Here is a 72,089-nt window from a genome sequence, read left to right on the forward strand (position 1 = left end):
AAATATTATATGTATGATCATGTCCTCTAAAATGATCAAAGCCATGCATAACAATAGGGCTGTTTTAATAGACACATGGCGATCCACTCCTAACAAAATGTAATACTGGAAAAACAAAGTATGAACAGACATATAATCAAAGTACGACTAATGCATATATGTGTGTGTGTGTGTGTGTGTGTGTCTTTGGATTTTTAACGTAGCTTTAACGATTTTTCAGACATATCGCTATGATGTCTGCAGTGTGTCAGTTTATAGTGATGTCTAGCACTGGGGCAACATGTCGCAGACATGTAGCATCATGTCCCAGACAGTCACATTTTCCTGAACCAGGCCGACCAGTCCTAAACTAACCTCATAATGTTTGAGTGCCTAGCAACATTTTTTTTAAGTCTTTGGTGTCACTCGACCGGGTTTCGAACCCAAGGCCTACCACATACAATGCGGGCTATCTGACCACTAGGCCACCGGAGCGGCCCTGACGACTAGTGAAAGAAAAAAATGGGTTTCAATGCGGTATTAAATGTATAACGTTCTGTCCACTCAGTTTTGATGAACAAAGTGCGAAATCATACATATTTCCCCCCCCCCCCATTCCGAAACAAAAATTGTCGGACTGAAATAGAACACAGAACTGACATTTCATTTTCCAGCTATGGCAGTCGCAATTTTAGTCATGGAAATGTCAGTCTAGTAACAAATAGTAAACACAAAAGGTTATGATAAATAAGATAATTTTTCTTCCGTATCGACAAACTATTTCATGCACAATTTGGCTTCAAGGAAAGAGTAGTAACTACTGCCGCTATGTATGTTTTACACTGAATAACAATTACTAAAGTTAAATTAAAAGGTTTTATGCAATCTTTGCTGAACTGACACAGACATTAGAGAGTGTCTGCATATATGATTTGTTGCTGAAGGTTTTTAAACACTGTGTAAATCGCTAAATCTGACACATTCTTCTTTCTATGTATAATATTTAATGGTTAAATGATGTGTTTCACATTGGGTTATGAACGTTTATGTTTTTTGTTGATGTTCTAACAGGTTTGTTACAAGGATGAAATCTTATCACCGACAATATTTTCGTTAATTATCGATGATCTGGTAACACCATTACAAGCTACGGAAGATATCAGTGTAGATTTAGTCCAGTTTCCTTTTATTTTGCAAATGTTTGCTGACGCTTTAGGCTTATTTTCAGAAAACATTGAGCGTTTATACAAGCTCATGGATAATTTGTACGAATGTTATAATAAATGTTATCTGCATGTTAATCTTGACAAAACCAAAGTTATGGTCTTTTCGAAAGGTGGTCAGCTAAGATCAGTATATAACAGTGGTCAGCTAAGATCAGTATATAACAGTGGTCAGCTAAGATCAGTATATAACAGTGGTCAGCTAAAGGTTTTAATAAAAAAAGTGAAAAAGTAATGACTCCTTGAATAAAACAGAGATCACCTGCAATCTTCTCTGGCTTATTAAAGTACCTCATTAAAAACGTAAGAAAATAATCTTCCGTTATTCGCATAATCACATCTATTTCACCACCATATATCTTGGGCTCTACATGTATTAGCACAACCTTCTATTAGCACAACCTTGTTCATTCTAAAATGGGTTAATGGTGTAACCTTGTCAATTTCTAAAGCAATCTTGTTTGATAGCAAAATCTTGACAATTGATGGTATGGAAGAAAGAACTCAAGTCCACTCATTCTATTCTTTATGCATGTTCTTTAATAACCAAACTGCTGGAAACCACTAATTACATGACAGATGACAGTTATCTATACAAAAAATTCACACTGCAGTAAAACACTAATTACACGACAGTTATCTATATATAAAAAAATGTCCTAAAAAATTGTTGTATATGACTGACAATGATATACAATTACTTGATCTGGCAAACATATGCTTTATCTCTGCCTCAACGAAATTCTATTGCATTCATTACTGATAGACTAAAATTTGGTTATGACAATATAGATGTCAGAAACCAACAAAGTTTGACTACACAGACATACATACACATGGAAACAAATTTCACATTTATATCCATGATAATACAGACAAGCCAACTGATGGCTCCAATGAAATCAATCATAACATAAAATGTCCAATCACATAGTAAGTGTCCTCCATGGAAAATTGACAGATGCTGAATGTTTACAGATTTAGTCATGTGTTAAAAATAGATCCACTGTTTGTATCGAGGTCTGAAATTATTTTATACATACATATCAAATATTTCCTGTACAAGGAGAAATTACCTAACCAATGGTGTAAATAGTAACTCAGAGGTGAAAAGGAGGATAGCTGCCTACTTTTGGCAATAATATGTGCTAGTGTTTCTTTGCATCTACAATTTGTGAAAGACTTTATTTTCATGGGTTTTGAATTCTGTGGTTCGAGTAAAGCATACGTATTTGTGGGCATCTAATTTGTGGATCTATAATTCACAAAGAACTAAAAGCAAACAATGATGCAATTGACATTATGAAAGATTATACAGACATTTATTCATATACAAATGCATGCCAACAGGTTTCATCCATACTGCAGCAATAAAAACAAAACTCTGAGCTAACACATTAATTTCACTACCAATACCACCACTGTATTCTTAAGTAATTAGACTTTCATCCATCCTTAATATCTGCTCTAAAAGCACAAGCTTCTCAACAATTAAGGATGAGGCACCTGCACATAGCTAATGACTGTAAACCTGACAAGCCTGTCAAAATAAATCATGGGAACCCCTTGCTGCAGGATGACCTTGACCTTGTGGTTAAAACTGGATCTGTAACGTTCAAGTGTATGGCAGCATTATTAAATGTATGCATTCTGATGTCTGGTGCTGAATTAATTATTACAAAATACAATTTCATAAATGATATTCAACATAGGTTATTGATCAGTTACATAAACTGGAGGACAGTGTAGATGAACATTCAGATCTGGTCTCAGCCGACCTAGAAACATTTACCCTCAAGACAATTCATTCAAAGTGGTTGATGTGTACACACAAAATAGAATTCAAAGAAACCCAACTGAAACAGTGTTTTAGAAATAAGGACTAATCTCTTGATTTTCTATTTAGCAATTAGTTTATATGGGATTAATATGTGCTTGGCTCATCATAACCTTGCAGGAGTTTTTAATTTCATGAAATTTTGTATTCAAATTAAATTGCAATTAATTACTTTCAGTGTTCATTGTCATTCATATCATTATTCTAATGTTTATTTCACTGAAAATAACTGGGGGGGGGAATGTAGGCTTGATTGAAATTTCATTATGACTTATATTTGTGGTCTAGACAACCTCAAAAATGACAAAAATTGGAACTCCACAAATTGCATGTGTTTCACAGTACAGATATCTCATGATCTTTCTTTTCCTATCATTTATCCTAACCAGAAAAGTAACAGTGTCAGAGAAATTAGAAGGCATATACAAATCAGTGAAGTGTGAAATCATCTGATCTGATGATTTTACCAGTTTTATTTGCCTACACCAACAATGATGACTTTGATGCCAGAGGAACTAGTAACTAACCCTTGAAGACTAAATTAAAGCAAAGAGTTATGTCCACTTGACTTAATATGCTAAACTTCACTCCTGGCACAGATTAGTCCATCATTAACATTGAATCTTTCACCCAGGTCAAGTATCACAGATGATGCAAAGCTCCTTTTCAAGCAAAACATCAGCCCATGTTCTTTCTATTACCCCAGCCACGTCTATGATCTGCGAATAAATAAGAAAAAAACATTGGCAATGATACAAAGCATTTTCACCATAAAACAAACAATTCTGGGACCCCGTGTGGCAGAGTGGTCTAAAGTGCTCACATTTATGGATCAGAAGTGTTCAAGTCTCAGGCTTGACCAATATGGATATTTGAGAAAGCTTGCCAGTAGCTTACCATGGGTTGGTGGTTCTTCCCAGAGTTTTCCTGGGTTCTTCCTCCACAATTTATTAAGCATGTACTGAAAAATGGCCTTAAACCCCACATCAACAACTAATGCTTTATCATGTGTATCAATCTTATAGCATGTTTTCACCATGAAAAAAAACTTTTTAGTAAATTAAGTTTCTCCAAGACTGCTTACCCAAATTTAGGCCTTCTAAAAGACAAAAATCTTCTTTCCCCATCTATTTCATATTGACAGAAGGCAACAGCTCTTGCACAATATCTGCCATTGCCGTTGTTATGTATATTTGATGTAATTATATCTGATTTAATATATATTTATTTCAATTTAATTGTCAGTTTTAAATATTTTTATTTTTCATTACATGATTATGTAATGTAAATTTATTCACTGAGATGATACTTTTTTTCAGAAAATAGTTTGACCTTTTATAAACACCAGGTGTTGATCTAAATCCTGACCTTGATTCAAAATTTGTAATGACCACATAGACAAGTTCTATTTTTATTTTAAAATGATTTTTTGTTGTCGAGGTCATGATGGGACTATGTGTTTAACAATTATTTTTTTATTATTCCTTAGAGTAAAAATGATTGGTTTTCATCAGGGCCACACTGGGTGGACGTGATCTTTAACAAGCACTTAATTTCTAGAACATGATCATGTGACCCCCTGTTTACGTTTTAGAAGACGATATAACCTCTGTTTTGGACAGTTATTCTCAGTTGCAGCTGGGCTTTTTCTTACACTAGAAGTTGTATGTTGTGCTGTTTGGAGTTATTTCAAGTTACTTGGGTTGGAGTTATTTCAAATTACTTGGTAAATCCAAGGATTAAATATTTTTTTCCTGGAAAGTACATGTGCTCACGTGAGATTCTTTATCAAAGACAGTTCTTATAAAAAAATTATTCAGCTTTCCAAAACCAGAGTGATGATTCTTGTTTCTACAAGGAACTGTAGACTTCGACACCACAGGTTACAGCATATGTCATCATCTTCCATTTTGGATTCTCCATCAGGACTCGAACTTGAAATCAGTGGAACATTTTGTAATTAGGACTTTAAAAATTGTATTCATGGATTATTCTTGGATTATTTTTGGAATTAGATTCTCTAAACCGTAAGTTCATAATTTTTTCATTTTTACAGAATTTTACAGGGAAATAAATTATTGTATTTTTCAAAGCTTGTTGTTTTCACTCTTTCTTGTGTTACTGTTTGTTCAAGCCTAAACACGTGACATAAGACCACTGCCAGGTGTTGTCAGTTTTTAAACTGCACGATAGTGAACATGGATGACTGCATGGTGGGGTAGCTGAAAGGGTCTATGAGTCAAGTGATAGAATAAGTATTCTCATAGAAATGCAGTTCACTTTGAAATTAGATTTCACTTTCAAATATGTTCCCAAATTACATAAATGTTAGAAGAATCAGTCATAGGAGGAAATAATGCTAAGCATTACACCTCCATCACAAGCATCCTTCTCGGGAAATATGGCCGGATTCCCTAAGTGAATGATAACCCTTTCTCCTACCTGAAAAGCAAAAACAGCTTAGGGTCACAAGATTGTGATGTCTATATAGTTAAGAAGATAAATATTGAAACAGGTCATATTAACTGTTAACCGGATCTTGGACGCTGACACAGGATTCGCCAGATCCAGACTTTGTAAAGCTAAATCACTGAGGTACAATGAAAGGCTGACTCTGCACGTCATCAACTGCATTAGAATGTGAGTATTGCATGGATCTCTCTAATCCCATGAGATGAAATCTTCATCAGATGACTCTGGTCTTCAGATATCCCAGAGTACACTGAGCATCTAACCCACCTCAGACATGTAGACAGGGTTTTAGTGGCGATATCCCACTTTCCTGCTACAACTTGCCTCCATGCATTTCAAGCAGTATTTGACAGACGAAACAGGGTCTTGCATGACTGCTGCTCTCAGTGTTTCTCTGAGGAGAGAGACTGTACGAAAATTCTTTGATTTCCAACTGAGTGACCTATTCCTGGCTATAAATCCTGTTGGCGTCATGAAGGCCATGATAGTAACAGAAAATAGTTTATATCTACTGAAAGGGCACATAATTTGCTCACCATGTACGCTGTGTGCTGTGTTGCTAAGGTAATCAGGAAATGTGCTGCATGATAGATGCTTGAGAAAAGTGCAAGATAAAGGCTCAAAGGCTATCAGGAAATGTGTTGCATGATAGATGTTTGAGAAAAGTGCAAGCTAAAGGCTCAAAGGCTATCAGGAAATGTGTTGCATGATAGATGCTTGAGAAAAGTGCAAGCTAAAGGCTCAAAGGCTGTCAGGAAATGTGTTGCATGATAGATGCTTGAGAAAAGTACAAGCTAAAGGCTCAAACTTGTTGAAATTGAGGCATGCTAGTGCCTAGGATAGATTCCATGAAGGAAAAGGGTGAGTGATTTTGATTGCTATAGGGTAGCCTTTGATAGCAATTGGAACCACATTTTCTCCTTGAAATGCCAGAGCAAAAAGTTGGCCAGTTACGTAATTGAGATACTCAGCATTACCTGAACACCTGTCATTTTCTCTCATATGCCTGTAGAGTTTAGGGCCTTCTTCTCTCCATAATGGAAGTTTTGAATTGTTAGTTCCACGACGCTGTCTGTATAAGAGCCATGTGTGAAGAATAATATGTTCTGAACTTGGTGGAACAATTGGAACCACAGTTGCTGAAGGATATTTAGCCTGGAGTGAATCTTTTGTGTAGATCTATGGCTACACCTAATATATATTTTACCCAGGACTTGTCCCATCTAAGAGGAGCTATCATTTTGCAATTATGACACAATATTTTATGGAATATTTTCAGTAACAAAACCGGAAGGTAGGCAAGGTCCCATAACCCTTCCTAGTTTTTTGATAATGTCCATGACCCAAGTTTCTGGGTCTGGAATGGGGCGACAAAAGTGTGCAACTTGTGGATCCACCACCTTGTTGTAAACAGATTAATTGTTGGGCACCCCCAAAGTGTGCAAATCTGAAGAAAGACTGATGGGTGAAGAGACCATTATGTGTCAAAGACTTGACCATTCCTGGATAGTTTGCTTGTCAGGAATAAATTGGATTTGTATATATTGATACTGAGTTCTTTGCACCAACAAAGAAACTGCCAAATCAGAACACACAGGCTGGGTGATGTCATGCCCCCTTGTTTGAGGAGGTAGATTCCCCCAGGCCCAAGGATGTAAAGATATACAAGTAGTACTACTGTATAAGCACTTCAGTGTGCAATTAATATGCAACTACTCACCAGTTACTAACATGCCATAGTATAAATTAGATTGGCATACTAACTCCATAACACATTGCATGGTTACCATTTTGGTCTAGTGAGTTTAAAGGACTAAGTACATAAATGGGAAATATTTTAAAAATACTTAAGAAAATATAAAAGTAATGTATACCACCTGTGTAGTAATGACTATGAAACATATTACTTCCAAACTCAGCAGTTGCTGCTGACAAAAACTTAAAATACTGGCTTGGATATCAAAAAGTAATTTTGTGCATGCATCAACATGGCAGCAAAGCTTAAAAACTAGTGACACCTGGCAGCGGTAAGGGAGGTAAGTAGGTAATACCCTTTGTCTAGGAAGTGGGTGGTTAGTTTTAGGATTAAATGAGGATTATCAAGTTTGATCCATGTCCAAATGCAATCAATAAGACAACAGCATCACATTAACCCAGATCTAGTCGCTGTGTGAACATCACATTAACCCAGATCTAGTGGATGTGTGAGCATCACATTAACCCAGATCTAGTCACTGTGTGAGCATCACATTAACCCAGATCTAGTGGATGTGTGAGCATCACATTAACCCAGATCTAGTTGCTGTGTGAGCATCACATTAACCTAGATCTAGTGGATGTGTGAGCATCACACTAACTCAGATCTAGTCGCTGTGTGAGCATCACATTAACCCAGATCTAGTCGCTGTGTGAGCATCACATTAACCTAGATCTAGTGGATGTGTGAGAATCACACTAACTCAGATCTAGTCGCTGTGTGAGCATCACATTAACCCAGACCCAGTGAATGTGTGAGCGTCACATTAACCTAGATCTAGTGGATGTGTGAGCATCACATTAACCTAGATCTATTCGCTGTGTGAGCATCATATTAACCCAGATCTAGTCTCTGTGTGAGCATCACATTAACCCAGAACTAGCTGTTCTGTGAGCATCACATTAACCCAGATCTAGTCTCTGTGAGCTTCACATTAACCCATACCTAGTTGATGTGTGAGCATCACATTAACCCAGATCTAATCACTGTGAGCATCATATTAAACCAGATCTAGTTGATGTGTAAGCATCACATTAACCCAGATCTAGTTGATTTGTGAGCATCACATTAACCCAGATTTAGTTGCTATGTGAGCATCACATTAACCCAGATCTAGTGGATGTGTGAGCATCACATTAACCTAGATCTAGTGGATGTGTGAGCATCACATTAACCCAGATCTAGTTGATTTGTGAGCATCACATTAACCCAGATTTAGTTGCTATGTGAGCATCACATTAACCCAGATCTAGTGGATGTGTGAGCATCACATTAACCTAGATCTAGTGGATGTGTGAGCATCACATTAACCCAGATCTAGTTGATGTGTGAGCATCACATTAACCCAGATCTAGTTATGTGAGCATCACATTAACCTAGATCTAGTCTCTGTGAGCTTCACATTAACCCACATCTAGCTGATGTGTTAGCATCACATTAATCCAGATCTAATCTCTGTGTGAGCATCACATTAACCCAGATCTAGTTATGTGAGCATCACATTAACCAAGATCTAGTCTCTGTGAGCTTCACATTAACCCAGATCTAGCTGATGTGTTAGCATCACATTAATCCAGATCTAATCACTGTGTGAGCATCATATTAAACCGGATCTAGTTGATGTGTAAGCATCACATTAACCCAGATCTAGTCACTATGTGAGCATCACATTAACCCAGATCTAGTCGCTGTGTGAGCATCACATTAACCCAGATCTAGCTGCTGTGTGAGCATAACATTAACCCAGATCTAGTCTCTGTGAGCTTCACATTAACCCAGATCTAAATGCTGTGTGAGCATCACATTAATCCAGATACAGTCTTTGAGTGAGCATCACATTAACCCAGATATATTTGCTGTGGGCATCACATTAACCCAGATCCAGTCACTGTGTCAGCATCACATAAATCCAGATCTAGCTGCTGTGTCAGCATCACATTAACCTGGATCTAGTCGCTGTGTCAGCATAACAAAGATCCTGATCAAGTGACTGTGTCATTATCACAAAAATCCAGATCTAGTACCTGTGTGAGCATTACATGATCACATGATAAATAGGTGGAGTGACAGTTTGTTGACATCTGCTCTAATATATGTCACTTATCCAAATGCCATTTGGTCTAATATCTGACACCTGTCCAACTGCCATTTGGCCTAATGTCTGTCAGCTGACTGCCAGTTGATCTAATGTATGTCACCTGACTGCCAGTTGGTCTAAAGTATATCACCTGTTATTTGGGTAATGTCTGTCACCTACCTGACTGCCATTAGGTCTAATGTCTGTCACCCTATTTCCATTTAGTCTAATAAACGTCACCTGTCATTTGGCTGAATGTCTGGCACCTGACTGTCATTTGGTCTCATGTCTGTCACCTGTCAGTTGGTCTAATGTCTGTCACCTATCTGACTGCTATTTGGTCTAATGTATGTCACCTGACTGCCATTGGTCCCATATCTGGTATATGACTGTCATTTTGTCTGATGTCTTTCACCTGACTGCCATTTGGTCTAATGTCTGTCACCCTACTGCCATTTGGTCTAATGTCTGTCACCTGACTGCCATTTAGTCTGAAGTATGTAACCTTTCTGCCATTTGGACTACTATCTGTCACCTGCCTGCCAATTTATCTAAAGTATGTCACCTGACTGTGATTTGGTCTAATGTATGTCACCTACCTGACTGCCAGTTAGTCTAATGTCTGTCATCTGACTGCCATTGGATCCAATGTCTGTCACCTACCAACCATTTGCTTAAATGTCTGTCACCTGACATTAGACTAAATGTCCATTAGATAGATGACATACTTTAGACCAATTGGCAGGCAGGTGATAGACATTAGACCAACTGGCAGTCAGGTTACATGTTTTTTTAACTTAATGCAACCTGCTGTAATCTGTTGCAGTGCAATCCAGAAGAGAAAAATGCTCTATTGCATAATGTAGCTGCAAATAAGGCCCATTTAAACAATAAAATTCACTTTCTAGTGAAATCTGATTTAAAAGTGAGTTCAGTATTATCAGTATTCACGAATGATTTAAGACATTTAATATTGCAATGGAGACATCCAGGATAAGGAAAGCTTATTCTGTGAATAGGATTTTGATTTTGAGGGATTCACAAAAGAGGATGATGATGAGGCTCAAGCTATGTCATCAGGACATTTTCACTCATCTGATGATGTTCACAATGGATCAACACTGATGAGGACTGCTCCAATACAGAACACAAGACTGATGTTGACATTGCTCATTTCTTCCTAGGCTCCAAAATAGAACGCTTACATCCCAACAGCAGGTAGGTTCTGTCACTGACAGAGACCAGGAGGACCTGCCGGAAATACCACAAGATATATTTGAATTTGAGAAACAGACATGGCTAGAAATCCAGTACAATTAGCCCTTGAAAGTTATGCAGCTGAGAACTTTCTCAAACATAAACTCACGAAATGCTTCCAGTGGGAAATCCACATCATGTGAGTGAGTAGTGTCTACTTTATTTGTATCAGTACTTGTGTTTACAAATGTGCATGTTTCGGAAATCATTGGGGTTTTTAAATGGATTACATAAATGTATGCTTAATATTTTCTTGTTTTTTAAATTATTCAGTGTTTGGAAATTGTTAAAAGTATCCTATAACTGATCTGATGTCACTCAGTCACAAACCATCATATGTAACTGATATTTTAACTGTAAACAAGAGATTCTTGATAAAAATTAACTGACATCACTCAGTGTACTTCTTACAGACAGATGTTCACTTATTTGCAAAAAGGGTGTAAAAGCGGTAAACATGCATTGTGAGCTCTTGTTAAAAAAGAATGAAGCTTTTAATGACAGATGCAATGGACCCAAGTGCAATCTAATTTTAATCCTTTTTTTTAGCAAGTCATGATATTTTTTCATCATTTTAAAGCTAATACAGCAGTCGATTGAAATTATAACTGGCAAGTTCGTGTCTATTTTTTTTAACGAGATGCTTACATCACTTTTTTAATGTAATTATGGTCTTAGACAATACAGATTGAAAGAAATAACTAGAAGCGTGGTATTATATTTTGATTTACTTTTTAGAATATTAATATCAGACAATTAAATTTATAAATACCATGCAATGAAAACAAATACCTAATTTATATAAACTAACATTATTACCATACATTTGACTGGCATTTGGTTTAACCCATCCAACAACATACAAGTACATATAATTTTTTATCATTTTCTCTATACTACTGTTCGGTACATAATACGGTCAGCAGTTCAGGACAATGGCTACTGCACCATAACAGGGAAGAGATGTATTACATAAAAATTCAAATCTTTGTAACATAAAATAATTCAACCATTATTTTAAGAAATGTTCAGTTTATACTAAAACATAAGAAATAATTCACATGGAGTTGGCATAAAATACTTTGATTTTATACAATGTGCTTTGAATAGGGTGTGTGGTAAAAGATAAGAAATAATTCACATGGGGCAGGAGTTAGCATAAAATATTTTGACTTTATACAATGTGCTATGAATAGGGTGTGTGGTAAAAGATAAGAAATAATTCACATGGGGCAGGAGTTAGCATGAAATATTTTGACTTTATACAATGTGCTATGAATAGGGTGTGTGGTAAAAGATAAGAAATAATTCACATGGGGCAGGAGTTAGCATAAAATATTTTGACTTTATACAATGTGCTATGAATAGGGTGTGTGGTAAACGATAAGAAATAATTCACATGGGGCAGGAGTTAGCATAAAATGTTTTGACTTTATACAATGTGCTATGAATGGGGTGTGTGGTAAAAGATAAGAAATAATTCACATGTAGCAGGAGTTGGCACAAAATACTTTGATTTTATACAATGTGCTATGAATGGGGTGTGTGGTAAAAGATAAGAAATAATTCACATGTAGCAGGAGTTGGCACAAAATACTTTGATTTTATACAATGTGCTATGAATAGGGTGTGTGGTAAAAGATAAGAAATAATTCACATAAGGCAGGAGTTGGCATAAAATATTTCGACTTTATACAATGTGTTATGAATAGGGTGTGTGGTAAAAGATAAGAAATAATTCACATGGGGCAGGAGTTAGCATAAAATATTTTGACTTTATACAATGTGCTATGAATAGGGTGTGTGGTAAACGATAAGAAATAATTCACATGGGGCAGGAGTTAGCATAAAATGTTTTGACTTTATACAATGTGCTATGAATGGGGTGTGTGGTAAAAGATAAGAAATAATTCACATGTAGCAGGAGTTGGCACAAAATACTTTGATTTTATACAATGTGCTATGAATGGGGTGTGTGGTAAAAGATACGAAATAATTCACATGTAGCAGGAGTTGGCACAAAATACTTTGATTTTATACAATGTGCTATGAATAGGGTGTGTGGTAAAAGATAAGAAATAATTCACATGGGGCAGGAGTTGGCATAAGATACTTTGACTTTATACAATGTGCTATGAATGGGATGTGTGGTAAAAGATAAGAAATAATTCTCACTGGGCAGGAGCTGGCACAAAATACTCTGACTTTATACAATGTGCTATGAATGGGGTGTGTGGTAAAAGAAGAGAAATAATTCACATAGGGCAGGAGTTAGAATAAAATACTTTGACTTTATACAATGTGCTATGAATAGGGCGTAGAAATCTCCCCTTGTAATAAGTCAACTGTTTTCTTGTGTTTCTGAGTAGACAGGGTCAAGATCACTGTCTTTTTCTGGGTCCGAGTGAACAGGGAAAATATCACTGTCTTCTTGTGTGTCAGAGTGGACAGGGTGAAGGGGATGTTAACTTAAGTTGATAGACACAACTTATTAATTAAAATCTTTCCAGCCATACCATGGTTTTGCTATATAATAAGCTTAAATATTTACATGTAAATTTTCATACACTATTTTCTTAAAATGGTTTTATTGTATTTTTGTGTGTCATAGAGTGTAGATCATGCGGAGTGTAACTTTCAATTACCATCTTTCCAGTCATCCCATGCTCTTGCGCCTCGCAGTAACTCTGGGTCATCTTTCTCCAATTTCTCTTCCTTCTCCAAGTCTTCCTTCTCTATTTCTTTTGCATGCTTTTCTGGATCAGCAGCAATGTCCTGCATGCTTGTCCTAACAAATGGAAAGTTGGTCTCATGTTTAACGGCATTATTATTATTCTCTATTATGAGGTATAAGGCCAACTTATGCCCACTCCATGACTATTCCTGTCTGACAAATACCGTATTTACTTGAATTTATTACAGCAAGGGGAACACACATGGTACATTCAGTTCAAAAAGTTGCAAGAACACATGAGAACAGTTTGATCCCAAAGACAACAAGACAACCACCAACGGCAGTATGGACCACAGTACACTCATGAAACATTTACGTGCACAAGTCATGCAACTCAACAAAGAACTGTGTTTGAGAAAATGACCAAAGGCAAACACTAACCACACTGATGATGCCAAACGGTGTAACAAATTCATCAATCTATAAGCCAGAATTGTTAGGCAATTTTCCACAAAATAAGTGGATGAAAAGATTACAAAATTAATGAATAAGATATAATAAGTCTTCTTTCACAAGCAATTATTGAGTAAAGTGTGTGTGTGTGTGTGTGTGTGTGTATGTATGCACACACACACACGTATGTACGTATGTACATACATACATAGATACATACATAGATACATACATACATACATGCATGCATATATACATACATAGATACATACATACATACATGCATGCATCATACATACATACATACATACACCTGTGATAAACTAGCATCCCATCCAGACAAAACATGCTGAATCACTTCATATATTAGAAGCTTGGGGGAGGCATGGCTAAATATGTCACTATATTTGTGTACAAACATCATCACAATTGATACCTGCTGCTTCATCGAAAATGATTAATTCCAACGGGCTGAAAACTGGCTAAAATTAGTTCTTTTATATAAGCTTAAGTGAAAGTTATACCAATCTTTCTTTTGGTGATGCTGACAGTATACATTAAATTTATCCCCAAGCGTTCAAGGTGTTTGTAATGCAAAAATTAATACCACCCTGTCATATGGGTTTACTGCAGCAGTGCATAAACCTCACAACTAGACAATATTTAAGGTAACTAGACCATAACAATGCATTATTCAATGAAGGAGGATTTCAGAACTTTATCAGAAAGAAAGGATGAATTCTAGGACTTGGTACCAGATGGCATTAAGTAATGATATTCAGATGATACTATGAATTTTAAAGAAGTGTGGACTTAACTTCGGGTTTGTACACAATTGACACATTTTCATTTTGGTCAGGAATCTGGATAACCAATCATTAGGACTATGGATACATCGTAGAAGCTGAATAAAATTCTGACAACTTTACCCTGGGGGATGAAAACTCCCTTCTGCCACCTTTTGCTGGTAAAACTCCTCTATTGTGACTGTTGGTAAACTGGGATACCCTGCTCCAAATACTTGCTTCTGAATCATATCCTTGGTAATTATGAAAGGTCGCAAGTGAGTCTGAAAACAAATTAGGAAAAATATGAAACCTAAAATTTAGCCTATAAGCTATGATGCACTATTTTCTTTCCAGTGACCCTTAAACTTTGCCTCAGACATCATGTCAAAGTTATGTAAAATAAGCTTCAATTTAAAACATCCTTTTAAACACAAAAACAGTATGGCAATATGTTTATTGTGGGCATATCTAATTTCCTGATCATACTGTTTGTTATTTCATGCAAAGACCAATAATATCAAGGATGAAAACTGCTGAAATGCATTTAGCTTTTCGAAAAATGGATACTGTACAATAATCATTAAGGGTCTGAGCTATCCCAATGTCACTCTCATGTCACTAATTCGCATTACCCTCTCACTAGCTGTCACTTATTCTCACTACCCTGTCACTGTCACTTTCATGTAACTAATTTACTTACCCTGTTTCTAACTGTCAATAAAGTAACAACTGAAAGATTAATTAAAATATCAAATTTGCACAGAATGAAAATCAAAAGATCTCTAGAAGTCTTACTGAATACACAAAGAAAGGTGTATATTTGTTGAAAATCAAAGGCTTCTCCTATTATCAAATACATCAAGGATGGTGTATTGGTGATTGAATATTTTGCAAGAATTTTAGTTTTATATTGCTTTATTTTGTGTACATTTTGTGCATTCATTATACCTCTTCCTGTGCAATTTCATTATTATTATCATTTTTGTTTGATTCATGTGAAATTTGTATCATTTGTGTATTTGATTAATTTGGAAAAAGAAGGCATTCCTGAAAAAAATATTTATTTTCCTTATGAAGGGATGTGTTATGTATGTATATATGTTTTATCATTTTTATTCATACATGTAATGTGTACAGAATCTCTTTTGTCAGTTTTGCCCACATGACCTGAATGTGTTAAGTGCAATCATATTGCATATGATCTATAAATAGATGTTTACATATGTGTTGACTATTATTAATAATAATCTTAATAACAAGACTTAAATGGCAGTTGTGGCTTCATTTCTCAGTGGCAAATCGTGTTTTTATCGTTTTTAGAATAATTTTTCAACTTTCCATTGGTTGGGCTATGTCACATGAATAGGCCAAGCAGACACAAAATCAGTAATGCATTATGTTGCATGGGGACTATTGCGAAGTGCACGGGGACTATTGCGAAGTGCATGGGGACTATTGCGAAGTACACTCCCAATAGATAGTGTACATAATGAGAGGACTGAGAAATCAGTTTCATTCTGATTTTTGAGTCATTCAAACTTATTGTGTTCCTGTTGTAAGCCTGCAGACATGTTTTATGTAGTACTTAGATATTATTCAAGAGGAAAAAACATTTGTTTGGACTGTTCAGTGGAAACAGAAAGTGCTCATTATTTGGACAATAATATTATTCTGGAACTATTATAAATTATTTGATGGAATTCTGGACAAAACATCTTGACAACATCATGGTTCTTGGAGGACCAGTACATTTCCAGTTTTGAAATTTATAAGGAACTTTTCAATCATTTAGGACTTCTATAGACCTTTACATGTTACTAGTACTGTACAAGTTCGGATTAACTTCATAATACTGTAAGATCTGTGCACATTTTCATTTATAGCTTTGATAATTAAACTGTTTCTTAAGTTTTACAAAACTTGTTGGTGTTGTTTTCTTTATGTTACTCAGTTTGTGACCACAGAGTCATAACACAATAAAATCTAGACAATACTAAACATAAAATGATATGGTTGCAACTTCTGTCTCTATTAAACAATGAAAAGAAAACACCCTTATGCAATCATTGCAGTGCTGTCAAAGTCAATAAAAAGTATGTGACCTTGGTAATTTTTTAGCAATCTTTAGCAATAAATGACCTGCCATGAAATGGATGTGAAGGCTTTCTGTTGCAGATAATCTGAAAAACTATTTATCACTAAAATAATCCACTCCTCATTATAGACTTTTTGTCATGTCTTTAATAGGAGGAGTCATATGTGATCTGTAACATGAAATTTGATGAATTCTTTTAAAACTCCTTTCACTATTATTTTTGTGACAGTTAGTGATGATTTTTCTCCACACATTTCAATACAATGACTCTAAGAGACAGATATCCAATTAATAATAGCAAAAGAAAATGTAGAGCAGCATAAATTTTGGCTTTGCAGAGTTGACTGCAGTGAAAAATTTACATCTGCAACCAAAATTTGTTTTGTTTTTCAGTTTACTCGGATAGAGCTGAACTTTAAGAAGGAAAATTTTGGAATCAGAAAATGTATTTGGTTCCAAGGCGATTTCAGTTTACTGAGGCTTTGGTCTCAAGAGGATTCAGTGTACTTACCTCAAGAGGATTCAGTGTACTTACCTGGTTTTTGTTTTTCTCTTTGAGCTCCACTGATCTTTTACTATGACCTTGTTTATCACCCATTGCCTTCAAAATTTCAATTTCACCTGCATCAAAATAATAATAATTTGTCAATTTAATGTTACAAAAAGAACATCCACTCATCTAATCAATCTATCCATACTGCAGTCCACACATCTAATCAACCTATCCATATTGCAGTCCATTCATCTAATCAGTCTATTCATACTGCAGTATATTCATCTAATCGGTCTATCCATACTGCAATCTTCTAATCAATCTATCCTTACAGTAGTCCACTCATCTAATCTATCCATACTGCAGTCCATTCATCGAATGTATCCATACTGCAGTCCACTCATCTAATCAATATATCCATTCTGCAGTCCACTCATCTAATCTATCCATACTGCAGTTGACTCTACTAATCAATCTATCCATACTGCAGTCCACTCATCTAATCAATATACCCATACTGCAGTCCACTTGTGTAATCAATCTATCCACTCTGCAGTCCACTTCACTGATCTATCCATAATGTAATCCACTAATCAAATCTATCCATACTGGAGTCCACCCATCTAATGTATCATTACTGCAGTCCACTCCATACTGGAGTCCACCCATCTAATGTATCATTACTGCAGTCCACTCATCAAATCTATCCATACTAATCAATCCATACAGCATTCCACTCAAATAATCTATCCAAACTGCAGTCGACTCATTTAATCAATCTATCCATCCATCCTGGAGTCCACCCATCTAATCAATATATCCATACTTCAGTCAACTCATCTAATCAATTTATCTGTACTGAAGTCTTTTCATCTAATCAATCTATCAATACTGGAGTCCACCCATCTAATTTATCCATACTGCAGTCCACTCTTCAAATTAGTCTATCCATACTGTGGTCCACTCATCTAATCAGTATATTCATACTGCATTCTATTCATCTAATCAATCTATCCAAACTGAGGTACGCCTATCTAATCAATCTATCCATACTGCAATGCATTCATCTAACTTATCCATACAGAAGTACACCCATCTAATCAATCTATCCATACTGCAGTCCACTCATCTAATCTATCCATACTGCAGTCCAATGATCTAATGAATATATCCATACTGAACTCCACTCATCTAATCAATCTACCCATACTGCATTTGACTCTTCTAATCAATATATCCATGCCACAGTCCACTCATCCAATCATTCTATCCATACTGCAGTCCACTCATCTAATCAATTTATTCCTACTGCAGTCCACTCATCTGATCAGTCTATCCATACTGCAATCCACTCTTCTAATCAATCTATCCTTACAGTAGTCCACTCATCTAATCTATCCATAATGCAGTCCATTCAAAAGAAAACTTGGTTGTCAATTTATTTTGTAATAAATGAAATGAAATCTTATGTTTAATACTCACTGTTTGTGCTGTCTAATTCCTCAAGACACCTTTCCACCCACAATTTCAAAAGTGTAATGTAGTAATCTCTCTGAAAAATAGCACAGATATTTCAGGAACAAAATCTTTCACATATCAAGGATTTATGACAGCAGTCTTCTTGTGTGTGTGTGTGTCTGTGTGCGTGTCTGTGTGTGTGTCTGTGTGTGTGTGTGTTTTGCAGATTGATGATTCTGAAAAGATTTAATGAAACAAGAGTCACTTGAATGGACTGAAGATCAAATGGCTGAAACGAATTCTCAGGAATTTAAGAAAAGACCATTTCTTTCTTTTAATAACAAATTGCTGAAACCACTGGATCTTTTCAAGCAAAAATAAGATCTTCAAATTAGCCAATGTGTCAGGCATATTGGATTTAAGATTTGGATTATTTTTATTAAGTACCAGGCAAGACATCACTAGAAATCATTTGGCAAAACCTACATGTGAATTTGACTATACATTCCTCTGGACTAGCAACAAGAAGTCTTTTCATGTTTGTGAAACTATGTGATATGACTATACATTCCTCTGGACTAGCAATAAGAAGTCTTTTCAAGTTTGTGAAACTATGTGATATGACTATACATTCCTCATGGACTAGCAATGAGAAGTCTTTTCAAGTTTGTGAAACTATGTGATATGACTATACATTCCTCATGGACTAGCAATGAGAAGTCTTTTCAAGTTTGTGAAACTATGTGATATGACTATACATTCCTCATGGACTAGCAGTAAGAAGTCTTTTCAAGTTACCTATCACAGTGTTGTACTGAATGTCACATTAGCACTATTTTCATTTTAGACAAACTAAGAAGTCTTTTGGCGAAAACCCACATTGATATGAGCATCCTTAGGAAGAGTGACAATAAGAAAATTATTCAAGTGACCATAATAGTGGACATATTTGAGATAATTTCCATTTAAGTCCAACTATCTCACAAGAACACTTCTGATGAAATCCCCATGATTATCTATCTGGGAGGAGTGGTGATAGAATTTCAAGATGACAATTGTGGTGGCAATAATGGATGTCAGTTGTTGTTGTTGTTGTTGTTGTAGGGTTTAACGCCATTTTTCAGCACACGATAGGCTGTACATGGCGGCCAGTATTATTGGTGGAGGAAGAACCCGGGAAAACCCGGGAAAGAACCACTGACCCACGAGAAGCTACTGGTAAACTTTCTCACATACCCACATTAGTCGAATCCGAGACTTGAACTCACGCAGAGGTGAGATGGCAGTGATATGTAACAGAGAGCACTTTAGACCACTCGGCCACTCTGGGCCCCCAATGGATGTCGGACCAACATTGTTTTCTTCTGGACCAGCCAGACATTGTAAGAAGTCTTCTGGTGAAAACCCATGCTGATGTGACTTCCCATTCAGAAAAGTAGTCATAACAAAATTTTCAAGATAAGGCATATCACATCAGCAATGAAATATTTATATTTATTTATACAAATACATGAAATTTTCTATCAATCAGAATTCACTAAATTTGATCATCACGTGACTTCAATGAAAATTCATTCACTGTGATGGTCCAGTAAATTGTACATTCATCAAAATCTTATTTTGTGCCTGAGATTACAAAGATGACTCAGTAAGTTTTGTTGCTTTGCAAAATGATGTCATAGCAGGTTTATGATCATGCAACAGTTGGTAAACATTCATCCCATCATACTAAATATCAAGCCAAATTGAGTCATAAAAATAATTTTTATTTTTATAAAAAAACAATCCCCCAGAATGTTTCCATTAATCAAATTTTGATTTATAAGAAAATAATTGAAATACTATTTAAATTTAACAAATATATTGTGGTAATATAATAAATACAGTTCACATTAAGGGTAATGTAATAAATATAGTTCAAACTTTAGGTAATATAAATAAATCTAATTACTACAGCAAGGTAATGTAATAAATAAATGTTATATTGTGGTAATTTAATAAATAAATTTACACTGTGGATAATATAATAAATTTAGTTCAAATTGTGAGTACAATAAATATAGTTCACATTGTGGGTATTGTAACAAATATAGTTCACACATTGTGTAATATAATAAATATAATTACTGCAGGTAATGTGATAAACGTAGTTCCCATTGTGTGTAATATAATGAATATATTTCATACTGTGGGTATATATAAAAAATGAATAGCATGTGTACCCTTGGATATTGTGCCTTGCCTTTAGTATATGGGACTAATATGAATGCCCTGGAGTACTTCACTTTCATGCACAATATCCAAAAGTGACAATACTACAATCAGTTACCAAGGATACTGCAATGACTGTAAGGTTTATGAAGTTTGTAAATTAAGTAATCAATCAAATCAAGTATGCATGAATGACATTTAAGTATTAAATGTTTTCATTTAAATTATTTTATACATGTCGTCAGGTACTTTATGCAATCTGGAGGAGTGTACAATGAAAATACATATTTACTGAAAATAAACATATGCTATAAAAATAACATTAGTGTATAGTGACAATAATCATACATCAAAGATACATATGCAAAGGAAATAAGTGTATACTGACAACAACCAATATTAAAACTGTCAATTCAAGAACATTACAAAATTTATAAATCATGGAATAATTGTTTTCTTGCTAAGAAAGAGACACACACACACACATAAACAGACACACACACTCATTCTGCCAGCATTCTGTAACAAATTATGTTACATGAATTTGGCTTCAAAATTAAAGTCAAATAGCAAATTTGCAAAAGATGAAATGTGGTTTTTCAAGACAGAGATAGCAAGATGTAACAGCAGTTATTTAGCTTGTATACAATTTACTAAGTCTTATTGAAATATGCTGATAATTTATTTAAGGTACTAAAGAAACAAAACTATCACTGCAGTCTCAATTTGAAACAGGTTCCATTTTAGTCACAATTTTGCCAATTAATTTGGGAGATTTTGATGCAACTATTATTAATATATGCACAGCAAGTGATCATGTAACCCTGAAGATGACATTTCCAATGAACCAAAAGTAAGTAAAATCATGATTATATAGCAATATGCCAGCTTATGAGACTACAGTAAAGTGGCTTGTTGCTGCATAATTTGCCCCTTTAGTCATTTTATCAGAAGACCATATAATCTATTTATTACATCAGAAAACCATATAATCTATTTATTATATCAGAAGACCATACAATCTATTCATTATATCAGAAGACCATATAATCTATTTATTATATCAGAAGACCATACAATCTATTTATTATATCAGAAGACCATACAATCTATTTATGATATCAGAAGACCATACAATCTATTTATTATATCAAAAGACCACATAATCCATTTATTATATCAGAAGACCATACAATCTATTTATTATATCAGAAGACCATACAATCTATTTATTATATCAGAAGACAATATAATATATTTATTACATCAAAAGACCATACAATCTATTTATTATATCAAAAGACCACATAATCCATTTGTTATATCAAAAGACCATACAATCTATTTATTATATCAGAAGACCATGCAATCTATTTATTATATCAGAAGACAATATAATCTATTTATTACATCAAAAGACCATACAATCTATTTATTATATCAAAAGACCACATAATCCATTTATTATATCAAAAGACCATATAGTCTTTATTATATCAGAAGACCATACAATCTTTTTATTATATCAGAAGACAATATGATCTATTTATTACATCAAAAGACCATACAATCTATTTATTATATCAGAAGACTATACAATCTATTTATTACATCAAAAGACCATATAATCTATTTATTATATCAGAAGACCATGCAATCTATTTATTATATCAGAAGACCATATAATCTATTTATTACATCAAAAGACCATACAATCTATTTATTATATCAGAAGACTATACAATATATTTATTACATCAAAAGACCATACAATCTATTATATCAGAAGACCATACAATCTATTTATTAAACAAGAAGACCATATAATCTATTTATTATATCAGAAGACCATATAATCTTATTATATCAAAAGACCATATAATCTATTTATTATATCAGAAGACCATACAATCTATTTATTATATCAAAAGACCACATAATCCATTTATTATATCAAAAGACCATACAATCTTTATTATATTAGAAGACCATACAATCTATTTATTATATCAGAAGAACATATATTTATTATATCAGAAGACCATACAATCTATTTATTATATCAGAAGAACATATAATCTTATTATATCTGAAGACCATGCAATCTGTTTATTATATCAGAAGAACATATAATATATTTATTATATCTGAAGACCTTACAATCTATTTATTATATCAGAAGGCCATACAATCTATTTATTATATCAGAAGACCATACAATCTATTTATTATATCAGAAGACCATATAATCTATTTATTATATCAGAAGACCATACAATCTATTTATTATTGGCTGGTAAATAGTCATGTTTTTTTTCCTTTCAAGGTTACATGCTGCTGTAACCTATCGCAGTGGAGGACGCATGAGTTAATTCTGAGAGTATTTGCTTAAAAGATATAGTTCAATGTACTTCAAAATGGCCAAAATTCTTGTATTTATCCTAAATGTGAATCATTTTAAGAGATTGGGGTGTGAACCTAAACATCTATAACCAATTTAGTGTGTGTGAGTGTTTGGATTTTTAATATAGCTTTAACAATTTTTCAGTCATATTGCTATAATGTCTGCAGTATGGCAACCTTATGGTGATGTCTAGCACTGGGGGCATCATGCCGCTGTCATGTAGCATGATGACCTACCCAGTCAAATTATCCTGATACCAGGCTGACCATTCCTAACATTAACCTCTTACTGCTGAGCATCTAGCAAGGCAGCTGTTAGTAGTACCGTTTTTATGTCTTTGATATGACTCAGCTGGGATTTGAACCTGCAACCTCCTGCATTGAAAGTGGATGCTCTAACCACTAGAGTGGTCCAAAAACAGAGAAAACATCTGGTGTGTGTGTGTGTGATTTGGATTTTTAACTTAGTTTTAACTATTTTTCAGTCATATCCCTTCGATGTCTGCATTATGACAGTTTATAGTGATGTCTAGCACTGGGACATCAGTCCTAACACTAACCTTTTACAGCTGAATGCCAAGTGAGGCAGCTGTTAGTACCTTTTTGTAAGTCTTTGGTATGACTCGGCCGGGATCAAACCCATGACATCCTGCATCCAAGGCGGATACTCTTACCACTATGCCACAAAAACATCTGGTAAATGGAACATGATATTAAACATTTGAAGGGTAATTTCTTACTTTTACTTCATCATCAACTTTATCAGCTTTGATCAGTTCAAGTTCTTCCTTCAGTTTATGCTCCATTTCTTTCTGTTGTTTAAAGTTTCGGATTTTGTCTTCTCTCCTCCAGGCCATTTGACGCAAATCAGGGAGGCTGTATTTGTAGAAAAATATGTTGGGGTATGCAAGACATTTAGTGAGTTCACTATGAACAGAAGTGGAAAGAAATAAATGAAAAATTAATACACCAGAGCTACTTCCAAAGATTAACATAGCAAATTCATCTCTCCTTTTAACTGCATTCCCCCTCCCTGTCCCACCACACCGCCTGACATACACTTAAGGGTGTAAGCTGAAAATCATTTACAAACAGTATAAGTAATATGGTCTCAACCTTTCTACTCATCTAAAAGGAAACATAATCTCTTCCACAAAGATGCCTGCCCAAAATTGGCCCACCCATCTACTAAGGAAAAAACACTATCTTTCAATTAACTGAATGAACGTTATTACTTCTGTCCATCAACATCATTCAAGGATAAGTCCTTCAGTGGCTTTGTTGATAAACATTAAATGTAAACTATTATCATTTTACAAAAACTTCCAATTGACGTTTTGTTGAAAAATGTTTTTTTTCACACTTGAGTTTTTTCTCTGAAGAACTGTCTCTCTCAAATTGGAAAATGGATGGAATAACTGACAATGCTTTCCGAGCAATTCTGGTTACAATGCCATCTTGTATTCTATCTTGTTATGAGAATCTAATTTAAGTGATCATTCTAGCTTGATATGAGGATGTATTTAAAGGCCTAGTCTAGTTTGATATGTGGATCTATTTATGGGCTATTCTAGCGTGACATAAGGATCAACTGAAGGTCCTACTCAAGCTTGATATGAGTATCTATTTTTATGGCTCATTCTAGTTTGATATATCTATTTATGGCTCATTCTAGTTTGATATGAGGATCTATTTATGGCTCATTCTAGTTTGATACGAGTATCTATTTATGGCTCATTCTAGTTTGATATGAGGATCTATTTATAGCTCATTCTAGTTTGATATGAGAATCTATTTATGGCTCATTCTAGTTTGATACGAGGATCTATTTATGGAGCTACTCTAGCTTGATATGAGGATCTATTTAAGGGCCTACTCTAGCTTGATACAAATGTCGGTCTTTGTAAATATATTAATTACTAGCAAGCGGCCGAAAATCAGACGAAAGATAGATTACGAGACAATGCCACGTCCGGTTGATCTCCGTTACCAGAAATGTCAACAACAAAAAAGCGGATATTTCACAACATACAGAACTCATGCTAGATGTCAGTATAAGCAGATTATGATATAACAATGCACTGTTTAGATCGTTTGTCAGTATGGACAAAGAATTTATGTAACAATAGATAAATTTCAGTGCATGTTATATCCAGTTTGCGGCTTCCTTTCATGGGCCCTCTGAATTTCTGCACTCCAAACCAATGGTTGTATATAAAAGTTTAAACAGCTAACAATGTCGCCAACAAATAAAAATAGCCACATGGTATGTTTTGCAGCCAATAAGGAAAAAAAATCCAAGTTTACGACATTGATGAAGACCTACACGATCCCAGAATAAACTTTTTACGTGTTTTTCTTTTTCTTACTTTAAGAAAAAAAAAAAATACTTTTTCATGTACGAGAAAAATACCTATAAAATTTCAGGAGCTAGGCCATGATCGTCCTGTATTATTCATATGCGATCTCATCCCCAAAATGATAAGCAACTTTTTACATTTTTTCGTACTTTCTAAGAATTTTTTTGTGCACAGGAAAAATACATGTATAAGAAATTTTGGGAGCCACGAGACGACCGCATTATATCCGAATTCAAGCTATAACGATGCACACTATAGTGGGGTTACACTGTAATAATTTTACTTATACAACACTAAAGAACTTTTTGTGATATCTGAAAGATGATTATTTGAGAAATTAATGTGATTTCCTTTTAAATGCATTTTCTAGTCTTAAATTATCCCATCAGTGGAACAAGATACAGGGGAGATAACTATATTATGGAGTATAGATCATAAAAATTTGAGACATAAAAACTGACATGAAAGACCTTGATGTGTGTGTGTGTGTGTGATTTGGATTTTTAACATAGCTTTAAAAAAAATTCAATCATATTGCTACGATGTCTGCAGTGTGACAGTTTATAGTGACATCTAGCACTGGGGCATCATGCCACAGACATGTAGCATGATGTTCCCACCCAGTCACATTATCCTGACACCAGGCCAACCAGTCCTAACACTGACCTCTTAATGCTGAGTGCCAAGCGAGGCAGCTGTTAGTACCATTTATGTTAAGTCTTTAGTATCACTCGGCTGGGGATTGAACCCATGACCAACCACATCCAAGGCGGACGATCTAATCACTAGGCCACCTGAGCAGTGAAAGTCCTTGATATAAAGTTTACTAGTATTACAAGTAACACAAACAATATTTGATAAAAGAGAATGAACACTATGTCATAGACATGCTGGGATAAAAAATCCCTTCAAGTCAAACCAAGGGTAAAATTTAGGACAAACTTGTAAAGTGTCTTAAAAATATTTATAGTAACTTGCAAACACTGGATAATTCTAATCTGCAGGTTAAAAAACAAATAATCTAGCATTCATACCCTGTCTTCAACTGTGCCACGCTCATTCCACCTTCAGAGGTATTCTCACTTGGTAGATCTTTTTCTGTGACTCCATAGCTTTTGCACAAATTAAAGAAATCGGTAAAATATTCCTAAAAGGACAAAAATATAAGTAGGAGAAATATTCAATGCTAATTATAAAAGAGCAAATCTTTTTGTCATCATAACTCTGGTACTATTCCAGAGAAATGTTCAATACTAATTAGAAAAAATGAAAAAGCAAAACATATATATATATATACCAGCTGGAATTATAAGTTCAAAAATTTGCCTGGAACAAGATTTTATAAAATAAAAACAGTTTCTGAACTCGCAGCATCTGAAATGTTTCCCAACCAGATACTAGCTGGGTAGGCCATGAGAAAATGTAACACAGCTTAATTTAAGAAGCCTGAAAAGGTGTTCTGATATAAGCTGTTATTTTAAGACTTCCTTTTTTTCTGGTTGAGTCAATAAAGATCATCCTGTCTCCCTCGCATTGTTTCCCTGCCTTGTTTGATTCAGACATTAAAAAATTTACTCCTTTTGCTTTGGACAGATATTGAGATTTGTTCACTAATGACAAGTCATGTTCTACTTGGTTTTTTGTTTGTCTGTCAACATGGCCTGCATTCAGTAAACAAATTCTCATATCCTCCCCTAACAATGTAATAAATGTATCTCCCGCTAACAAGGCAACAAATGTATCTCCTCCTAGGAGAGGTAACAAATGTATCTCCCCCTAAAAAAGGCAAAAATTAATCTCGTTCGTAAAATATCTGAATGCTTATCTTTGAAAAAAATAAAGAAGTCATTATGTCCAGTATGAACACTCTGGGCAACCAACCTGAATTAAAAATGTGGCAGCCCTGACCTAGTATTCTAATAAAACCTGGGTACTGGGTCAAACAAGTCCACAGTCCAGGGTCTACAAGATGCTTGATCAGGGTTACCATATACTGGAAGTCAGGTAGCCAGCAGGCTTCTATATTATCGTAAATTGTTAATAACTATCATAGAAAGGAAAAAGAATATCTAAAAATTAACAGTTTCTTATTTAAGTGCCTTCTTACCCAGATTTGAGCTATTTAATCAAGCTTATCTAATTCTGAAATGTTCAGATCCTGTGGAAACAAACACTGACACTTTAAAGTAGATCTTAGCTTACCCTTAAAACACTTCCAGTGATACTCAATCCTATACCTGCCAGTCATTATCATCACAAGAAAGATTAACAAAGCAGAAATTATGCCTGGAGATTCTGATAGCAAACTATGCCTGGAGATTCTGACAGGAAACACTACCTGGATATTTTTTTAAAGGCAACTATGCCTGGAGATTCTGATAGGAAACTATACCTGGAGATTTTTTTTTATAGGAAACTATACCTGGAGATTTTTTTTTATAGGAAACTATACCTGGAGATTTTTTATAGGACACTATACCTTAAGATTTTTTATAGGAAACTGTACCTGGTAACTGTATAGATGAAATTCAACAAACTAGTATTTTCAAAACATTTTTTCTTGGTAATAGGTTCATTCAATGAAAGAAAAAAAATCATCGTTCAGTGAAGTAATTTCATGACAGCTACCATGCGTGTGATTTCAATGTCAGAAATGTCATTGATAATATTATCAACTTAACCATATTAAAAAATTATGCTTATCATCTAGATATCTTATACTGTCTACAGATCTAGTATACTATCCACAAATCTAGTATAGCATCCACAGATCTAGTATACTATCCACAAATCTAGTATAGTATCCACAGATCTAGCATACTGTCCACAGATCCAGCAGTATCCACAGATCTATTATAGTGTCCACATATCTGATATACGTTATGGAGATCTTGTAAACTCTCCATAGATGTAGTAAAGTGTCACACAGATCTAGCATACTCCCACAGATGTGAACATTCCACAGATCTAGTACAATTCCATCAGATCTAGTAAACACTCCACAGATCTGTATACTGTCAACAGATCTTGCATACTGTGCAAAGATATGGTATACTGTTCAAATACCTAGCATAGTGTCAAGAAATCAAGTAAACTCTCTACAGATCTAGGACAATGCACACAGATCTAGTATATTGTCCATAGATCTCGAAAATTGTCCACTGATATAGTATAATGTCCAAATATCTAGCATAGTGTTACAAGATCTAGTAAACTCATCACAGATCTAAAACTCTTCACATATCAAGTCTACTGTCCACATATCTAGTATACTGTCCACATATAAGGTATACTGTCCATAAATATGGTATACTGTCCTGAGATCTAATCTGCTATCCACATATCTAGTATACTGCCCACAGGTCAGGCATATTGTCCACAGATCTTACTGAAGTAAACAAGATGGAGGCTTGAAATAAGATGAATTTTTTGTGCATTTGTTTAATTGTTTTGGAAAGAATTAACAAAATAACATTAATCCTGCTACCTTCAGTCCAGAATAGACACTGTACATAAGCGAATTAGGCTGTGTCCAGTCAAATACCACATAGGTCACAATATTTTACATAATCGCATCTAGCATGTAACCATGTCCACGGGATATTTATTATACAACCATTCTAGCATAATAAATCGATACTAAACATATAACATTAATGATGTATTATTACCTTTGATTCCTGGGCCACCTTTATTCTCTCTCTGATGGTGCATTTCTGTGTAATATATCCCATCAGAGCAGAAAGAAGCATGTATCTGGAAGAACATAAACTTTACTTGGCTCATTCAAACAAAATATGTTGGGTCACAACGATGAGAAACAAAAATTGTGATCAAAACTAATTGCTTAAGCAGGTTTATGAATACTGATAAAAAAAAAAGGAAATCTCCATACATGCTGCCAAAGGTGAGAAAATGGAGTATACTGCTTTGGTTTTATGATGACACCAGTCACGAGTGTCTACTTATGTCGTCTGAGACACAACTTCCCCATGTCCAAACTCATGATTCCTTTCTCCTACTAGCAGAAAAGTTCTAGAAAACCTAGAACAAAACTATACTTGGGATAACAGAACAGGGTGGAAAGAGGGATTCTTGCAATAGTGACAGATACTACACAACTAAAACTAATATACCCCCTCCCCAAGAACACTATATTTTAAACGCAACAATAAGTAACCTGTCCCCAATGCGCTGCTAAATTTGCCAGTTCACAGGGAGTCTGATGGATGCCAGGATAAAACTTGATGTACTTATCCTTACACAGGCGAATTCCAAATGGGATAAAACTTGTACTTATCCTTACACAGATGCATTCCAACTGGGATAAAACTTGACGTACTTATCTTTACACAGATGCATTCCAACTGGGATAAAACTTGATGTACTTATCCTTACACAGATGCATTCCCACTGGGATAAAACTTGATGCACTTATCCTTATACAGGTGTATTCCAACTGGGATAAAACTTGATGTACTTATCCTTATACAGATGCATTCCAACTGGGATAAAACTTGATGTACTTATCCTTACACAGGTGCATTCCAACTGGGATAACACTTGATGTACTTAGCCTTACATAGGTGCATTCCAACTGGGATAAAAACTTGATGTGCTTATCCTTACACAGGCAAATTCCAACTGGGATAAAACTTGATGTACTTAGCCTTACACAGATGCATTCCAACTGGGATAAAACTTGATGTACTTAGCCTTACGCAGATGCATTCCAACTGGGATAAAACTTGATGTACTTATCCTTACACAGATGCATTCCAACTGGGATAAAACTTGATGTACTTAGCCTTACACAGGTGAATTCCAACTGGGATAAAACTTGATGTACTTATCCTTACACAGATGCATTCCAACTGGGATAAAACTTGATGCACTTAGCCTTACACAGGTGAATTTAAACTTCATGCATGGAAATTGATGGCCCAGTGTTTCCCATAAGTTTTGTAGAAGAGAAAAAAAAAAAGAAAAATCATCTGATGAATTTGTGAAGGCCAGAAAAGAAGACGATAATTCACAGGCAATATGATCTTCAACATGGATGAAACTCTGGTGTACTTTATTCACATTCCTGGATGGACTGTCAATAAGAAGGGGTTTAAAAGTGAGAAGTTGCATGACTGGTGCACAAAAAAACAATCTTACTTTAGTCATTGTGATTTTTGTGATAATTTTTCATGGCATGAGGAAGCTAAACAAATATTCATGCACCAAACGTAGGGATCATACGTGTCCAGAAAAGTTGGGTTGATGAGAAAATGCTGCAATGGAATAAAGTGATTTATCTCATGTAAATGGTTTAATATTTTATTAAATAAAATATAAGTTTGAATGCATTTTCTGACATAATTTTCAAATGATATAAAAGGAGTCCCACAACTTACAACTCAAAAAAAAAAAATGTGTTCCAGTATATACAGTGCACAAAAAAATGTATGGTGTCCCAACAAATATGGTGTCCCAATATATATGGTAAATATGGTACTATTTATATGAAGACTATTTGATAAGATCTACTTACCTGATCATAGTTAACGGTTAAATGCAATTTACTTACTTGATTTCATTTGTAGCAACCTCGTCAATGTCTTCATTGTTACTAAACAAATGCAGCTGGTTGACCATCTGGATTGCTTTCTTGCCAAGGTCAAGGACATGTCTGACCTTCATCTGAAATATGTTTCAGTACTAAAATGTGTCCTCAAACAATAACTACATTAATCAAAACTGAGATGGAATTCCTCGCAAATATGCACACTTGCTACTGACAAATCACATTCCACCCCTACCACCTATCCCTGCAGAGATTTTTCAATAAATAAAGTATATATTTTTCTAGAAAAAGTTATAATGGGTACTTCTGTCTTAACCAAGACTTATAATATCATATCACATATTGTAACAGATAATTTTTTAGCTTAGGAGGACAGTGCAAAACTATGGAATCATTTTCAAATCTATTCCTGTGCATTTGTTGGTTATAAATATTTATTTTCTATAGTATTCACACAGCATACCATTTGTTTGTACCTCAGCAATGATTTTAAAAATAAAAGGCATCAAAGATATATAAAATGCACAAAACTAAGTAATTTCTTTCATCAGTTTAAGATCTCAAACCTGATTCTTGCCAGAGGGTCCCCAACACTGTCAAAATGGAAGTTCTTGTTGTAAACAAATTTACAGACTGCTCACATTTTTCAGCACATGATAGGCTATACATATATGGACATTCTATCTGAAGAAGAACTCAAGATAATTCTGGGAAGAATGACCTACCCACAAAAGGCTACTGGAAAGCTTTCTTAGGTATCCATGCTGATGAATCAAGCCTTGAACTGAGACACGATGTGTGAGTGATCTGTATGGACTAGTGCCTGTGAGAACTCATCCTCCAGGTACCCCAACCTTTTAGGTGTGACCAAGTGGCCCACTGTATAGACTAGTGCCTGTGAGAACTCATCCTCCAGGTACCCCAACCTTTTAGGTGTGACTCAGTGGCCCACTATCTATAGACTAGTGCCTGTGAGAACTCATCCTCCAGGTACTCAGTCACGAGTGTCTACTTATGTCGTCTGAGACACAACTTCCCCATGTCCAAACTCATGATTCCTTTCTCCTACTAGCAGAAAAATTCTAGAAAACCTAGAACAAAACTATACTTGGGATAACAGAACAGGGTGGAAAGAGGGATTCTTGCAATAGTGACAGATACTACACAACTAAAACTAATATACCCCCTCCCCAAGAACACTATATTTTAAACGCAACAATAAGTAACCTGTCCCCAATGTGCTGCTAAATTTGCCAGTTCACAGGGAGTCTGATGGATGCCAGGATAAAACTTGATGTACTTATCCATACACAAGCGAATTCCATCTGGGATAAAACTTGATGTACTTATCCTTACACAGATGCATTCCAACTAGGATAACACTTGATGTACTTAGCCTTACACAGGTGCATTCCAACTAGGATAACATCTGATGTACTTATCCTTACATAGGTGCATTCCAACTGGGATAAAACTTGATGTGCTTATCCTTACACAAGGAAATTCCAACTGGGATAAAATTTGATGTACTTATCCTTACACAGATGCATTCCAACTGGGATAAAACTTGACTTACTTATCCTTACACAGGTGTATTCCAACTGGGATAAAACTTGACGTACTTATCTTTACACAGATGCATTCCAACTGGGATAAAACTTGATGTACTTATCCTTACACATATGTATTCCAGCTGGGATAAAACTTGACTTACTTATCCTTACACAGGCAAATTCCAACTGGGATAAAACTTGATGTACTTATCCTTACATAGGTGCATTCCAACTGGGATAAAACCTGATGTGCTTATCCTTACACAGGCGAATTCCTGATGAATCAAGCCCTGATCTGAGACACGATGTGTGAGTGATCTGTATCTATAGACCAGTGCATGTGAGAACTCATCCTCCAAGGGCCCCAGCCATTTTAGGTGTGACTGAGTGGCCCATAATTAAACATATGGCCATCAATACCATAAATAATTGTTAAAAAAGAAAATATTGGTGATATCCAGACCTACCAGCTGTAACACAGAATCAGCTATATATTCAGTACCTACTCTCTAGAACTTCTGCCAGTCAAACTGGTAAGGCATTGTAGAACAAAAACTACAACAAGAGTGCACAGCTCACCGACACATCAATGCAGACAAGCAACATTTCACTAAGACCATACTCTTTTAATTTCTAAGGAGATTCAAGCTACCATAGTAAAGCAAATATCCTGGAAGCCATGGCTTTGATGCACTTAAATCACTTGTTTGGACATGATTTACTGGATCTAATTCTTTAATCAATAAAGTATAGAAAATGCATGACTGCAGGAAAAGTCTTATGGAGAAACTGAGTTCAGCATTATTAAAACTTTCCTTGCATTTATCAAAATTTAAGTGCTATGAAAGATTTTTTTCTCAAAAGCTAAAAATTCAAATTGTGAAAATCATAATAGCTTTATAAAAAATGTTATTTACTTGTATGCAACAAATATTAGATTCAGTTTATCAGCTATTTTTTTAAAAATTAGTTAGCAATTTGAATAGGCAAGAATATCCATCCTTAAATGAAATATTCTCAGATTTCAAAACTGTCGCATCCTTCATAACAAATTTCTATACAAGCTACACAAAAATGATGTATTCCCTATCTAGTATCATTCTTCCCATTATCTACAAATTATGAAAATTAAATAGGTCAAAATAAATTTAATAAATTCATAATAAATAAAGTACTGTATCAATATTCTCTTAAGGGAAAAGATAAAACTTAATGTTTAAATCAAACTACTTACTGGTTATATAAAACTATGTTTCTTCTAAATATGCACAAATATTATAACGAAGAACAAATGAGTCCTGTTGCTATCACATTCTCAGCAAGATGCAACATAGCAGTGCTATCCAACCCGCAGTCCACAGGCTGATTTTAAATGGCCTGCCTGAGCTTGAGCAGCTATACAGTCATTGCTTTTCAGTTTTCTGCTGCAGCCCTCGGCTTCAAGAAAAACATTTTTCAGTGGCTCTTGGTGTCAAAAAGGTTGGACAGCACTGCATTATAGCCACTGTGAGGCACATTGCTATCACATTCTCAGCAAGATGAAGATAGCCACTGTGAGGCATGTTGCTATCACATTCTCAGCAAGATGCATTATAGACATTGTGAGGCATGTTGCTATCACATTCTAAGCACAATGCAGATAGCCAATATGATGTATGTTGCTATCACATTCTCAGCAAGAGGCATTATAGCCAATGTGAGGCATGTTGCTATCACATTCTAAGCACAATGCAGATAGCCAATATGATGTATATTGCTATCACATTCTCAGCAAGAGGCATTATAGCCACTGTGAGGTATGTTGCTATCGCATTCTCAGCAAGATGCATTATAGACACCGTGAGGCATGTTGCTATCACATTCTAAGCACAATGCAGATAGCCAATATGAGGTATGTTGCTATCACATTCTCAGCAAGATGCATTATAGACACTGTGAGGCATGTTGCTATCACATTCTAAGCACAATGCAGATAGCCAATATGAGGTATGTTGCTATCGCATTCTCAGCAAGATGCATTATAGCCAATATGAGGTATGTTGCTATCACATTCTCAGCAAGATGCATTATAGACATTGTGAGGCATGTTGCTATCACATTCTAAGCACAATGCAGATAGCCAATATGAGGTATGTTGCTATCACATTCTCAGCAAGATGCATTATAGACACTGTGAGGCATGTTGCTATCACATTCTAAGCACAATGCAGATAGCCAATATGAGGTATGTTGCTATCACATTCTCAGCAAGATGCATTATAGACATTGTGAGGCATGTTGCTATCACATTCTAAGCACAATGCAGATAGCCAATATGAGGTATGTTGCTATCACATTCTCAGCAAGATGCATTATGGACATTGTGAGGCATGTTGCTATCACATTCTAAGCACAATGCAGATAGCCAATATGAGGTATGTCGCTATCACATTCTCAGCAAGATGCATTATAGACATTGTGAGGCATGTTGCTATCACATTCTAAGCACAATGCAGATAGCCAATATGAGGTATGTTGCTATCACATTCTCAGCAAGATGCATTATAGACACTGTGAGGCATGTTGCTATCACATTCTAAGCACAATGCAGATAGCCAATATGATGTATGTTGCTATCACATTCTCAGCAAGAGGCATTATAGCCACTGTGAGGTATGTTGCTATCGCATTCTCAGCAAGATGCATTATAGCCACTGTGAGGTATGTTGCTATCACATTCTCAGCAAGATGCATTATAGACACTGTGAGGCATGTTGCTATCACATTCTAAGCACAATGCAGATAGCCACTGTGAGGCATGTTGCTATCACATTCTCAGCAAGATGCATCATAGACATTGTGAGGTATGTTGCTATCACATTCTAAGCACAATGCATTATAGCCACTGTGAGGCATGTTGCTATCACATTCTCAGCAAGATGCATCATAGCCAATGTGAGGTATGTTGCTATCACAACGAATAACAATACAGTTTGATTCAAAGCTCGCAATTTGGCTACCAAACGTATTTACATTATAGTGCCAATGCATGTACATTGTAGGTTTGAACACATGCTAACTTTAATACATTCCACTGAATGAAGTACATCCCTTAGAGCTGAATCATGGGCACCACTGCACTACATTTTAATGATACCTCCAAAATACAATAATGAAGTTTTAGAAATAATCCTTCGAAAATTATCCTAACACCGTTAAAGATGAGTTGCAGTTTGCTTGGATGTAAGCGACCTTACGCCATACCTGTAAACTCTCATGCCAGAAGAGAAAAAAAAAACTCCTGCATTCTGGTCTCACTCCACACCTACCTCCTGATTTCTTAATATTTCCCGATTTTGCAGATAACTCCCGATTATTACATTGTCTTTGATTTTAATTTCTCCTAAAAGAGAAAAGTCCTACAAAAATAGATATATCATACACAATCCATGGAAGGCATTTTCTGTTGTATCACCTGTGAATATAGTCCAACACGTAAGAAGTATCACATGTTATTTATGTTTTAGTGCTAAGACTCTGACGCCCAAAACATAAATATCAGCATCAAGGTCTTATATGTCTGACTACTGTGAGTATTATCGTGACCAAAATAATTACTTTACCAGAAAGAATTTGCTTCTTCACTAAATAAGATGTTAAGCTTTAACATTATTCACAAAAATTTATGATTTTTTTTATCTACAACAATACAAAAGTCAAAAAATAAACCAGAACAAAAAATAAACCACAACAATAAAATTGTCGGCAATTAATTTCAATCCAAAGAATGATCATCGTGAATGCTGTAGCTCCATTCCCACCAAAGAAACTTACACAAGTGAGCACCTGGCATTTTTATACCCCATATATAAATGATAAGTACCATCATTAAATTAAAAGAAGGAATGAAAATACATACCATGCAGCATATGTGTCCTCAAAGAATTAATTCAAAATACATATGTTTTATAGTAAACAATACTAAATGCCTTACAAGTTGACAATAAAGGAACAAGGTTGGATATATCAATTATTGGTGCTTGCATAAAACACAGTAGTGTAGTTACCACATGTACGGTACCATAAGGCTGTCAATTTAGGTACCTTTAGTTCAACAAAATTGGTAATCCTTTATTTAACAATCAACTGTTGATGCTTGCGTAAAACACAGTAGTGTAGAACATGGAGAGCCAGTCGTTTTCACAAAAAAGTTGCATCGATAAGGCTTAACTTTTAATTAGTCGTGCTGTCTTTCTTGCTTGTTTATTTAAGACTAGCCTTTAGCTATTGTGCAACATGGCCACAGCTGACCAGAACATGAAAACAGGGCACAAACTGGGGAAAAATAAGATGCATCACAGGGAGAAACCGCGTGTCCTTTGAGAATTTCGCCCATATTAGACTCTGAAGATGGATTAACATTTAGCGAAAACAAGGCTTTGAAAATGCCATGAAAAACCTCCCAATTTTAGGCAATTACACATCAATGTACTGGTATAGTTGCTTAACACAAGCAAATTTTGGGTTTAATGATTAACTGGCCTGTTTTGATGTCAGAAAACGAAAGACAAATCCACCAACTATCAACAAACAAGACGCCAAAACTTCAAGTTTTAAATTGTGTGGAAAGTTTGATATTCTTCAACCAAAACACAAAACTAACATAGACTGGTGATGATCTTAGTTGCTCTATAATGAAAATTTTAACCTTTATTCTTACCACTCTTCGTGTTAGTTATGCTGGTTATGTGCCTTGTACAATTAAACATTCTTACCTTTTCATAAATACTACTTCAGTTTGTAGGATCGTTTATATCACTGAAAATGAGTAACTTAAATGAAACAGCTATTAAGGACTTGCTGAAATGTTATCTGGAAGAATGCAATTTGATCAAACAATGATTAATGGGATGGATTTAAGTGATAATATGCACGTTTTGCACTGCATAAGTACTGTACATTAGTGTTCAGCCTAATGTACAGTACCTGAGTAAACTCAATTTGCCTGCGAATTTTGAAGTCTGTATTTACCTTTATTTAATTTCGTGCTGGAGAAATCAGAAAATATGCACATGCAAAATAATAACAAAATCAATCATAGTACTTGATAACAGCTCAATAACTGTCAGATCAGTGAAAATGATTTTTTTTTTACATGCATATGTCTTAGGACACAGCATTAAAAAAAACAAATTGTGTCTCAAGAATTACAGCCTTTACAGTAATCAACAAAAATGCTTAAAAACTGTCACGTTTAGGCACATGCCCATGGATAAGCCACCCCCACCCCCCGCAGGCCTTTAATTTTTCCCAAATTATTTGGCTTATATGCGAGTATATATGGTAGATTACTTGTTAAGTTTTATCAAACTTTTTGTACTTAATGATCATAGAATCATAACAGTCCTGCAAGAATACTGAGCTATCCCTTGCTCATCCTGATTTTGTTATGCATCACTGGTTAAATATACCAAGCAGTACCTATGCAATTGTTCAAAAACTAAGCTAAGCTAGTTGATTAGGGACTTATTTTGAAACAATACAATGTTTTTCACCTTAAAGAAACTGAGATAATTACATTATATTTCAGTTATTTTCAAAGAGTTGACAGTCACAGATTCTACTGATACTGAGTGAGTGTCTTCTGTAAATATGACATACCCCGGTGGACGTAGCACCAGTACGAAAATACTACGTATTACGTTGTAGGACTATATCAAAATATGTAAACAAGAAGGTACTGATTTTTTTATCATACTTGAATATTTCACTCACTAAATGTTTAAAAAAACTGGAAAATCGCTTTTATTACCGTAAATCCATTACTTCACAATCAGAATACTGCCCGAACTACTTGTACTGAATTGCGCATTACCCATTGCCATTATGTGGGTCAAAAGCGAGGAGGCTTGGAGAGTTAAAAATAAAACAAAGCTAATTAGACAAATGAAGCAAACCTGGACTTTATCTGAATTTGTTGGTTCATCACATTTATCTAGATATTCGTAAAGACTCCAGATTTCTTCGAAAATCTCCGGTAGCTTTAACTCTTCTTGTTTACTCTCCGCCATGTTGTGATTGTTTTTGTATGTAGGAAATCTCCGGTTCTTATGGAGAATCTCTATCCACGGATCGGGGGGAGTGCGTTTGTTGTTGTTGTTGCAGGGATTGACGCCATTTTTCAGCACAAGATAGGCTATACATGGCGGCCAGTATTAATGGTTGAGGAAAAACCCGGGAAATAAAACGGAAAGAACCACCGACCCACGAGAAGCTACTGGCAAGCTTTCTCCCATAACCACATTAGCCGAATCCGAGACTCGAACCGACGCAGACAGAGGTGAGATGGCAGTGATCCGTAACGGTGAGCGCTTTAGACCACTCGGCCACAAGGGGCCCCGTGTGCGTTTGTATTTGGTGTAAACTGAGGACATTTCATGAGATTACACACCAGCGTACCAAGGACACACCTCTGACCGAGGACATCCTCGGTTGGAAAAATGGTAAAATATTGCTTCTCCCAACTACATTAGCCTAGAATAACGTAAAATCATGATTTGTAGGAAGGTCTCCATTTACACGCTTGGTACTTGTTCGCGATTTCGGAGTGTATCTTTCTTCCAAAGCTGGTGATACACACGCCAAATCAATGTTCTCGATTGCCCGGTGGAAAACTTGTAGAGAGATCTCCACTATCAAATTATACGTTGCAAAAGGGTATTATCTCCCTTTGGATCCAAGCATCAGATACCAACTACTAAGAGGGGCCCCAAGTGGCCGAGCGGTCTAAAGCGCTCTCCGTTACGGATCACTGCCATCTCACCTCTGTCTGCATCGGTTCGAGTCGCGGATTCAGCCAATGTGGGTATGTGAGAAAGCCTTCTCGTGGGTCGGTGGTTCTTTTCGGGTTTTTCCCGGGTTCTTCCTCCACCATTAATACTGGCCGCCGTGTATAGCCTATCGTGTGCTGAAAAAGGGCGTTAAACCCCATAATAACAACAACCAACTACTAAGCTAAACTATAAGAAGATAAGCTAGTGCATCTAACATTCCTTGGTATTTTTTATTAATATTTCATGCATGTTAGACAGTGGTGATGGGAAACTCACGATACATTCATACCATACACGTCCAATACAGGCAAATAAATCTACATGTACGAAAGAAGTACATTTAAATGATATTGGAAATACGCATGAATTCATTGTAGAGTTTTACCGAAATTGCTAATTATCCCAACCATCTGTAAAGTTAGAACGTCCTGTTTGCGGCGATATTTTACACACGAAAAGATAATGAAAAGACAGCCTTGATATGGAAAATTTATGTTATGATTATCAAATGAGCTATATCCGCCCCTATTTCATCATTTGCCTATTTAGTATTCAAACCTGAGAGAACAGATGTGAATCAAGTGAAAAATCCCGTTACGGTGAGATCGAATTATCACTAACCGAATTTGGAAGTTACATGCTCAGAACTTTAGTAAATATATAGAAATATAAATATATCATACAGAAGTTAAACATTTATCATCAAGATGATCAGTCCCAAAATGAAACATTTAATTACAACAATGTTTTTCATTATCACGCTCTTAAGACCTGCGACTAAACGTGCAAGCAATCATAAACTGTTGATGCATTCAATGTTCTTTTAAATGTATATACTTGCGTCAGTTGCTGATTTGATGACTTTGCTTAAGCAGCAGAGACGGTGAAAAGACCACTTAAGGGAATGGCCACCCTTGTGTTTAGACCAAAAAAAATAGTGACCCTTCATAGAGGTCAATACCACGTCTACGATTATTGTTTGTCCCAAACAGAATTGTAGACGAACCCTCTCTGTTGCTCAATAATCTTGGGAATCTTCATCTGAATCATGGGAATCTTTTGTTTTGTTCTTCAAGTAATATTCAAGTTCTGATGGTGGTTTTTCTATTTTTGGATTTATGTTCTTTCTTTTTCTGTAATAGTTCGTCAAACTTCTGTATCGATCTCCACCGCAATTTTTACAAATCTGATATAATCCTCTAACGCCGTTGTTACATCCAACACATCTTCGTGGACCAGCATGAAGATTTTTCTTTAAAATATAATTATGTTTTTTACAATATTCTCCACGACACCTTTTGTTGCATTTATCTGTTGTTCCTTGAATTAACCACGCACAGTTGCTCATTATATGAATGATATCTGTTTAATTAAATTTATTAATTTATCCAAATATTTTATCAAGACCCACACGATATCTTGTTCTAGGATAGTGCAAATTTATTGTTATAAATCCATGCGGAGTGGCTTGCGCTCGTGAAAAGAAATTTCTGAATTTAATTATATCCATGTCACCGCTGCACCAAGTTTGATGAATATTTCGCAGCGTGTGTGTGTCTACGCCATTAAACACAACTAAAATATTAAATTTGTCCCTGATTACTTTTGGTATTTGTGTATATCGTTGAGTAACATAGATAACATCTGTATTTTTATGTCTGCCGCGAGAAAATATTCTGGCTGGATTTGATTGTTTATCCAGCATCACATCATCATACACAACTAAATTATTAATAAATCCGTCTAAAATATCAACGGACGGTGCTTCATCAATATCTGTTATAAACTCTATGACATCATTATCTTCGTCCAGTAATCTTGCATTTTCGTTAAAATCTTTTAATGCTTCATAACATCGTTGATCATCAGCGGATGGTGCTACCAAATACAACTTATCCCATTTCAACCATCTCATTATCAGATTAAGTAATAATTGCGTCTTACCCGATCCAGATGGTCCTATGATAATCATTCTGATGGAATTCGGTAGCACAGGATGATGCTTAACAGGCTCTCGCTGCCGAGTTGCTGAGAAATCAATTATATCCATATATATTATAACATGAATTTATATTGTTTACGCTGTAGAGTTAAAACTCCAACTACTGATTTAGCTACAGTTATAACAAAAAATAAAAAAAATAGCGTATGGTGGAAAATGTTCTGTGTGCGGTAGAAAGAAATTTTCGTTTTTACCTAATAAGCGCGGTGGTGATATTGCTAATTTGATGTCAAAGTTTCCGGGTACTCCATGGGCTAAATACCCAGGAGAAAAACATCTACCAGGATATAATTATTGCGGTCCTGGTACTCGACTTGATATCAGGCTCGATAATCAGGATCAACCAAAACCAGGCGAGGAACCAGTAAACGCTATTGATCGAGCTTGTCATATTCATGATGTGGCTTATAAAAATAAAGATCTACAAGACAGACATATTGCAGATGTGAAATTAATTCACGCGTTAAATTCCATAAAAAATAAAAATATCAGAGAATCATTAGCTAATTGGTTAGTAAGATCTGCGATGAAAAGTAAATTAGCGTTTGGGGCTGGTAATTAATAATGGAATTAATTTATTATTCACCAAGAGGATATTGGAGAGGCAAAGCAGCAATTGGTAAACTCGCTGATGCAGCAGCGGTTAAACATTCTACTGCTAGCGCGTGGTTATTCAAACAGGCAATATGGCAAATTTATATACCACCACCGAAACGAATTCAGTACGCGTATTTCGATGTCAGTGTTCCTAATGAAGTTCATCAAGCAGATATTCTGTTTTTACCACATGATACTGTGCGTGGAAAAACGTACAAGTACGCGTTAACTGTAGCTGACGTTGCAAGTAGATATAAAGAAGCAGAGCCGCTATCAACGAAAACATCATCTGAAGTAGCCGATGCGTTTGAACGAATTTATCAACGAGGTGGTGGACCACAAAGTGGTCTGCGATGGCCACAATTATTACAAGTTGATCCTGGTAAGGAATTTCTTGGTCCAGTATCATCGTTGATGAAACGACATAATACCAAAATACGACGAGGTCATACTGCAATTCACCGTGATCAGGCAATTGTTGAGCGATTTAATCGAACACTTGCTGAGCGGTTATTTGGATATCAATACGCGAAGGAATTTATTCAAGATAAAAGATCTCGCGAATGGGTTGCAAGATTACCAAGCGTGATAGCTGCATTAAATAGCGAGATTACACGAACAACCAACATGAAACCCATTAGCGCAGTCACAAAAAAAAATATACCAATACAACGAAAAGGTACTGAAAAACTAAAAATATTGGGTGATGTTACAGTTAGATATTTATATGAACCGGGTGAACTTGAAGGTGGTAGCGCGAGAGCGACTGATCCTATTTGGAGTGTTACCACGCACAAAATATCCACCGTGACAAGATCGCCAGATAGACCTGCAATCTACAGACTAGATTCGGCTGCTCCTCAACGTGGATTTGTACGTGAGCAACTACAAATAATCCCCACGGATACACAGTTACCACCGCGATCACTTAACTAGCACTAGCACCCAAGGTGCTGGCGCCTCTACGTCGATTACACTCAAGACAGGTCAACATGGTATTTTCTCGTGTATGACCGCGACTATTATCTTTTCTGTCTACGGTAAATTGTCTTGACTCATTACTCGAATACCTCCACAGCATTATACAATTGCAACTTGTGCAATGATTATTCTGCTGCTGTTTTAACTCAATAATAAATTCAGCATCAAGATCAAAGTCGCGCTTATTTTTTTATCAGATTGTTTGTATCCGATTAATTTTTTTCTTATTATATCATCATCAATGATGTTAAATTTATCAACGATTTCAGGAATTATAGTTCTCCGTAATTGAGATATTTTTCTGACCCTCGATACCGCTAAATAAACTAAATTTGACCACTCGATGCGATCGTCCACAATCCAAACTCGTGTATCAGAAATAGTTAATCCCTGAGACGAGTGGATCGTCATAGCGTATCCCAACACCCATGGAGATTTGTCAGCGCGTAATGCATCTTCGACTACACTGATATCAACGGCGACAATATCATTTAATACGAGATTCCGTTTTTCAGTCTGTCCTGGAATATCAACATTAATATTCTGTTTTCGTGTATCTGATGGTCTATAACACAACGGTACGGGTAATTCTGAATATTTTTCTTTATGTAGTTGAAATAACTGCTGTTGTAAAGCGTGTCTGATTATTTTTCTGCTTGCTACGATCAAATCCTTGGGTCTCCATAAATTCAAAAAATCACTCACTGAGGTCTCTGAGATTACTCCGCGTATTATTTCACACTGAATTTTGTTTGATTGTAATCTGATTAATTTTTTTAATTCCTTTAAATTTTCATCGAGAGCTCTATGATCATCATCTATTTCTTCGTAATAATCAACGAAATGTTTTAACCAATCATGTGGAGATGGTCCAACAAAAGGCGGCGGTTGACCATGATTGCCACACATTATTATAGCGGTATTTTTCGTCAGCAATCAATCAAGAAACATTTTTAATGTATCCAATGACACCGTGCATATTTCGTCCCAAATAATTATTTTAGGTATATATTTTTCTCCCATTCGTTCAGGAGTCCATGTATCTCCGCGCCACCGAAAGAAACTATGATACGTGCACGATTGTGCTTGCCGTTGTTTCATCTCCCGTGCAAGTCTATGTGTGGGTGTCAGCACGATCATATCTGAATTTCTAAAAATATTAATCACTCGAGTCGTTTTGCCGCATCCACCAGGTCCATTGAGATATACTGTCTTATATCTAGTTATTGGATCACTCAACGATGGCGTTTTCGACAGTTCTGATATTTTATTACACTTACGATAAAAATGTCTCATCGGAACATCTGCTGATTCTGTATAATTGTGTAATATTTCCTTTTTTATTCTCCACGAACTCCATCGTTCATCATTACTTGTAAATTTCATAACAGACTCTTAATATTTACTCGAAATATAAAACGAATCTGTTGCGACTCTGACTGCGGTCTCAGGAAATCTATTAATCATCGATAATAAATTTATAGAAACATAAGCCAACATGGAAGATCTTAGATGAGTATACTGTGGGGAGATATCATTTATATAACTAACGATCGTACCCAATTTTGTTCCGTAGGATAAATAAACACTTTCTCGATTTACAAATATATTTCTCGCTGTTGTATCAGCAATTATAAAATCGTACTCGGCATCATCTAAAATTAATCGTGTGTGATGTCTTTTATGATCATATGCACCACCCTGAGTAAATTTACCTATAATTTTTCTGCCGAGATCTTTTGCGGTTTTGAGTTTAGTCACGAGAATTTTAGGAGCTTCTTTGATAATATCATCTTCGGAAACATCAGGACATTTTTCCTTAAACTCGCTAATAACTTCATCAGCACTGATAGAATCTGACATGGGCAACCAAACTTCGGTCTGCGCGTGATATGATATAATTGCCTCACTAACCACCAACGATGTCAGTATCGCACAGTCTAGCATATATCGTAATAAAACTATAGGCGCCCAACGTTTTTAACAAAAATGTCTGCCAAACCAAACATAACAAATCTTGTGAAGATTTTCCTTAAGCTCGAATGATTCAACACAAGCGAATCTAGTCAGATCAAAATCAGGTAATGGTCCATTAATTGCCACTCGCGTCATCTCGTGTGTAGGGTGACCGAATCTTTTAAAGTATACAGAAAAATCTCCGTATCCTAGAAACCTTCCTGGATAACATGCAACCATATCAACCGAAATAACATCGTTGTAATTATATTTGGTATTCCACAATCCGCCATGTCCGTATTCGACGCAACTTGCGCGTACATCTTCAAGTAAATCAAATCGTGTTGGTTTCCATGAATTTCTTTCTCTAGCGAAATGAGCCGCAACAGATGGAACGGTAAAACAATTAGTTAGTAATTTGTCAGTATTTTCCGTGGAGTGCAAGCACTCTAAAAACTTATCCGCGAGATTTTTCATCTCGTCATGGAGAGATTCTGTTCGATATATTTCACCGTTTGGTCTAACAAACTGATCAAATTCACCTTCCTCATTACTTTTAAATAACCATACCGATACAGGATCGTTTTTACTTATTTCGTTGATAAAATCAAACATATCTGGGGGGTAAAATCTAATAGTTCGATCACGTGGAAATATTGTTACTGCGCTGGTCCATGCGTGCGCGTTATGATCAATAATATTTATTGAAGCTCCTTTCGATTTATATTTCGATTCGTACAGTACCTCTCCCGTTATTGTCGCTACGGTTATTGGAAATTTTAATATTTTTCCTAACTCAGCAACATCTTTTTTTGTAGCACCGGTATCCTTAACTGAATCAGCCCACGAGTTTATTTTTTACGTCTTAAAACAGTTAATCCATTTCCACGCATCGCGTTTGTAAAGTGTTCTATTACTCGTTCGGCTACACAATTTAACCTTGAAAATTTCATGGGTGTCAGTTTATCAACGTTGGGTTTTTTATTTATCTCATAGATTCCATAAATAACCGCTGTTACAGGATACGCTCGCTCATAATACGGTTTGTCAATACCCGTCAATAGACCCGGTCTGGAATTTTTACATAATATGGCAATTTTATTATTGCCAAGGACAGGACCATATTTGTCACGGATAATCCAACTACCTGTTTCTGTTAATACAATAAATTTTACTCTGAAGAAATATTTTGATTGCCCTCGTATTCAGCGATGTAGTTAATGATAGTTGCCGCTCGCTTGTCAGTCATTGTGGCGTCCTTGACAGTATTGCGTATAATCTTGAACGTTGACCATGTATGAGATGCACCATCCGTGTAAAATTCTTTCTTGGCGTCGTGAATTTTATTGATCAAACTTTTATTTTTCGGATCAACCAGATCTCGCACTGGTAAATCAGAAGATAGTCTGTCGAGGTTGAATTTATATTTAACAGGCCTAGTTTGGGATAATCTCTCAAACTCATTCATATAATTAAAACAAAATATTTAAATAAAGAAAATTATATATATACAATGTCTCAATGCAGATGGTTGATGATCGGCTCAGTAAATCGATGCAACAAATCCTGCAGAAAGGAATTTTGTTGGATGCACTTACAAAGTATACGACGAGGAAGTCAGGACCAATACCGTGTCTGCGATGTGGTATTGGAGTGCGAGGAAAAACAGGATTATGTGGAAAGTGCGGTGGAAAACGGTTCAGAGAACTTAAAAGATATTATGACAAAAAAATTAATAATAGTGAAAACGCTATAAAATCCGTGGAGGATTATATATCAAGATTTCAGACAAACAATGATTTAAGCAAATAATATTATTGCATATATGGAGCAAAATATATTTGTCCCACATCCTCTCATCAAGAATTACGAATCAGATCGTAACGGTGTCATTAGACACTGTAGGTTGAAGAGACCAGTTGGTCATGTCATTAATTCTGGTTATCTAGCGTTCACATATGGGGGGAAAGAAAAGCTATCTCTGTCATAGATTTGTGTATGAATGTCATAATGGGATGATCATTGACGGTCTTGTTATTGATCATCTTGACGGGGATCCTCAAAACAATAATATATCCAACCTTCGTGTTGTCACACAAAGCGTGAACTCTGCATGTGGTAATACTGGAAGATGTAAAACAATCGGAAAGAGGGCGGTAAATTCCACAAACACAGAATCTGGCGAAGTAATTATATTTCGTTCGATATGTTCTGCTGCGAAATACTTTGATATTAATCCGTCTTCAGCACAAAGAGTAGCAGAAAATATAACCAGATTTGCTTTCTCAAAAAAATATAAGCAGAAAATCACCTTTCAGTATTGTTAACTATCATCACCACCTCGAATTATATTTATTTTTTGGGGGGTCAGAAATTGTCGTTATTATACTACTTATTTTTTGACTCATGAAAGGGAGGTAATTTATGGTCATAATCATATACAACATGCAAGGTCTGTGATGCCTGGTGGATACAGTATGCATTACAGATTTCTAACTTACAGTTCGTGTATTTTTCTGCCCTATTAGAAAGGCGCAAGACATAGACATTACATCTAACCTACAGAAAACCGACATGTATATTCCAGCCTACTGAGTGCAGAATCCAGCGTCTAGTCTGTATCGTGTGGCGGGTTAATTTTAGATAGTGTTTGGAATTAAAAATCAGTTGCATTTTCCTTGTTCAGTGCAGAAATATAATGCGAGATTGTGTATGTATGTGTGATTATTTATTTATCGAGTAAACTCCCTTTGACCAGTCTAGCAATTAGATGATCTAGACCGGATGTTCTATCATACATGGCGTGGTATAGTAAATAAGAAATTCCTTAATTTAGCTTTGTTTGGTGAAAATATATCATATAAACGTATTTCTTGAATTCAGAATTGTATTTTGAGTAAATATATTCGAGATTAGTTCCTTTTCAATGATTATTAGCTATATATTAACTTTAAAAAGATATGTTTGTAACAAGATTTGAGAGCTCAATCGGTATCGTATTGGACTGTGACGCTCGCTGTCCAGGATCGAATCCCCATGGCTGACAACATGTCGGTGGTTTGCGCATAATTGCGATTTTTATAATAATTGAGGGCTCCGCCAGATCCCCCCGCTCAGCAAAACTCATCCACATATCAACCGGTGGTTGATACATATTTTCATATCACCCACGGGTTTGATTATTGTGGGTGGGTTTTTGCTGAGCGTATATGTTTGTGCCGTCCTTTATTCAATTATTCATTGAAATATATATTTCATTTCATACTTAATGAACTTGCTAAAAAAACTCGTTTCATAATATATGTTTGTGCCGTCATTCATTCATTGTGCATTCCCATTTCATTGTACATACCCATTTCATTGATACTTAATGAACTTGCTAAAAAAAACTCGTTTCATAATATATGTTTGTGCCGTCATTCATTCATTGTGCATTCCCATTTCATTGTACATACCATTTCATTGATACTTAATGAACTTGCTAAAAAAAACTCGTTTCATAATATATGTTTGTGCCGTCATTCATTCATTGTATATACCCATTTCATTGTACATACCCATTTCATTGTATATATCCATTTCATTGTATATATCCATTTCATTGTATATCTTCACCAAACACACCCTCTTGGGCCTCTAGACCGTTGTTTGACGGATTAGGGGCTCTCATAGCTGGGTAGTGTTTCGTGTACCTGTACCTTGAACTCGCTAAAGACACGATAGGGGTTCAGGGATAATTTTTATTTTTTATTTTAAAGATTTACATATTATATAATGAACCATGAAAATATCAAAGACATTATTTCTGCTATTAAAAAACTAGAAGAAAACGGAATTAATATATCTGATGAACTAAATCCTGAAAAAATAATATCTGATTTTGAAACGTTACAAGAACTTAAAAATGAAAATAAGTATGTTCTATCATCTCAATATAAGTTCATAAAGCGGATTCAGGCAGCTATGTTTCAGTCACTGGCTATGGTGAATGATGATCAAGTAAATGAATTTATTCCTCTTTCTGTTGCAATAGAAAAGATCAGGTCGGAATTATCCAGCGAATACGAAACAAAAAAAAAAACAATCAGTACCCGCATAAGATACTTAAGAAAAATTATGTCAGCGGATAACGACTGAGTAGTAATATAATTTCCCTCACTGTATATCACATCAGAATTAATTTACAAATATTTTTTGGAAAACTGATTAATTTGTATACTTTTGAGTAGCAACCACCCCATCAGAATTAGCACACTGATTGATTTGCATACTTTTGAGTAGCAACCACTCCATCAGATTGATTCACAAAAAAAAAAAAAAAATATTTCAGAATAATAATAAAAATATTTCAGAATAATAATACAATATTTTTTTTGTAGTATTTTTTGGAAAACTGATTAATTTGTATAATTTTCAGTACCAATTACCCCATCAGAATTAGCAAACTGATTAATTTGTATAATTTTCAGTACCAATTACCCCATCAGAATTAGCAAACTGATTGATTTGTGTAATTTTCAGTACCAATTACCCCATCAGATTGTACAAAATTGATTAATTTATCCCATCAGTGATTATATTTATTTATTTTTTTAAGTTGATCGACTTTAATACAGGAGTGTGTATAATTTAGAATCTGATCTCTCTACAGATGTTCTCGGCGGAGTTCATCTAACTGTTCTCGCTTCCGTATTCATCAATAACTAAATTAACGCTAAATTGCTCTGTGTTTTGAAAACACTGTTCTGATGGCGTTTTTCAAGTGTATAAAAAACAATCACGTGCTGGTACATTATATAACATTTACTGGATTAATTAAGATTTCACATACAGATTTATCACAAGCTCTTCTCCACGCATGTCAATTAAGCGATTAAGGTGGTCTGTGAGCTTAAAATTTATTCGTGTTAACATATTATTGTGACACCGCAGATACACAGGGTTAGTTGGTTCTTGCACGATTAAACTTCCAGGGGGGACTTGTGGTGTAAATGTATATAGGATGTATCCTTGTTGAGCCTGATTTGATTTTCCGAGGTCTATTTGATAGCTACCATCGACTACGTCACAAACCAGATTGACCACAATCGTGCTTGTTATATTAACGATTCCCGGAGAAACGTGCCTGCCGCCGCCATGTCGATCATTATTATGTCTGAGAACAGTTGGAGGTGGTGTTAGTTTTTTCCACGCATCGAGTATTTTATGAAAATATTCATCAATGACATCACTGACAGATTTTCTCCGAGCGTCCGGGTCATAATCGGGAAATTTGAACGTCAGTATATCAGATTCCTTGATTTTATATTTATCAATTAAAAACTTTTTTGCAGCGGGAGATGATTTTAAAATTAGATCTATAATTTTATTGTGATTGCGTTCTATAGCTTCTGCGATATAATTCAGAATTTCTATTTGTTTGATAATTTCCCCCCGTGTCTCGTGAGATGTTATATCGAAAAGATACTCAGTGAGACATTCACGTAGTTTATTTAGTTGATCTTTATGATCAAGATTGGAACTGTCAATAGTTCTTTTAGTTTCTTCTTCATTAATATGGTTACGGAATGTACTTTCTGGTAAACCTGAAAATAAGCCACCACCATAACCAATTAAATCATCCAAACTAATATCCCAAGTGTGAACTCCACGCCACCACCACCAAATAGCTGTCATTGTAACTTCGTGACGAGAGCTACTTGTTGACGTAAAATCAGATTTTTTCGGTTCTGGTGGTCCTTCATACACGGGGGGAACATCCGGCCAACCTAGTGCGGATCTTATCGTGGATTGATAGATATCAACGGCATAATCAGGAGAATGTATCTCAACCGTCGAGGACAGCGTCGGTTCATGAACGTTAATTGATATTTTTGCTTCTTTTCCGGTTATTGATTTAATTCTACGTCGAAATTCCTCATTGATTTGTTCGATCTCATAACTACCAGTGGGTATTCCAACATCTATCCAGTCAGGAGTACCATCTGGTTTGTTCTTGTTAGCAAATACAAGCAAATTATTTGCTGGTGTACCATTAAATGATTTTGATCTGATAGTTGGCCAGCTGTAATATACCCGTAATTGAGCTAATGCTATTTCTTTTACTGGAATTGCAGTAGGAAAATTAATACTAAATTCAGGATTAATTGAACTTACCGAGATCATCGTTATCTTTGGCGGAGTTGTGTTAGTCATGATCTGCTGGAGTAATTCTGTCATTATTAGTATTTATGTCTTTAATACCGATACCTTCGTCGTATATTTTAGTCATCATTGAAAACTCGACATCAGATATAATTCCATCACTGAGACTCGCTGATAACAACGAGGATAACTTCGAGTATGCGACCGTCGCTGTATGCAATCTTATCATGTAATCGGATAATTTTTCATTCATGCAGGTGCATATTTTTTTTTGTGATGATATTAAGCACACCTGCAATCGTTGTTGCTGATGAAATACAAATAGTTACGGTTACTGGTGCCATCATTGTTACCGCTGATAATATAACACCGGTTCCAGCAACAACAGCAGATACTGAATAAACAATCACATCAACGATAACTAATCGTCGTCGATATTTTTGTACTTTTACTGTATATTGTTCGACTTGATCTTTTAGCGCCGCCTGCCATTCACGCGCTTGATTGTATCTGTATTGTGCACCGTCCATATATTTTTATGCAGTAACCAACTGAGGTGTTTCAGCTACAAATTCCAAACACCACCAGTAAGATGTTGCGGTTAATTTCTTATCATCTGCTTCCAGGATAAAAATTTTTTCGGTTCCGCTATTTAATATAACAGATACAACTCTGGAAAACCTATCCGTTGAATGACGCCATGGATACGTTGTAAATATCTCAAATAGCGCACCACTGAACACAGACAACCTGTACACGCCAGTGACTGTTGCGGTATATTTGATGGTTTTATTTTGCTGCGACCATGTTGCGAATCCCGATGATACAGTGCATACGATTTTTGTGATATGCCCAGGAGTTATTCCGGCTGAAATTTTAATCAAATTGGTTTTATTAATGATATCAGGAATCCCCGCTACGATGTTTTGTTGTGTTTGTTTGATCGTGTCGATGTTCGTCTTGATATCAGAAAGTTTCATGTCAACGGAGTGCGGAATGCCGAAGAATTCTTCTGCGGTTCTTTGATGGTTTCTGCGAACACGTGAACGTCATACTCAGCCCGCAACGTGGATAATTTACCATCTACGGTGTCGACGTATTTTTATGTTGCTGCATCTTCGTCGGATGTTGGAGCTCTTAAAACTACTATTTTATTTCCGTTCATGCTGAGTTCACCTGTCATTGTGTCACCGGTATTTTTTACGCGATTAGCAACGCTTCTTGCAATTTCATCTCTGATGGTTGTAAATGATACACTTGAATCTCTGATTCTACCACCGTCAGTAAACACAGGAATATTATCTGTAGCTTCACCAAGTACTCGTCGAACTATATAATTCCATCTGATATTGCTCGTTTTTAGTTTACCATATCGATCTTGAAAAATAACGACCTCATCTGGATCAACTCCAGCCAGGCTCATGATATCAGTTCATCTTTAGTCGCATACTTCGACAGATCAACATCGCCGGATTTTCTATTAACGCGGGAAGATCTTCTTCCGTAAATATCAACCATTATATAAGATCCAAGATCTATTTAAAACGCTTTACGCGCAACGAATCGGTTGCTTGTATAATCATGCACAACTTTATGTGGCGGTTTGGATGATTTTGATATAGCGTCGAGTACATTAATTACCTCACGGCCGCATATTGGCGGATCTGTCATTGTTTGTGTGGGTAGCGTTGAATACCAAACTTGCGCGTGGAGTGGTGCGACATACTTGATAAAGTCAGCAGGTGAGCTAACCCGTACGAATCAAAATAAACGATTCCACGTGGATCAACCGCGCATGATACCCAATGAGTACCGGGTCCGGAACGTTTGTCGAGATTAATAATACCTGTTTCGAGTTTGTTTGGTTGTTTTGATAATTGATCTCGCATAAAAACACCTCTAAAGGCTTTTATTTTTAATCTTTTAGCAGCATCAAGTAAATCAAAATTTGATGATGGAACATCTAACGTGGGAGCCTCAGACCGCTTCCCCAGCGAGATCCCGGTAATCTTAGACCGCGTCCCCTTTTTTTGTACCCATTTCCTGTTGCTTTCTTTAGAGCCATTCCAGCAGCTGTTCCAACAGCACCTAACGCGGCTGCTTTTGCTACGGCTGGAGCGGCAGCAGCTATTAACGCTGGAATAGCCGCAAGAAGTGGAAATATACCACCCGTTTTAACCATGTCTTTGATGGCGCTCGGAGAAAGACGTAATTGAACTCCAGTTTTTGATTCTAGGGCTTTATTGAAATGTTTAATCTGATTATTTGTCAACGATAATTTGTTTGGACCACCACCCATCTGATCTCGTTTTAGTGATATTTTAGTTCCGCATTTGCTGGTGGTTTTTGATTGAAGCTTTTTGACCTGACCGGGAGTCAGAGTAACATTAACATGACTATACGACATTTTTATATAAATAATATTTTTCTGAATAATTAGAGATTTTCCACTGGTGCATCAACGACTCTCATTCGACCACTACCACCTTCAAGTAACATGGCTTTATCGCTGAGTATGACCGCGATTGCTCTATAATTAGCACCACCTGTATTCAATGTTGCTTTAAGGTGTACATCAACGACAGATTGTTTTGATAGATCAAGATGTTCCAGTGAAAAATAATAAATAGGATACAAAGTTCTGAAATCATATTGTGATATTTGCAAACCGGTATCAACATTTTGATCACGTCCCATGAATGACATTAAACGATGATATGCACGTCCTATACGATTCTGTTCATAATTTAGTTGTATATTTTCTGCTGGTTCTTGTTGTCCGTTTATCCGTAAAGAAATATCTGTCATACCTAGTTTATCAAATATCATATGAGAGTGAGTCTGTGAGCCTAATCGATTAGTTTCCTGAAACGCAACAAAAATATGTCGCGGTGCAGAAACACCCTGTTGTGATGCTATGTGCCATGTAAACTGACCGTTAACGTTAGTTTGCATACTATATGTGCTTGTTGTTAACCATGACAACAAGGATTTACCACCAGTGTCATGAAAGAAATTAATTTTTGTTCTACTGCGATCGATGGAGTCATTACCGGCATCCACAGTGAAAGTTTAGACAATATTACTTTACCACATCACCAACAGGTCTCCACAGAGCATCGTTATCATCACCTTTTCGCACAAGAACAACCGTGTGTCTAGCTCCAAAAATAACTTTTCTAAAATTTCTACAAAATCCAAAAATATGCGATAGTGGAATTGCACATGAGAATCTTCTATTGTCTCCTAGTAACATACTTCTACGTGCTGCAAATCCCAAGTTGAAATTTTCGCTAGAACCATGAACCACTGGCCACACATCAGCATCAGCGTTATTGGCAAAATTTCTTGGTCGTCTTATATTATACGGATCGCTTTCAGGGTTATTGGAGTTATCTTTCACAAACATCATTGTAGGACCTGCTGATCTTGTATAATCAGCAGAATATCTTGCTAATCCTATTATTGTTGTAGCAACGTCTACATCTTTCTGAATCGATTCAATATTTGTTCCATCGATCATATAAGTGGCGCTATCAAACAACGCCATAATCCCATTGTTGACAAAACCAACTTTTACTGCACCTCCGTAATTAGTGTCATCCGTTTTTATAATTGTACCTTCTACCTCAAGAAAAGCCTCAGCAGGTAAAAAGTATCTACTTGTATCATGAACTTGTAGTTCAATTCTTCCACGTTGATCTGGTATTCGTGTCTCATAAGAATAAATCTGATAATCACGTACCGATTCATCTTTAAGGACAGGTGCCTACATATCAAATGCTTCATCGGATTCACGTTTAAACATTTTATTATAATTATTTTCGTCTAACACGAAAACCGTGTTTGGACACTCCACTTCCTGATATCATGCTTGAAATATTATTTCCTGATTCACTGAGTCTTTGATCTATCAAATTTGATGCTATATTTCTTTCTGCCTCTTCAGATAATTCCGCTAGTTTTTGATTTGCAGCCTGATTTATTATTTTACTTACGTCTGCGGGCATAATTTCAGTACTTGCCAGTTTCACTGGTGGTTGTTGTTTTCGTCGCAATAATCGTGCTAGTCTTTCTTTGATTGCCGAAAACGCCTTACCAGCAACATTGACAATTGCTCCAGGAGCTTTTTCACGAACAATATCGATAGCTTTCATCGATATTTGTTTTGCAATAGGTGCTGCTTTTGGAGCTATCCTTGTGAATAATCCCCGCACAACATCACCAAGTCCATCTCCGTAAGTAGCTCTGTAGATTGGTAATCGTGAGTTCACCGCTCTGACCTGTACAGGTTTAAGATGATTATTATGTATGTTCATCTTTTTTAATTTGCCATTTATTTAACAACTAGTCATCAACAAGTTCATCGATAAGTTCTCGGTAAACTCCGATATCCATGATACCGCCTTGAAATAATCGCCGACAAATATCAGCTGCTTCATTAATTATTTCTGGTGAATTATTTCCGGCACGTTTTCCTCCTATGAGAACTTCTAACCGTGACACGTCATTGAGGATATTATCAGGACATAAACCAGATCCTGTTTTAGGTTCATCTTGAGGTGTTTTAAATACTGTGGTTGCATCACCGGATAAAGTACTTCAGTGGTGACCGGGGATATGCTAGGTGAGTCACTTATTCGAAATCCATGTGGTGAATCTATCGGTGTAAATGTCATTGCCGGCGCAGAAATTTTTTTACGTTGTAAAGGTGGAGGAAGCTGATACTGGGAGAGTTGTTCTTGTTCTAGTCTCTCTCTGCGAAGTATTTCTACTTCTTTATAAAGATCTTTGTATTTCGAATCATCACTTTTAACCTGTCTTTTGTTTGCATGTATGCGATATATCCATTTAATAAGATCTTCATTTTTTACTTTTTCATGACGGGGTTTTAAAATCCCAGATTTGTCAGATATATAATCTAATATTTTTTCGGGTAATTTTTCTATTTCAGTATTCCTAATTTCTTCAACAACCCCTTCCTTAAATTTTGCAATTAATTTTATATTTTCTTTTACTGGCTTGAATTTAGGTGCATGTTCTTTTTGCACGTCGGCAACTTCAGTACGAAGTTTTCCAATACTTTCAAGTATTTGCTGTTTGTTTTGATACCGGAAGAAGATCTTCTTTGATGACAGCTGTAACCTTTTCAGTAGCTGCAGTGACGGGTTTAAACAGTTTTTTAGTTTCTTCTTCGTACTCAACTTGTGCTTCTTGCTGCGCTTGTAGATTTTTTCTAAACGAGTCTCTGACAGGAAGAAATTTTTTAATTGCTTCTAATCGTTCTCGTGCTATTCTTGCAGTATGAGATTCTGGATGTACCATTATTTTAAATATAACAATTTTTTAATTGATATCAGCAGAGAGGGTATAAATTTAATTAAACAGATATCATTCATATAATGAACAACTGTGCGTGGTTAATTCAAGGAACAACAGATAAATGCAACAAAAGGTGTCGTGGAGAATATTGTAAAAAACATAATTATATTTTAAAGAAAAATCTTCATGCTGGTCCACGAAGATGTGTTGGATGTAACGACGGCGTTAGAGGATTATATCAGATTTGTAAAAATTGCGGTGGAGATCAATACAGAAGTTTGACGAACTATTACAGAAAAAGAAAGAACATAAATCCAAAAATAGAAAAACCACCATCAGAACTTGAATATTACTTGAAGAACAAAACAAAAGATTCCCATGATTCAGATGAAGATTCCCAAGATTATTGAGCAACAGAGAGGGTTCGTCTACAATTCTGTTTGGGACAAACAATAATCGTAGACGTGGTATTGACCTCTATGAAGGGTCACTATTTTGTTTTGGTCTAAACACAAGGGTGACCATTCCTTTAAGTGGTCTGTTCACCCTCTCTGCTGCTGCTTAACATGTCATGAATTATATTTGTATCGATAGTTCAGTTGTAAACGAAGTTTTATTAAAACAACACACAACATGTCAAAACAAGGCGTCAATCTATATTGCTTTCCCAAATTTACAGAGGTTTTTAACAATAGCCAAAACGCTCAGGATGTTCTACTGGACTAACTTGTATTTATAACTTAAGAGAACATTTATTTAGAGCTGATTAGACCGTAATATTCTTACTCATTTAGCCTTGTTTCGGTATGTTTTATGCAGAAGGCCAAACGGGGAAAAAAACTGTATAAAACTTTCAATTAGTCATACAAAACACCTTTACGTGTTACCTTGAATTAGCAAATGTATAAACTAAGTGATTTGGAAGGTGAAGTAAGAGAGTGTTGTACCATTAAGCTATAGCCTTGTTCATTCATGGCTCCAAAACAATACAACATGATAAACTGTTTGTTAAAAGGTATTAGACAATTATTCCCATCCACTAAATCTATGCATATATCTACTGTCATAGAACTCTGTTCTTCACTTCTGCAATTACTGAACTTTAAAGCTATTCAGGAGGTTTCAATTCAGTTAACATAGATAAGTTGTTGTTGTAGTTGTTGTTATCGATGTTTTCGTCTATCATTATTCTTTGTGCTGAGGTTGAGATAAAACACTATACAGATTACAGCATAAATAATTTTGTATGCATCATCGATTTATTCAGTGACTTGAAAAATAAAAAGTCTCTGTGAAATACACAAAATAGGTAACACAAACATTCGTACTTATTTTCAACTTTGCATCTGCACATGCCCGAGAGAGAGAGAGAGAGAGAGAGAAAGAGAGAGAGAGAGAAGATTCGTACACGTATTAAGCAACGAAGATATTACTATATTTTGTCAAAATGCGAAATGCGAATAGTCATTCCCGATAAGGCTAGTTTCATGCCATAAATGCTCAAATCCAGCCAAATAGTATTGATTTAAGCCAGGGGTATTTGCTTGACCGAGTGGTGTCAAACCCTAGCACGATTCCACTAGAAGTCATAACTTTACCCGAAATTTCCAAAGACTTCTATTCAACTTCAGTTATAAATTAGAACGCCCGACGTGTCCATTCTATACATAAATATTTCGCTAATCAATGCAAGACCACAGATCTCAAAACTTGCTAAATATATATCAACGCACACCTGCATGATTTCTCTTCATCAACTTTCCGTACCGTCAGCAGTTCGCGCCGTAGAAACTATACAACTATCCTCTATTTTTACTGCGCCACCTTAGGCCAGTCAATGCATGGTTTCAAGGCACATTTCGCCAGTACAACGCGTCACATTTGCCACCATGGCGACATAAACGGTATCTGCCGAGTCCTTACTTGTTTATTCCTTTGTGTAATTTACCGGTCTCTTACCGTAAATACTGCCACTGCAGTCACACAACCAATGTACACCATTAGGTTTTAACAGGGACTATGTTACTCAGGGGCACCCATGCGGTTTTGACCTGAATTCACTAATAGTCGACCATAACTCACTAACACTTCACTCCGTCACGTTTGCTCCTACTAAATGGCTAATTATTTCGGGCTAAGGAATATTTCCATTGCACCGAGCTCCAATAATCAAACAAGTAATCACACAAATCTAAGAATTCCTTTAAATGCGCATACTCCAAATTTATTACGATATGATCTCCAAAGCGGTGGATTAGTCCGAAGCGTGTTATGTCGTACTAAAGTCTAATTGTAGGACAATCAGTCAATCAATAATTTCACGAGTCACTCAATAACAACAAGATATATACTCAAATAACAATGTAATTGCCATAAAGAACAGTTGTAGACGAAACCCTTATAGAGGTTACAGTTACTTAATAGAAGTATGTGATTTAGATTTTGATTTTAACGTAGCTTTAACAATCTTTCAGTCATCTCGCTCCGGTGTCTGCAGTGTGGCAGTTTATAGTGATGTCGAGCATTGGGACATTACACCGCAGACATGTAGCATGATGTCCCAAGTAGTCACGTTATTTTTACACCAGGCCGACTAGTGAGGCAGCTGTTAGTACCATAGTCATGTCTTTGTTATGACTCTGCCTTGGTTCGAACCCGCAACCTTCCGCATCCGAGGCGGACGATCTAACCAAAAAGGCCACCTGAGCGGTCGTACTGATTGTTAAGACTGGATTATATGTGCAAATGTGTCCTTGTTGGTTATAATGTACCAATGTCCACGGTCTCCGTGATTTTGTCAAATAGTGTGCGTCGTTAGTTTGTATGGATTATACAGAATATTTGTATAAACGTGTGTGTCCTCGCTTGCATTGTTAAATTTCATATTCCTTAGAAATGATAATACACTTCCCTCCTTGATACATCACCATTAGTTATCAATGTACTGTGTCAAACAGTATTTCCTTTTTCTTTAACATCACCGGAACAAATGTCCTCGGTACGCGGTTCCATACGCAAGTCCTCGATATCCACCAAATACAAGAATGTGTGTGTGTGCGTGTGTGCGTGTGTGTGTGTGTGTGTGTGATTCTGATTTGTAACGTAGCTTTAAAAACAATCAGTCATATCGCTACGAGGTCTGTAGTGTGGCATTTTATAGTGATGTCTAGAACTGGGGCATCATGTCGCAGACATGTAGCATGATGTCCCAACCAGTCACATTATCCTGACACCAGGCCGACCAGTCCTAACACAAACCTCTTAATGCTGAGCTCCAAGCGAGGCAGCTGTTAGTACCATTTTAATAAGTCTTTGGTATGACTCTGCCGGGGATTGAACCCACGACCTCGCGCATCCGAGACGGACGCTCTGACCACAATGCCACCGGAGTGGTCCCACGGATGAGGGAGCGTCAATCAGGTACTTGAATAGTTCCGGGTTTCATTCACTTAGTCATTATGGTAGTGATTCTCAGACTGTGTGCCTCGAGAGATGTGCAGGTGTGCCGCAGGAGTTTTGAAAAATATTTAAAATTGCTAGCGTTTTGAAACCTTGAACATCTCGAAAAATTAAATGGTAAATCAATGTCGCAAAAGTTAAAAAAGTAACATATATAAAAACGAAAACTCTGTCAGTCTGTCATTCATTGCTTTCTTTTGTAATGCGAGACTAGTAGTGAAGGGGGATACCCTACGGACAATGGGAATTAGCATTACAGAACCCCTTGGGACACTCTACGGACAATGGAAATTTAACATGGCGAAAAATCGTGGGACACTCTACGGACAAGGGGAATTAACATGGGAATAAATCGTGGGACACTCTACGGACAAGGGGAATTTAACATGGGAATAAATCGTGGGACAATCTACGGACAAGGGGAATTTAACATGGGATTTTTTTTTTTTAAATTTTTAAAAAAAGGGGTAGGCAATGGAAAGGCTATCTCTTTTCGAGAAATATGGCTGGCCCTGAAAAGGGCCTTTGGTTTATGTTAATATGCCCTTAACATAAAGGGCATTTGCGACATCTTCTTTTCCTCAAACTTCGTCTTACAGCAGGGCCATACATCAGAGTCCTCTTGAGGCAACCTTGTCTCTCTATATAGACTCTTCTTATCCACAGGCTGCTGTTGGTCCTGTGGACAACGGTCCACTTGGATCGGACATACATGAGCATGTCCGTCCTGAACATCATTGTTGACACAAGGGTTGAAGATTCAACGTCTGTCCACATGTTGAGGCTCCGAGAATAGGTGAATCAATGCAGTGAACGGCGCTTATTTATAGGGACAGGAAGGATTGAAACGGATTGAGTTCATTCACCAATCCGAACACGCGTTACAGAATTCAGTCAGCCCGCATCCAATCCGAAGAGTGCAGTCTGTGACGTCACGTAGTCTATATAGATTCGCTAGCGTTTGTGTGCAGTCAATCTATGCGACAGTGATTCAACATGACGGAAACTCAGAAAACGATCCATTGGGGTGCACCAGCAGGGGAGACTGCCCAAGGGAACTCGGACTTACTTTCAGAAGAGGTGAATTGGGATTTTGTGGATTTTCTCTCCTCGCAAGAATTTGTTCCGGAACCTTCGTTACCTTCTTCATTACCGCAAGTGGAGAATTTTAGACAGAGACAGAAAGAAGAATTGGAGAAATTTATACAACGACAAAAGGAAGCGGAACAGGCTTTTCTCCTACAGCAACAGCAACAAGAAGAAGAGGTAAGAAAAAAACAACAGCAACAACAGCAAGAAGAAGTAGCAGCAAAGAAACAAGAGGGTGAAAATCAAACGGTCACGGTACTGTTGGACATTTTAGCGGAGTTAAGAAGTCTGAAACAAATGTATCAGACTTCTTTATCACGACCGAAGAGAATACGACCTTCCCGAGCTAAACACGTCAACCCTGTGACTAAGCCTACCGTACCACCCTTAGTGATTTCAACCCAATCATCATCAACATTACGCAGTCCAGAAGTAGGCCTTGGCCGTGGCAAAGGCATAAGGCAGTTAAAGTTGATTGCTTAAACTCACCCCTTCACCATGAAGAAAAAGGCCCTTTTCAAGGCCACCCACATTTCTCGAAAAGAAATACAATTTCAATTTGCCAATGACTCAAAAAAAAAAGCCACCCATTTTACCCTTATAGTACGTGTCTGTGTATGAGTGCGTGAGTGTAGCTTCTTATTTTAAAATCACAACTCAAAGACACTTACCTTTTATCATTCATTTATTCTTTTCTCCATGTTTTTACAATCCAATTCACAACACTTTAATAAAAAGTTCATTGACTTCTTCTTTCTCCTTGTTTACTCTCTCTGTTTTTTAAATTTCTTCACCGTCTTTTCCTCATTTTCTTCCCTTCTTCTTTTCTTCTTCTCCTGTTTCTTTGCCTCTTGTAAATAGAATTGTCTTTTTTCTTCCTCTTCTTCCTCAGAAGAATCCCTCTCTTCCTCTGAAGAATTCCTCTCTTCTTCTGAAGAATTCCTCTTTTCTTCTGACTCCTCTTGTTTCTTTTTTGGGCAATCTGGAGACCAATGTCCTTTTTCTTTACAATAATAACAGGTATCTTGACTTTTGTCTTTTTTAGTCCCTGTTTTTGTTCTTTTTTGACGGTCTGGACACTCTGAAGACCAATGCCCTTTCTTCTGACAGATATAGCAAGTATCTTGACTTTTATCTCTAAAGGAAGGAGAGTAGTCCGTAGGCTGGTCTGAAGAGAATTTTCTAATGACCCCTCGCAAAGCTCTGACGAAACGTTCCATCTGGTTAGTCTCTTCCATCGTTGTGTTCGGCTTGAGAGTGAAATGAATAGTGAAAGGACAAGACACACACCCTTTTATATACGCTGGTCTGCTATGACTATAAAGTAGTTTATGGTGTTTGAACTTGAGTCATTTGACTGTTTGCTTTCAAGATGAAACGATCCCATTCATTCGAGAAGAAAGAAGAAGAAAGTAAGAGGCAGAAACGTGATCTATCGCCTCGTACCAGGGCTGAAATCTTGGCACAAATTCATGCCAGTGATTTTGAAGAGGACATGAGTGAACCAGAATCCGAACCCTCTAAACCAAGTCCACCACCCTTTGTCAACCCTGAAAAGTACTATTCCATTCGAGAGACGGAAAAGCGCTCCTCTAGAAAATTTAGAACCACGGCTTACAAATACACGGTGAAGTTTAAAGATTTCGAGGCTGAAGTGCCGTTAGAGAAAGCAGAAGTGTTCATCACCGAGGTGTGGGATTCTTTGCTCACTGCACTCAAGCGACAATGTCAACCCAAAGAAGACGATCGCTTGAGACTTTCCATACAACACGACGGTTTGAAATCCCCTGTTTGGATCGAGTTTAGCACCCCTGCAGAATTGACTGCTTCCAAAGTCATGGACAAGATTCAACACGTACAACAATCTAATGATCAGTTTGACATCACCGATGGTAAAGCCACACTGGACATGACCCACGTCTCTCCTCCTCAAGGGACAGGACGCAAAAAGATGTTATTGGTGGACGACCTTCGCAACACCAAAACGAGTCTCGTCCGAATTAACAACCCTCATGACCAGATGTGTTTAGCCCGTGCCATCGTGGTGGGACGAACCTATGCCAACAAGAACGACACGGTAGAATGGAAAAGAACCTGGGACACTATTCAACGTTCCGACCGAGCCAAACAACGAAACGAAGCAGAACTCCTGTTACAACAAGCCGGACTGCCCAAAGACACACCCTGCGGCATTCCTGAGATGCAAAAATTGCAAGATGTCCTAGCTCCACGATACACCTTGAAAGTGCACCCTCAAGAAATGCGCGGGCCTCTATTGTTTCGAGGCCAAGATTTTAAGGACGGAAAATACATTCATGTTTATCATCACGATGACCATTTCGATACCATTACCAGTATCACCGGATTCCTAGTATACGGTTATTACTGTGAGAAATGTGACCATGGTTCTAACAATCGAGAGCAACACAAGCATTGTGGATCGAAATGCCTAGGATGTTTGGCCTCTTCACCCTGTCTGAGCGAAGAACCAGTGCCTTGTTCAACTTGTCTGCGCACGTTTGTCAGCCCTACCTGTTACCAACAACATTTGAAGACGCAAGGTTCACAGAAAAAATGCGCTTGTCAACTCCTGAGATTGTGCTCTACGTGTGAACAAGTCATACGTACCAATAATACCAAGGCACACGTATGTTCAGGAAAGAAAAAATGTCACATTTGTCACCACATCGTGGACTTGGAACACGAATGTTACGTGCAAAAATACCAACCCCCAACAGAGAAAGAGGACGGTCACAAGAAGAAAGGCAATTTCATCTTTTTCGATTTCGAATGCATGCAAGAGACTGGCATTCACATTCCTAATTTCTGCGTGGCTCATCGAGCGTGCGAGAAGTGCATTCAAGAACCTATCTTCAGTCATTGCCCTCACTGCAGCAAGATTCCTGGAGGGCGTGAAAAAATCTTTCGGGGACCAAACACGTTAGCCGATTTTGCCCAATGGGTCTTAGACCCCGTCGACAAGACGTGGAGCCAAGAGGACATCGAACGTTACGGAGATTGTCATCGTCATGCCACGGTGATGGCTCACAATTTCTCCGGATACGATGGACAGTTTCTTCTCAGATACTATACGGAACAAGGCACCGAGCGTCCTAAAGTGACTTTGAACGGAGCCAAAATCATTTTCATGCAAGTGGGACAAGTACAGTTTAAAGATTAGATGAGCTATTTGGCCATGCCTTTGAGTCGAATGCCTAAAACGTTTGGAATGACAGAAATGGCTAAAGGGTACTTTCCACACTTTTTCAATACGGAAGCCAATCAACACGCCGTTCTACCCCATTTACCAGAGGCTCACTATTACGACCCCGACAACATGCGTACCGAACAACGAGAAGCTTTGTACGCTTGGTACCAGATTCACGCCTCGGACCCTTTCGACTTTCAGGAAGAAATGCTAAAGTATTGTCGTTCCGACGTGGACATTTTACGGCGTTGCTGTGGAAAATTTCGAGAACTGTTCATGGAACACGGAGGGGTCGATCCTTTGAAAGAAGCTTGCACCATTGCCAAAGCGTGTTCCCTAGTGTATCGACAACGATTCATGCCTCAAAACACCGTGGCTGTCATCAGCCCTCAAACGACCCACTTTGTCAAACGTCAATACTCGGTCAAAGCCCTACGCTGGTTACATTACTTGTGCGACAAGGAAGACAAATGGATTCAGCATGCCCGCAACGGAGGAGGCGAAAAGACCATCGGAACGTATTCGGTCGATGGCTGGGACTTAGAAAACCCCAAGATCGTGTACGAGTTTAACGGTTGCTTATTTCACGGATGTCCCGTTTGTTACCCTGACCGTGGCACTAAAAATCAGTTTTTGCAACGAACCATGGAAGACTTGTACCAGGACACTTGTCAGCGGCGCCTAAAGTTAGAACAGCAAGGATACCAATTGGTGGAAATGTGGGAACACGAGTACGATCACCGTATGAAAACCGATCCCGAGTTTAAACACCTCGTGGAAAGTTACCAGTTCATGGACCCGCTGAACCCGAGGGATAGTTTGTACGGAGGAAGGACCAATGCCACCTGTTTGCTGTACCAAGCCGACGAAGAGAAAGGAGAAGAAATCAAATACTTGGACGTGTGTTCGCTGTATCCCTACGTGTGCAAATATTGTCGCTTTCCTGTAGGGCACCCGCAATTGCTGACGGAACACATTGACCTGAAAAACATTCGACAATACGAAGGCTTGATCAAGTGCAAAGTTTTGCCTCCCACGAACCTATACCATCCCGTCTTACCTCACCATTGTCAAGGCAAACTGATGTTTCCCTTGTGCCGTACTTGTGCCGAAACGTGCAACCAAGATCAGCCTTGTCAGCACAGCCAGGAAGAACGGGCCTTGACGGGAACCTGGGTCAGCGTAGAATTGTTCAAAGCTTTGGACATGGGATACCAACTGTTAGAAGTGTACGAAATTTGCCACTTTCCCAAGACACAACAATACCGCAAGGGTGACCCTACTCAGAAAGGCATTTTCGCAGATTACGTGGATGCCTTTTTGAAACTGAAGCAAGAAGCCAGCGGCTATCCTTCCTGGTGTCACACTCCCGAAGACCAAATACAATTCAAAGAGAAATACTACGAACAGGAAGGCATCACTTTAGACCACATCGAGAAAAACGAAGGCAGGCGATCGTTTGCCAAAGTGATGTTAAATTGCTTGTGGGGTAAAATGGCACAACGACCGTGTTTACCCAAGACGGAATATTTGACAGAACCTTCCCGCTACTTCCAGATGATTCACGACAAAACCAAATACATGAAACACGTGGACGTCGTTCGAGAGAATTTGATCTTGGTCAATTACAAAGAAGATCTGGACTTTGTACAAGACGACCCTTTTGGAAATGTCATCATTGCGGCTTACGTGACAGCCCATGCTCGCTTAAAATTGTACGAAGCTTTAGAACTGTTAGAAGAACGCGTCCTGTACTTTGACACGGACAGTTGCATTTACATCCATCACCCGATTCAACATCACCCTGACATCGAAGGAGACCGTTTAGGAGCCTGGACAGACGAGCATCCCGACGACAAGATTCTAAGTTTTGTCAGTGGCGGTCCCAAAAATTACGGCTACGAATACCGTGACAAACAAGGAGAAGTGCACACGACGTGCAAAGTGAAAGGACTGACTCTGAATTATCGTACCAGTCGAGTGGTCAACTTTGGGGTATTGAAAGAAGCCTTGCAATCGGGAGAGGATGGAAACTTTAAAGTGACCACTTACCAACCGAACAAGATTGTACGTTTACCCACTCACCACATCGTCAGTCGACCCTTGGAAAAAATCTATCAAATCGTGTACCAGAAGCGAGTTCGACTTCCCAATCATTTCACCTTACCGTACGGTCACGTCGGTATTGGTCTGTATATAAAAAAGGAACCCTAGGCAAGATCGATAGTTCATTGCGACTACCAAGACCGAGCGAACAAGATGAATACTTTGAAAGAGACATCGTTCCAGTTTGGGGATTGTAAAAATGTTGTATCTTCCTCTAGTGTGACTAATACTGGATGGATAAGACCCAGACATTGCGACGGAAAATGTCCGGAAGGAAACTGCGATTGTCCATGTGGTTACCATTGTAATTGCGTAACGGAGTTTGCAGACGAGTGCGATTGTGAGCCTTGCGATGGATACGATGCTGTACCTTGTGACCTGAGCGATGCCGTAAAGCATCATGGGAACTTTGTTCTCACTGCCCCTATCATGGAAAGTGATGCTGTGCTTGTCAAACCTGAGGGATGCGAAAGCGATGCCGCTCGTCCTCTTAGACATTTTACCAGGTTTAAAGGGGAATGTCGACCTTCACGTTTACCTCCCTACGGATGTCATCCAGCCCTGAGCAAACTCCTGTTCCTGTCACCCAGCCCTCATCGAAACGAACCTGTGAAAGACGAATATTCGTTCCCTGTGCGTTTGTCGGAATACTGCGACTTTGAAAATCGTCTTCAATCGTTCAAAGGAAAATGGCCAAAGTATCTGGGAGGACCGACCCCTGAAGAATTAGCCAGAGCCGGATTTTTCTACTTGGGCGAAGGAGATAAAGTCAAGTGCTTCAGTTGCGGTGTGTCACTTCACCACTGGGAACCGCAAGATTCGGCCTACGTAGAACATGCTCGATGGTCACCGAATTGTCATTACTTACCCTTAGTAGGACCGAGACATTGAAGTAACTTACCATGTCGTTGACGAAGAAGAAACCAGATTGGTTAGGAGTCAAATGTTGGACATCACCGAGACCAGTATTTAAACTTCATTTCAAAAACGATATTGAATCATTACCTAAAGAACTGCAAGAGAAGATTTACAAGGAAGTTTGGCAGGGGTTTGCCAGAGTGAAATCTCAATGGGTCACTGTAGAACTTTTGTGTCGAGAAATTCATAAGAGGAAAGTGAAAAAAGTCAACCAGTGTGTTAGATTTCTTTGGGTCAAGGGTGCATTCCTCCTATTGTATCGCTTTAGACCGTTTACATCAAAAGAGTTCAGTGACATTCTTGGACGTTACCCTGAATGGCAGTGGTCAGAAATTACTCACTATGTGGATTACTTTTGTGAATTGTACGGACTGACCTATTCATGAATACTTTACAAGAGAACATTCGTGCTTTGCCTGTGGAGTTGAGAGAACGCATTTATCGAGAGCTGGTCAAAATACAAGTGAAACGTAAAGAACAATTGCATCCGTTACGTCACCGGTGTTTGAACCACTGGTACCTTCAGGCTATACAAGGACTGATTGAGTTGAAAGTGTTCCATTGGACAGACATTGATCAACGACCTCCTGGTTATAAAAAGGAATGGTTTGGTATTGACGATTCTATCTACTACATTGTAAACGTACTGCATCGAATTCCAGAGGAAGAGTTAACGAATTACCAACATCTTTCACGCAATGTCAACTTAGTGAAAGAGGAAACTTCTGAACGAATTGTAATGTGTAGATTAGTGGTGAAACGATTTAGATTCGACAATGAATTAAAACCATGTTTGTGCAAACAGTACATTTCTTGTGTCAGACCAAAGAGGATTTAGTATGACCTATTCATGGATACTTTACAAGAGAACGTGCTTTGCCTGTGGAGTTGAGAGAACGCATTTACCGAGAGCTGGTCAAAATACAAGTCAAACGTAAAGAACAATTGCATCCGATACGTCACCAGATCTTTAACCACTGGTACCTGAATGGTATAAGAGAACTGATTCGTCAGAAATTCTTTCAATGGTCAGACATTGTTCAAAACTTTGAGGTCGCTAATGATCGACATGTTCATGATTATGGTTACTTCGAGATTCACCTACAGCAATACATTGAGGAAGACAAGTTAAAGGATTACCAACATATTTTACGTGGAATCTACTTAGAGGAAGAGGAAACACCTAAACGAACTCTGACGTTTCGGTTACAGTATGCAAGATTTAGATTCCCTACTGGAGAACGAAGATCTCTGGCTAGAAAGTACGTCTATTGCATCCGAAAAAAGAGAATATAAAAACAGGCTGCCATGCCACGGTTTATGTCACATGTCATCCAACAGATTCCGTGGAAGGAACTCAATGACCATATTCAAACCGTGGATCATTACCATCAATTATTACAAGAACTGTATCCATTCAATTTGGGACGACAAGTGGTGTGTGTCTTAGTGACTTGTTTTCTGGGATTTCGTTTACCAGCCGATTCCTTGTGGACTCTTTACGATCAGTACTTACCACCTCCATGGCCTTAAATGGTCACGAAAAACTTCTTTTGCTCAAAGCCTTGCGTTTTCATCTGGATACTTCTCGACCTCTACGGGAAAAAAAGATTCGTCAACTTTTAGCTACCCAAGACGTGTATGACGATGTGTGTGTAGCTTGTGACTTACATCCCCATTGGACAGATGTCCGTGCCTGGAAAGAATGGGATTTTGAGGCTTGGACCCAAGAAGTGGCCCAGTATGCACGAGAGTTGTTCAAGGAAAAAAGTTACTTTTCAACCCGTGTTAGTGACGGTGCCAGAAGAACCCGTCACCCAGGACAGGACTGTCGTGGACAGACCTGAAAGACCCTTTCGGGAGGACACTTGTGTGACCTTACCCCCTACTATAGAACTGGTTAGAACATTACCCAAAACATGTGATTGTTGTACAGACACTTGTGTTTATTCCACGTTCATCGTTATCATGTGCCTTTTATCCTTGTACTTAAGCCTTTGGCTTTTTTGTATTTTTGTCTTTCGTATTCATGTTTGAAAAAAACATTCAATAAACGTGTTCTGAAAAAAGTATATAAACTCTTGTCTTGTTTGTTTTTCGTGTCACAAGTGACATTTCTCACACCATGGCTACCTCTACTGTCTCTGCTCCCTCTTCCTCTACTGTCAAAGTCATCGACGAACACTTAGATCGTGCCAGTTGGGAGGCTTTGTATCTTCGCCATCCCTTTAACATGCTCATTGCTGGACCTAGCGGTTCAGGCAAAACCGAATTCGTCAAACGTTTGATCGAACATAAATATCATTTGATTGATCGACCCCCTCAACGGATCGTGTGGTGTTACAAAGAGTGGCAATCGGCGTACAGCCTCTTGCGAGAAAGTCAAGGCGATTCCATCGTGTTTGTGGAAGGCATTCCTAAAGAAGACGATGGCATCGTCTCTGACTCCCGTCTAACCCATTTGGTCATTTTCGACGACATGTTAGGAGAAGACGAAGAAGAAATTAAATTGTGGTTTACGCGCAAAGGGCATCACCGTAATGCCAGTGTCGTTTACATCACCCAAAATTTGTTTCAACAAAGTAAAGCCCATCGCACCATCAGTCTCAATGCGCATTACGTGGTCTTGTTTAAAAGCCCTCGAGATAAATCGCAAGTGCAAGTCTTAGCCAAACAGTTAGGAACGCCTTGGCTGACTGAGGCGTACGACGATGCCACTCAAACGCCACACGCCTATTTACTCGTCGATTTGAAACCTACGACTCCCGAGGATTTGCGATTTCGTACCCACTTGTTTCACCACTGGTGCCAAGACGGAGGGCCTGTCCTGTACACGTCTCCGTCCTCGACTTCATTTCACTCCCCATGAAAAAAATCTATAAAAACCTCAGACCCTTTTTCGTCTGTCTCACACAGTGTGAACATGACGTCCCTTCAGTCGCATCTTCCCGTCAAATTGATTCGTGCCTTGTATGGCATCAGTCGAGAAAAAGATCCACAAATACGAGCCCGTGTCTTAGAAGCTAGTCTCAAAGAAGTCTTACGATGGTTCACGGTGACGGCACGTCAATTACTCCAAGGAATCATTCAGATTCCTCATCAAACCCAACGCTTTTTCGATCGAAACAAATTCGCTTTGGTCCAACTGGCCGATCCCCGCATTGACACTCAAACCAAAAAACAAATCATTTTGAAACCTGGAGGGAGCGGTACTCTAGGAGGGGTCATCATTCGCTCACTCTTAAGATGGGATCCTAATGCCCCCAAAGTTATCCCTAAGACAAAAGTTCAACGAAGCCCCATTAAGAAAAAGAAAAAGACCAAGTCCCCAAGAAGAATAACTTCTCCAGTGGCAGGACCCTCCTCTTACCAGACACCACCACCCCGGAAAAAGAAAAGAAGCCCCCAGAAAAAGAAACAGAGAAAAAGTCCTCAGAAAAAGAAAAGTCCACAGAAGAAAACTAGTCGCAAGAGAGGCACTTCGGCCAGGACGCAACCTTACACTCGCAAACCACGACCTGCCACAGCGTCTCCGGCAGCTTCACGTTTGTCCACTTCTCCGTTGATGTCACCAGGAACTGAAGAGTACTTGGAGACGTTGATCACACCAAGAACTTCTCCGTTGATGACCCCCAAAAGAACTTCCCCAGTGGCAGGACCTTCCAATTTAGCGGCAGTGGCTGCTGATCACAAAGCACCTTCTCCCAAAATCAAAGTCCATGAAAGATCGGGCATGTTACAAAGTTTACTGGATTTGTCCAAGCAAGAACTGGCTCGATTTAGTCCGTTACGTACCCCTGCACGACGTGTCATGCCTGTCCTCAAACTGATAAAACGTAAAGACAATCAGTGGCGACGCGTTCCAGTATAAAAAGACCTGTGACCAAGTCGGGGTATCAGTGAACTTGTAAAAGATGTCACCTCCAAGAAGCCACAAAAGAAAGAGACAAAGGCAGACGCGTCATCCGACAAAGCGCTTAGCCAAGCATCGACGTTACCCTAAAAAAAGACACAGTCGTTCCAAGAAAAAGAGGCGTTAACAAAGGGGAGGATTCCTTGGCGATTTTAGGAAAAACATTGTCACCTTTATGACAAAGCGATAGTCCCAGAAAAAAAGATAAAAGGGTTTGTGTTAAGTCATCGACGTTAGTGTCTGTTCGGTGAATGTCCCGGAACCCACAAGCAAAAATGTCACCCTCCAGAAAACCCCAAGGAAAGAAAAGAAAAGGACTACCACCACGTTTAGCCAAACATGGGGACATGTTATCTGTCCTGTCCAAAGCTTCTCCACCCCTACGAAAAAAACTCATTCAAACGGCCTCCAAAGAGGTCATCGATACCGTGTGCGAATGTTGTTTGAACGTTTTGAAAGGCACGATCCCTTTGTCCAAACACCAGAAACAATGCTTAGGCAAACATCGTCACGTTCTTCGGAAAATGGTTCAAAAGAAAATTCCCATTCGTCAAAAAAAGAAGATGTTGGTCCAACGTGGAGGCATTTTACCTCTCTTGTTAGGCCCCATACTGAAAGGAGTCTTGGGAACCATGTTGGGAGGACTGGTGGGAGCAAGATAAAAAGGCCTTCTGAAGTCCCAAGATCTCAGAATTCACCCCTGACAACCCCATGGAAGGACGAAAACTAGCTTTAGTGCCTTACAAACGATGGATGGAATACCATCGGTGGCAAGAACAACGCACCCCGCATTTACCTCCCAATCCCAATTTGAGCGAGATGTCCCAGTTACAACACGAAGTGCAATCCTTGATGGATCGCCAAGATTTGTCCGAAACAGAAAAATCGCAAAAGTACGGTCAACTCTTGCAACGACTGCAA

The 72,089-nt window shown here is 37.3% G+C and overlaps 1 protein-coding gene across 1 annotated transcript; it reads right to left on the reverse strand.

The window, feature by feature from the left end:
• Positions 1 to 1,719: 1,719 nt before the first annotated feature.
• Positions 1,720 to 38,958, reverse strand: LOC149792021 (immunoglobulin-binding protein 1-like). Its single transcript, XM_089970513.1, has 10 exons — positions 38,598 to 38,958; positions 31,112 to 31,224; positions 29,208 to 29,292; positions 26,571 to 26,683; positions 23,917 to 24,052; positions 18,587 to 18,656; positions 17,147 to 17,232; positions 14,658 to 14,797; positions 13,247 to 13,389; positions 1,720 to 3,758 (listed from the first exon to the last, which is right to left on the reverse strand). The coding sequence occupies exons 1-10, from the start codon at positions 38,709 to 38,711 to the stop codon at positions 3,718 to 3,720; spliced, it is 1,041 nt and encodes a 346-aa protein (XP_089826639.1). The 5' UTR covers positions 38,712 to 38,958; the 3' UTR covers positions 1,720 to 3,717.
• Positions 38,959 to 72,089: the final 33,131 nt, after the last annotated feature.

The sequence above is a fragment of the Sinohyriopsis cumingii genome, chromosome 9 (assembly GCF_028554795.1).
Source record: "Sinohyriopsis cumingii isolate HCF-2022 chromosome 9, ASM2855479v2, whole genome shotgun sequence".
NCBI lineage: Eukaryota > Metazoa > Mollusca > Bivalvia > Unionida > Unionidae > Sinohyriopsis > Sinohyriopsis cumingii.

What these genes read in the sequence shown, in the direction of transcription:
- LOC149792021 (XM_089970513.1), bottom strand. Translation starts at nt 38,711, where the DNA reads ATGGCGGAGAGTAAACAAGAAGAGTTAAAGCTACCGGAGATTTTCGAA. An exon ending in AGGTGGCCCAGGAATCAAAG is followed by an intron (nt 26,684 to 29,207) that starts GTAATAATACAT and finishes TTGTCCTTTTAG; the next exon opens with GAATATTTTACCGATTTCTT. An exon ending in GTGGCACAGTTGAAGACAGG is followed by an intron (nt 24,053 to 26,570) that starts GTATGAATGCTA and finishes CTACAAATACAG; the next exon opens with CCTCCCTGATTTGCGTCAAA.